Genomic DNA, 57,439 nt, shown 5'->3' with positions numbered 1-57,439 from the left:
TAAATAAATAAATAAGAAATCTAGTGAAGAAAGAAACTAGTGTAACACATCATAAATAAGTTAATTTCTTTGGTAGCATTTTCCAGAGACGTGTCAGTGGTTCTTGAAAAGCAGGAGTTTCTGTAACAGAAGAAACTGCAGTAAGTATCTGTGGCTCAGTGTCTGACAGAAAACAGTTAGCATAACTTACATCATCATGATGATTACAGCACAGGGTGAAAAGTACTTAATTTGTGAAGCACTGGCTCCAGTAGAGGTGAAAAAGCTACCAAGTCATTACTATCTATGACCGATGTGAACCATCTCACATTGAAAACGCTCTAAATTAAGTTCAAAATAAATCTCCTCACCTGGTTAAGCGAGAGTAAACCACTGACATGGACCTGGCTAGCGATGTGTGGCATGAACTTGACTTTCTATCTTTAAGTTAACTTGCCTGATGTTAACCCATGGATGTGTTAGCTGACTCCATCTTGTTATGCTAACCGTTATTACCAACGTTAGCTTAGCTCAACTTTATCCAGACTGAATCACTTCACATCGGATGTAAGATTTATACAAATAAACAAATGTTCTGTGATTGAATAAATGATAGAGTCATACCTGGACGATGGTTTCAACGAAGAGCCGAGTCTGCAGCAGCAACAGTCAATCAGAACCTAGCACCTAGAAACCTGCACATGAACGCGCCGTCGTCACGGTCGCTATGACAACGCCACTAGACTCGTTCATGTGGGCCAGGCGGGGCCAAGAAAGACACCACTGCGCAGGTGCCCGAACGAGCTCCTTTGATTGGCCAAAAGGGTTCTGTGATCTCTGAACAGTGCCATTATTTGATACGGGTGTGTGAATGTGTTTTGCACCATATTCACTGCAGCAACTGTAGCAAAAATGTGAGCGTATGAGTTTCTTAATTTGTGATTCGTAGAATAGGATTTGTGCACCTGTAAATGAAGAATTTGAGAAGGTGTAACTGCTGTGTTGTGTTTGTGGGAGAGAAAAAAATTCTACAAGTTTGCAACTCTTAAAGCATTTTTCTCTGTGACTTCAAATTTACTGATGTGTGAGCATTTTCTACAACTACAAATTCCACTGTCACAGGTGCTCAGATGTTTTGCTCCAATAATACCTCCATACTTTTCCACTGTCTGTTCTAAACAGTCGGTGTCTGGCAGCTCTTTCCTGGGAAAAATCCTCTGCTGCACAGGAAGTGATGCGATTTATGTTTCCAGTTTGTTTGGAATAAACAGAAGAAGAAGAACTGGGTAGTTAGCATGAGCAGCGATAGCCACCATGGCTGAACAGACAGAAAAGAGCGCCACCTACAGAAACTCAAACTTTGGAGAAGATTTCCAGAATTTATTTTAGGCAAACGGGTCGACTCGACAGTGTCTGTTAGTGGAGATGAGCTGCTCTTCTCTGTTGCAGCCCTCTGTCATGATTCCAGATGATAATACAGGTGTATTTTTACATAAAAATCTTGCCTAGTGCAGCTTTAAACTAGTGTATTTAAAATATGACAAGTCCTGTATAATTAACTATGAACAGACTGGAATAAACCAGTCAGGCCTAATTATCCCTTTAGTAAAATCTAGATCATGGTAAATACTTGCATCCAATCCAAAATACATTCTGGATTGGAGAGTTTTCATGTATTCGCTGGTGATCAAGGGTGGAAGTAACTAATTACATTTACTCACATTACCATAATTGAGTAGCTTTTGTGTGTACTTGTACCTTTTGGAGGATTTTTTAAAGTCAGTAACTTTACTTTTACTTAAATGAGTTTTTACTGAAGTAGTGCACTTCGCTACATTTTTAAATCCCATCCATTACAGAACAGATTTTGTATCTCCATCAGCATCAGAAACTGGACAGAAGTAAACTGACAAACTGTGGATCCACTCACAGTGAGAAGTGGAATCTGACTTCACTGTGTTTCTGCACTTTATTTTGCAATTTCCAGTTTTTCCAATTAAAAGAATCTAATTTGAACTCTGTCCTCGCTCCTTTTAGAATCACATGGAAAAGATCACAGCTAACAACGTTCTCTTTTCTAAAAAGGAACTCAGAGGACATTTTAAATCAGACACTTCTTACTTTTACTTCTATTTAAGTAAAATATCAGCAAAGTAACAGGACTTCTACTTGAGCAGGACATTCTAGTACTCTTCCCACTGTTGGTGATTTAACTGACATAATATGTTCCTCCTGTCCAGGGGGATTCAGGCGGGCCGATGGTGAACAAACAGGACTCCCTCTGGATCCAGTCTGGAGTGGTGAGTTGGGGTCGGGGTTGTGCCCGGTGTAATCGCCCAGGAGTCTACACCAGAGTGTCCCAGTATCAGTCCTGGATCAAAATCCACATCACCACCAACCAGCCGGACTTCGTCATCTTCGGCGGCTCCGGCAGCATCTCTGGAACTGCTTCTCTCTTCTCTCTGTCCATTTTGCTCCTGGTGTCCATTTCACCTGTGCTCTTCACTCTGCATGTCCTGTAAGAAAGTGGCAGGTCAGGGACGCTTTTCAGGGAATTTAAAGCTGAAGTGAATGCTAGCAGATAGCAGAGAATAAGGCAATAGTGATACCACTTTGAAATATCAGGGCTTTTTATTAGAAATTGGATGTTGGCCTGTCAGTGTCGTCCACGTCTGATATGATGCAGTTTGATTGATTACATATTGATTGTAGCAGTGTTAATTTAGTCAACGAAAATCATGACGATAAAATTTCGTTGGCGACCAATATTACCATGATGATGACAAAAATTATGAACTAAAAAAACACAATGAAAAAAAAATAACGAGACTAAAATAACGAAAAGTCCCTTTGACAAAAATGTAACAATAAGGAAATTAATAATTTGGACGAATGGACATGTTAAAATTCAAACTGTAGCTGCTTATGCTTATTCAAATCAGGCTTTTAAATGCCTCCCTTTGTTGCTTTACGCACGGTTCTGCCTTTAGCTTTTGTTTTGGAGTAACCTTGATGACCGGCTCGGTGCTGCCAAACTGGCATGGATGAGGATAGCTGGTATACTATGTGCCAACCTAACGCTGGTGACTGTTAAGGAATGAAAATAACACATGTATATGAATAGAGTTAAATAAAACGAGTAGCTTACATTTCTATGACTTTGATGTCTTCTTTATGTTAAGAACGCGCCGCTGCCGCCAGCATAGAAATTCATTTTTTATAGGCCAGTTAGTTTTTGTTATAGAGATTATTACTGATGTCTTTTCGTCTTTATATTGTACCTGCAATTATGAGAAAATCGATATTCATCCCACCCAGTTACGCGACAATGATCAGTCTGAGACTTGAGTTTACTCAACGCGTTCTGTTAAGTAAAACAATGTGAGTGAAGTAGGCCTAATTGTGTTTTACGTTCATCTCTTCTCTGAACAAAGAAAACCCACTTTTGAAACCTCTTCCACCCCAGATCCCAGTTCCGGGTCTGGAGACTAGCGACTCTAAATTATTACTGACAAAAAGTTTAAAAAAAAAAGAAAATCCCTGCCAAAATTAACACTGGATTGTAGAATTGATCAATACTACACTGGCTGTCTATGGGAAGCCCTTAACCTGAATTGATTCTAATGGGACATTTTCATCAGATTCCATTATGTTATGATTATGATTATGATTATCCTGGGTTTCAGTGCCCCATGGTCTGAAGGCTGTTTCAGAGGTTTTTCACCTTGATAAGAATAAAATTTGCATGTTGGATGTTTTTGGCCCGAAAATGGTCAAATTTAAAGACATCAATTATTAATGTGATTTATTTGCTTCAGCAGAACATGTCTAAAAGAATCAGCATATGTTATGTACAACTAATATTATGTACAACTAACTTATACACGATTATGGTTTCAATTGTCTCAAATCAATCAATAATAGATTGTTTTATATTAACACAGTACCCAGCATATACTAATGTCAATGCCCTACAGACATGTTTAACTATAAATCAGAAAAAAACAAACTAGAACTGTTATGTTAGAAGAAAATAATGCAGAAATTAAGACGTATTTTTAACCATTGTTTTGAGAACCTATAACTATAATAATAACTTGACCTCTTGTGTTTGGCCAACTGAGAGGGCTTTTCCCTTGCGTTATTATCCATCCCTTCATAAAAATTGGTTCGCTGGAGAAATTGTCTATTTGGGATATGTCGAATAACTCATAACTTCCCTTCTGTAAATAATATAATCTTTGAGCTACGATTTTCCCACAACAGCATTAAATCAATAAATCAATAAAAATTATTGTGTATTAACAATGTTTGTGGTATTTGTTTTCAATGTGATGTGTGCTATTGTTATTAGTATTATTAGGAATTTACAGAAAATTAAAGTACAATTTCCATAATATTATTTTCACAGTATGCTATATTCATAAACATTTAGACTTTAGCAAGACGCCATATAGGCTATAGGCCGAAAATATAAAAAGAAAGATCTAACCACAAAGCTCACACATATCAAACACTCACATTTTTTGCCTTTAATTTTGATATTATTATTATTATTGTTGTTGTTGCTTATATATTTTGTTTTTATTAGTTTGCCATCACTTTTATGTAGTCATATTATTTTCTGTATGTTATTTTTGTGTTCTCTATAACATTGTGAAATTTTAACATTTTTTTAGGTGGAGGCTTCAAATAAGCCCATTGGGTTTTCTGCCTCTCCCTGCATATTATTTGTTATCTTTGTCATTTGTGTATTTTTTTTTAAATTGTGCAAAATAAAACTCAACTAAACTAAAACTAAACTTTGAAAGAAAAATGTCTACTACCTTGAAAAAGTCAATTTTAACCTTAAATTGTGCATGCCATAATTGTTCCTAAACGCTCATCAAATCCTGATACTTAGCATTAAATGTTCCTGTCCATAAAGCAATCTTTATCAGGAAACAACATGCAGTGCAATACAATACAGGGTGTCTGAAAGGCTGGTCAAAACGGTATTACTGAAGTGAGACTTGAACTCACGCCTCTTAGACCACTCTGTCAGGGTGCCACATGATTCCAGACTTTTCGATTTTCAGTCCATATTTCATCTATTGTATTTTGAAACGATTTGTTGGTCCATATGCAATACCAATTTTTAGACAAATATTATGCTTTTATTTTGAAAGCAAATATGCCTATCTTCCGTTATTACCATTACTCTGGTTAACTGTGGCGGCTTGACACGTGCAGCGTATTTTATCTGAGAGCTATTAGACCACTGTCATTCAAACACTTAAGCCTCACTGTACAGCAAGCGTGAATTTAATCCAAAAGCAATTTACGTATCAAATGAACTTGCCTGCTGTCAATGTGGAGACTTGAATGACCTGTGAACTCCTGTTCCCCCTCTTAAAGTCCACAGTTATTACCATCTGTGAAGGAGTGTGTGTGCGTGTGTGTGTTTGTGTGTGTGTGCGCTGTCTGCACTGTTTCCTTGCTTTATCATGATATATTCAGCTTCATTCTGTTCTATTTTCATGTGTTTCATGTGTTTTCTATATTCTGTCCTATTCTATTTTTGCCTTTTTCTTTTCTATTCTATTCTATTCATTTCAGTTCAATCCAGCTTTCATCTGTTCCCTTCTGCTTTATTCTTTCATCCTTTTTTTGTTATATTTATCTCTAAACTTATAGGCTTTTTAACCCTACTTAAAAAGGCAGAAGCTCTCCTGCCTTTTTCTATTCTATTCTGTTCTATTCTATTCTAACCTAATTGTCTTTAAGCTCGTCTATTCTGCTTTATTCTGCTCTTCTCCCATCAACACATACAACAGGATGAATACCTCCAACAAACAGTCACAGGTTTGATTTCCTCCAGTTCCATAGACTACAGTGTCTTTATTATTATTATTGTACATTTTCAGCTGTATAGTTACAGGTTGCATATACACAAAATAATGGTTAAGCGCTCCTCAGAACCATGTGCCATTCTCACATGGGACACAACACTTATTGCTTCATATTTTACACAGCATGTGTTAAAAGAGATGGCGCTTTGCTCCCAGTGCAGCAGCGGTGTCGACCATCCTGTACACTAGGTGGCAGCAGTGAGTCTCACCGGCATCAACACAACCCAGATAAACAAGAGCATTGTGTCCTTTTCAATAATGATAATAATAATAATAATAATAATAATAATAAATAGAAAGACAATGTTTTTAATTAAACAAAAGTGGGGGGAATAATACTTTTTTTTTTTACACTACTACTTAAAGTAAAATATGAACCAAAAAAACAAAGAATCACCGCAGATTCATTAGACGACTCGACTGGATAGAAGAGAAACAATGGAGTCCTTTTCACACTGGACATTCTTAGCCCAGGTTTAGCATTCACTTTAGGCTTATTTAACCCCTTTTCACACTAAACCAATTAGGGTTAGGGTTAGGGTTAGACCATTTGTACCCACTTAGGATATGACATATGAAGAGTACCACACCTTGTCATACCCAATTGACGCCCATGAAAAGACTGAAGGTAGATGGAAAACACACCATGTATATCTTATCCAGTCAGATGATTCAGAGCAGTGGATTATTGGTCTCAATAGTCCAGGAATCAACTAGTCAACAGTTCAGTACAACCCTGTATGTGACCCTTCACTCAGCCAAAGGCAAATGTTCTCGAACTCCCTGGGCTAGGTGTTGTGTGAAAAGGGGCAAAGAGGAGTCAAGGTTTCATGCAAAGATCACATTCTCCCTTCACCTCCTCTTCCTTCTCTTGTCTCTAAACCCAGCTACTTTGGTACTTTGGTTTCACAAATAAACACAACCAGTCACATTCTGCTTTTCCTTCCTCTCTCCTCCTTTCTCCTCTCTTCCCAGCAAACATTATGCCGTTGAACAGATGTTGATATGACGGCCTGCACCAACATTGAAAACCTGTGTGAATCTAGCGCCAAAATGAAGGTTGCGACGACGTCTATAGTCGCCCATAGCGGCAGTTTTGAGAAATCAGGACTTAAATACCTTTCAGGTATCAGTTCAGTTTCAAAAACAGTTTCCAAAGCTGTTTTAATAGGATTTTTAATATGCCATAACATCATATCGTGAAAATTGATTGTTGAACTTTGAAGTTCAACGTCAAATGCTTGCTGGGTTCCTTTCCTAAGGCTCTCATCAGCACTTCCAGCATCCTTCTTTCCTGTCTAACATAACTAATACATTCTCCATCAACAACCACAGTATCAACAAAATCTGACTTGGTTTAACACACATTCAACGTTGTCCTGTCTAAACTTCTCTCTCTCCAACTTCACTTTCACATTGCCTCTGATTGATACTTTTACCCGATCTGGCCAGTGAATTCGCTCCATTTCAGATCAGCTCATTACAAAGTGGACCTCCCCTGGGTGGAAAAGTGTTTTCTGTCAACATGTTCTGTTAATGATCACGGAGAAAGAGCGCGTCTTTTTGTTACACAGTAATCTGTTTTCGGGTTCCGAGCTGGGTGAACTGAAGTGGAACTTGAAGCTGCATACAAATAAGTCTTCTTTTTCGTTTTTTTTAGTTAGTTTATGTCATGCGTCTGAACTCTTGTGGAGTTGTCAAGCAGTCGTTGCTCAAAATAGGGTTCAGGCAATTTCCCCCAACTATCTCCGATGTAGTTCAGTGGAAATATATAATGATTTCATCATCAGATGGCCATGTGGTTCCAACATTACATACAAACCAACCCAAAAAAATGCTTCCTCAGAAAACAATGCGAGTTCCATCTTCGTTTCCCTGTCTTTGTCTGCTGACTTGCCCTCCTCCTTCTCTTGCCTCGATCTCTTTCTCCTCTGACTTTCCCAGCTAACGTGTCCGCCCACATGCTGCTCTTCTTCTCTCCGTGCACGTGCACCCTGCGAGTGTGCACGTGGCTACCGGCCTGGGCTCTACGCCAGCGAGCGTTGTCTGGGTTTGATCCTTGGATACAGCTAGAGAGAGAGAGAGAGAGAGAGAAAGAAAGAGAGGGCAGGGTCACTACATCATGTTAACATTGTTCTCAAGGTGCCCGAACAAGGCGGGCCGTGAAGGCAGATTGTAAGACACTCTATAAGAATAAATCTGCCAGATAGGATGTTGCCTCCGATGTGAGATTCAGAATCACAAGCACAATCACTTTATTCACCAAGTACAATGAATGTGCAGGAATCTGCCTTGGTGGCATTGGTGCAAGAAGATATCAAGAACTCATATAGCAACAAAGTACATACTGACACACTTGGTAAAGGGACAACTGGATCTCATATTTAGGGTACAGTGCAGGACATACATTACATAGCAGACATATCACCCAGCAAATGTAGATCCAGCATTCAATCACTACTTATATTGAGGCAGCATGGTATGCAGTATGGTTGCAGCTGTAAAGGGGCATCATTAGTGTCAAGCAGTGCATTGGAGCAATTTACCAGGAGATACCAGTGGTGTGACTAAGTCAACTTTGCTCAAGTCCCAAGTCAGTCTCAAGTCTTGAGGCACAAGTCCCAAGTCTAAATGTAGATTACCAAGTCAAGTGCAAGTCAAGTCCATGTCATTAATGTCAATTCTCAAGTCTAAATGTAGAACAGCAAGTCAAGACAGAACAAATCAAGAGTCCAGTATCAATTTAATACCTTAAAGAAAATATAATATCTAGGACTTTTCAATGCAATATGTTTTTAATAGTATAGTTGGTAAGAGCATCATGAGTTTGATTTCTATAATAAGTTTCAATAAATTCAATCATTCCATACAAATTCAGTCTGCTGGAACAAATCTCATCACTTTCAATCTAAGTCATTTACACAAACACAAGATCTCAAGTGAAGACTTTAGAAACCTTTTCAAGTCATCAAAGTACAAGTCAGAGTCAAGTCCCAAGTCACCAGAACCCAAGTCAAGTCTCAAGCAATTAAAATTGTGACTTGAGTCCCCACTTCAGAGATACACTAGTAGTAGTAGTAGTAGTAGTAGTAGTAGTAGTAGTAGTAGTATACAGTTATACTGAGCAAGATGAAAAGCAAGACATAAGGTCTGGGCAGTAAGAAGCATGGAGCTGTTTCCTGAGGCTTAAGTGGCAAAGTGGACAAGAAACTTAACTGCTGTTAATGTGATAAATGTGTCACTGATCGCATCTGGAGGTGGTTTGGGTGATTGAAGCTTCTATGCATTTCGGGTACATATACATCTAGATTTGATGAGTTTTCTTCTCTGTCAGATTACAATCCGATCACGCAGGGTGCCTGTTGATGCCAGGTGCAAAAGAAACTTATGCGTAATGATCAAATCCAAGAACTCCAAGTCGATACTTGTGTCCTTGTAGAGAACGTTCTTCTCAAGTTGTCTTGGAGAGAAAGAACTTCTCAAGAACATACTATCTGTCTTATCTTGACAGTGTTCTTTTGTGTGTGTGTATTCTATCTCTGTCGTATGGTATATCTGTTTTTAATAGTGTTTTTATAAAAGCCCATCTAGGGACAAACATTGCAAATTAGCTTAGGCTATGAATGTTATGATGTGACATCAGACTATTTTCGTTTAAATGTTGTATCTATATCTATGTATCTGTCCCTATTCAAATAAACATTAAATGAAAAATGGAATTCAACTGACTGTACTACAGACTCTAGACAAAACTATAGATAATATAGATAGAGCTACCACTTTGGCACTTTTGCACTTATCACTTTTATGATTGTATTCTATCTTGTCTCTGTATTGAATGTCCTGTCTGTCTGTAACTTTGTGTTGTACTGCTGCTGTTGCCCAACCAGGTCTCTCTTGTGAATGAGACCCAGTGTCTCAATGAGATTACCTGTCTAAATAAAGGTTTAATAATAATTAAAAAAAAATAGATGGGCCAAGTCACCATTCGATGCATCCTCAGTTGGCAAGTAAACTTCTGGAGATCTTCATCCGTCCTCTGTACTTGAGATTCTTTTGTTTTGGAATTATAATTGCGCCATAGATATTAACATCAAACACCAAATGGACGCCACCAGAATGTAAAAGAGTGTACATTGATTACTATGCGTTCATGACAAGGTGTGTGTGTTGTGTTGTGTTGTGTGTTTTCTCACCCCCAGCAGGTTTCGGGGTACGTATCCCTCGCGGTCGTTAAGCCGCGCCCACCACCACTCCGTCTCGGCGTCGTCACGGCGACGCAGCACGGTGAGGGCGTCGCCCTCGCTGAAGGACAGCTCGTCGGCCTGCTGGGAGGTGTAGTCCCACAGAGCGTAGACCGAGCCTTTGTTCATCACACCCAACTTCTCCTGCACACCTGGGAGTGAGAGGGAAGGGTTTTAATATCAGTTTATCTATCAGAATCAATATAATGTTTTAGATCACTTCTTAAAACAATTTATTATAGACTTGCTTTTATGTGATATCATGTAACTTGTGTCGTGTAATTTTCATGTGATGTCATGTATTACTATTGTATTGTTTTTACCTTATATTCTTATCCCTTTTATTTTGTGGTGCCTTCTTGTTTTTGTTCATTGAAATTTATTTTGAGTTAGTTTGCTTTAATTTAAATCACTAGTACGTAAACTCTAAAAAAAAATTAAAAAATGCTACACAAATGAAGTTTATATTATTATTAGTAGTAGTACTACTAGTAGTCTAAATGATGTTTCAGAGGCTTTTCCACCCTGACAAAACTCTGGGAAACACTAAATACTTGTATTTTTTTTGGCATGAATATGATTAAATTTACAAATACTGAAAACTGGCACAAACTATCGTCTATCAGCAAGTTTAGTCCAAAAATATCAATATCAGCCTCCCAAAGCCCATACTGGTTGAACACTAGTTAAGAGGACTCATCCCTTCCCGTAGGCCTGGATTTGGATTGTGGCTGGTTTTAATTAGCTGTCTGTCTGTATCACCATCTATCCACACACCATAGAGGAACTGAGAACACTGTGTGTAGCCCTCCTCCATTTCTTCACATTTGTCTGCCGCTGTTTCGACGTCGCTAATGGTGGTGGCGAAGATGGCTGCCCCCGACTCCACCAGCATCTTACAGAGGTGGACACTGTTACATGAGGCCGCACAGTGGAGAGGAGTCCTGGACGAGAGGGACAGTAAAAGAAACAAAGATAAAGAGTAAAGAATTATTCCTCCGGTAGCTCTGGTTATTCACCATTGATAAACAGAAAGAATAGAGACTTTGCAGTTGTGTCACAAATCTCCTAGAAACCACGTCTGGCTCTGTCATAGAGGTCCAGTGGAGAATTGGCTATATGCAAATGACGACTAAATATGCAGTGGTGGAAGAAGTACTCTGATCCTTTACTTAAGTAAAAGTACCAATACAGCAATGTAAAAATACTCCATTACAAGTAAAAGTCCTGCATGAAAAATCCTACTTAAGTAAAAGTGCATAAGTATTAGCAGCAAAATGTAGTTAAAGTATGTAAGCATGTATGTATGTAAGTAGTACGCAGCATGTTACTGTTGTAGCTGCTGGAGGTGGAGCTAGTTTGAACTACTTTATATACAGTTAGCTAGTTTAGTCCAGTGATTCCCAACCTAGGGGTCGGGCCCCTCCAAAGGGTCACCAGATAAATCTGAGAGGTCGTGAGATGATTAATGGGAGAGGAAAGAAGAAAAAACAAAGTTCTGATACACAAACCTGTTTTCAGTTTTTGGACTTTTTCTCTAATCTTTGATTTTTGCTGAAATATTGGATCATTTGAACATTTATTGAAATGAAACCATGTGAGGTTTAGAGGGAAAAATCACTATTTGGTGGAGCTGTTAACAACTCATAGACATCTGAAATGTGACCCGACTACACACTGCTTTTTGTAAGACGTCAAAAGCCAAAAAGGTTGGAAACCATTGGTTTCATCTTTAACAATGTGTTGTATTTTAAAAGCTTGTTATATTATCCATTGTGTCAAATCTCCATCTGAAAAGTAGCTAAAGCTGTTAAATAAATGTAGTGGAGTAGAAAGTACAATATTTCCCTCTGAAATGTAGTGGAGTGGAAGTATAAAGTAGCATCAAGCATCAAATGGAAATACTCAAGTAAAGTACAAGTATCTCAAAATTGTACTTAAGTACAGTACTTGAGTAAATGTACTTAGTTACTTTCCACCACTGTAAATATGTAGGTCTAACAACCAGGCTAGAAAAAGAAAGATATCTGAAAAAGAGTTATAAGTGAATAGTCTGATATGTTGACACAGCAAACTGTCTTGTCTTTAGCTCTAGTCTCTACTCCAAAACAGTCTGAGTTGTAGCTGAGTCAGTTCAGTAACCTTAACAGTTTGTTTTTGGCTTTGTTAGCTAGCGCACTAGCCAGCAGGCTAATTTAGCAAAGCAATTAATCTTAATGTTAACACACAACTACTAGCCACTACTAGCTACTAGCCAAATACGTTAGCTGTTGTGTAAATCATATGTGTTAGCAAGACACTGATAGTTGAGTGGTTAGCTATCTAACAAGATGACATTAACTAAATACAAAATGTATCAATGATTAAATCAATTCCCAGTCAAACACAGCACAGGTTACTTTTGATTATGGGTCTTCACTGGCCTCATTAATTTGTAATCATTTTTTAATAATTTTTTCATTCATTTAATCATTCAGCTCTAGACCTCAAACGTTTACTTGCAGATAGATAGATAGATAGATAGATAGATAGGTTGAAGGTACTGACCATCCGTCACTGTCTGCTGCATTGACGTTCACTCCAAAGTCCAGCAGGAACTTCACAATGTGATGATGGCCGGCACAGACGGCATTATGAAGAGGTGTTATGCCTTCATCATTAGGAGTACTGGGATTTTCAACCTGAGAGGAGACGATGAGAAAAGTAGAGATAGACTCAATATGGTGATCCTATATCAAGTGGATTTTACTATTGGCGGCAACCAATAGTGAAATTATGCAGGACACGGCTCCATATTTACACCTCTTCGTTCTTGAGAAGCAATGTGATGCCCATGGTAGCCAAAGTTGCCAGGAATTTGTCTTAGTTTGGTCAAGATAAAAACATGACAAGACATTCAATGGTCAATGAACAATATAACATTAGGTAAAACACAATATATCAATGCCATCTGTATCTGTATCTTTCTAGGTGAATCTTTGAATCTTTGTATAATGCAACAGCTGATTACTATAACGAAATGTTAATGATATGTTACTCCATATACTTTTCCAATCTATTATCTGTCCATCATTTTTCAGTTTTGTGTTCCAAACTCTAAGAATTCCCATAAAACTTTGAGTATTTTGTTGCATCTTTTTGTACACGTATGACACAAAACCTACACCTGGGTGTATTTGAGAGGTTCATTCCATGGCACGCCTTATGTGCATATAGCAGTGCGTATTTGTAGATGTATAAATTAAAAAAAAGAGATGACCCAGGCAAATTAAAATCATGTTTCAAATCTTGGAAGGCCCTTAAACCTTCATCATTCATAATGTCTGATAGGGTATGAATCACTTGATTTTTCCACTGTGGGAAGTAAATTGGTTTCCCTCCAATATTCAAAAGGTTGTTCTTGTATATCAGAGTGTCAAAGTGGCAGTCGATTCCACATTTGCATAGCTTTTCCACATACTTACAAATAGAATGAGCAACAATTGGACCAAAAAGTTCATAACAGTAATGATCAGACAAGGATATTATTTGCTCCCCCACCCCATCCCCAGACTTTCTGTCATGCTGTAAAATATAGCTGTTGTTCTAATTCTAGGGAACTGTCCTCTCCAGATAAATTTGGAAACACAACCTTGTCCCTTGAAGCTTGTCCCAAAATCCAGGTGGAGGTGTTAGAGAGAGCATACTAATAAGAAAATGTACTCGTGTCAGGGTATTTATTTTCACTATTGAAATGCATGGATTGGATTATAATTCTGGATAAATATCTATTCCCAGATATCCCATCAGGGACTTCTGCGTTCCTATCCAGATCTGTCATCGCTGTATTCAGAGGTAATAATGATGATTTGGTCAAGTTTTATAACCAGATATTGAACAAACTTTCGTAAATATGTCAAGAACGGAGGCAACCATGGCGTTCTCCAAAAGCAGTCATACAAAGCTACTTTATAGTTTATAGGATTCATTGATGGCTGGTTTGCCGATGAATGGGGAAGATATTGGCCTTATAACAAAATTGAAATGGTTCAGTGTCGTCTACCACCAACGCAGTTTGTCTGATTGCATGCATATTTTAGAATTGATCAAGACTACACTGTGTACTGGAAGCACTTAAGTCCTTTTCCTAAGTTTTGATGAAAGCTTTAAGTATGTGTTTCAGAGGGTTTTCCACCCCCCAAAAAAGACAAGGGTATAAGCCTGAATTTTTTGGTATGAAAATAGTCAAATATAAAGACATTGAATATTGACGCTAAATACTGGCTATCGACAGCTACAATCCAATCCAAAAATATCAGCATCAGCCTTCAAAAACCCCAAAAAACACGTGTCAAAAGTGTCAAATGCCTGATTTCACCGCAATACTTAGGATAGTGCAATGTTTCTGCACAGCCTGAGGAGCTGGGAAGTTACTCAGGCTCTTATTGCCTCAGGGTGAGCGCTACTGTCAAACCCGGCTTGTCCTGAACTTGACGCATCTGAATGTTTTCCCTGAGGGCATCAAACAGAGAGTTAGCTTGCTATGGGAGTTCATGTGCGCCGGTTGTAGACGCTGAACGTGTAACTCTATCAAACTTCCTGTTCCCATGAGCTGCAGCATTGCTGTGCCACACGGTGATAGAGAGTGTGTGAGTATGTCCTCAATCAAGATTCTGCAAAAGCAATACCTCCTCTCCCCTGACAGTAGGGCCAAGGATCAAAAAACGATACCAGCCAGTACCATCCTGAAAGCTTCATAAAATGAAAACTCAAATTTTCTTCTAGTTTATCAGCATTTTGACTGAGGAAACTGAGACTGTGGTCTGATCCTATAAAAACCTAGGAGGCACGTATGAATGTTGCACAGGAAATAATTTACAGAGAAAAGCATCAAAAAAACATTTTAGAACCAGGATCAAATTTGTAGTATCGAAATGAAATAGTTTCCAGCAACACAGTCAGACTTGATCGACAGCCAAAACTTTGAAAAATCTATTTTTACAGAAGAGTCTCTTTCCTTCAGGATATCGTTGGAATCCCCGAGGTCAGTGAGGGAAGGAAATTATTGTTCAGGAGAATTTTAAACGGTCCAGAAATGGTTTTGAATGTCATTACGCCAACAATGTACCACAGTAATATAGTGGTTTACCTCGTATATGATTCTCTGCACCAGGTCAAACTCTCCTTCTAGTGACGCGTCCAGCAGCAGAGCTAGAGGGTTGAACTTGACTCTCAGACCGTGGCCCGTACGCTCCGACGACGGCTTCTTCAGGTTGGTTCGCTTAGCCTGGGAGCGCAGAGGGAGAGGAGCGGGAACATGATGACAACGCAGAAAAGGAAGGCCAAGTACTTTAATTAAGTGCGTTCTGCTTGAGCTAACACGTTCTAGCTTTTCCGCAAAATGTGTCGTTTGGGCCGACTTATGACTGGAGGCCTTTAGACGTATAAACCATCGGATTGTAATCGGATAGAGCAAAAATCCATAAAACACAGCTGTAAATGCACTCGAGGCGCATTGAAGATCCGATCGCCCGAACCACCTTAGCAGCACATTAGCAGCAAAAGTGTAAATGCGTCTCTAGTCCACATAAAACAACTACAGAAATGGACATAAACCTTTGCGCACAGATCCAGCCAGGAAACACGTCAAGCAGCTCGGATAGTAACATCAAAAATGGATTGTTAGAATAGAACAAGCGACAAGTGGTGTTTACCGTCACACACAGAAATCTCTGTTTCCGCAAGTGAAAGACAAATCCTGAGTTTAACGTGTATACTGGAGATGCATTTTAATTTCAGGCGTAAAAGTAATCCATAAGTACCTTCGGCTGGGCAGGTGGCATGGGGGAGGGGGGTGAAGGAGAGGGGGAGGCGTGGCCTACAGAGTTGTGGCCGGGACTAGAACCCCTCTGGTTGTTGTTATTCTGGTCCTCCGGCCTATCGGGCACGGGGGGCGGACTGGGCTGGGTCGACGGAGAGACCCTATCGGCCGTCACTGCCGTCGTGGTCGTCTCTGCGGCCGTTTCTACGGCAACAGGAGGGGACAAGCGGCGGGAGTTGGAGTTCAGGTTTTGACTTTCAGCTTCCACGGCTGTCGTGCCGGCGTGCTTGTCGCCCGGTTCTACATTCCCATTGGCTGAATGGATGTTGTCCATGTCTCCCAAAAGGCAGCCAGGCTGGTAGAAGGGGTTGCCTGGAGGAAAGAGTAAAATAGCCATTATCTAACTACATAGTCCCATTGGGAGATGCATACAGATTATATCCAATCAGAAGTCAATCAAAAATCAAGACGGATAGAGACACGCAGAATGTGTAGCATACTAATTTTCCAGGACATTTTTTTTCGTACAACATTATAAAAAGCGATAAACCCACTATGGCAATAATAGCCAAGAGGGCATTTTTCCCTGTTATTATGGAGACTTTGGGTACAGATTACATGTTGTGGACACGAATAACGTGAAGATACGTTCCTCCATTCTTCCACCATGAAAGGATTATGTGACAATAGCACAAATTAGACTGTAGAGCTACGGACCTTTCAGTTTGCAGGGAGCCCAGCTGTCCAATACCATCCAATGGGACAAAGGGAAACTCCAACAGTTGAACCCAAAAGTACCCAAAACATACTCAAATTTACTGTTTTGAAAAGGACATACTGTATTCTGTAAATACGTAGTGCCAAACTGGGAAAAAAGCGTTCACGTCAACCTCCTAGTGGTAATTACAAGTAGGATATTTGGGAGTTTTTTGTAAACACAAGCAGTAAACATAGCAGGGAATCCACCAGTGTCAGCAGTCCAAGGTATAAAAATCTGAATTATCAGTTATACTCACACTAATACAATTAAAGGTACTTACGAACAGAGAGCAATATCGGCTGCAATGGTAAGTTCATAAATACAAATGATTCTGAATATGAGTTTTCCAGTGAATTAAACCCATGAATGCTTTCAAGCTGAAGCAACAAAATCCTGCTTTCACTTCTTCCGACATGACTCGAACGCAGCAGAAGACCGGCAGACAGCAGAGTAAACAAAGAAGTGTGTGAGCGACGCTAAAAAGAATCGAATGGACTATTAAAAGTGAAACGCTATGATAATTGTTCAATCACAGCTATTTAAAGACATGTACAACTGCAGTCTGAGTGTTGTTGTGTTGAAAGGGAGTGTTTTATTTGCTTTTTGGGTTTGACTGTTTGAGCTGCGGTTGGCCTCTTTGGTTTGATTTGGATGGCAGCGCTCCCTGCAAACTGAGAGGTATGTAGTAATTGACAAAATTTGGATCAGTATCGATTGGAATGATGGCAGAAACTATGAAAAAAAGGCCCAGGTTGAAAATAACCGGATTATCCTTTAAGGTTAGGGTTTGGTTATGGTTAAATAAGAAAAACGTCCCAGTGCCTTACCTGTCCCTCCTTCCATGCCACCAGCCAGTGTGTTGAACCTGCAGACCACAACAGAAATCAATCAACTTTACTGTGGCAACAACCTTGATTCATAAAAAAACGGTGTGATTTTTGTAAAACACGCACAGACCTCTGGTACAGTAGTTTCTGGATGTTTGGCCCCTGGGGGCCCTCAGGCTCAGTGATAGAGCTGCGTTTCTTCAGGGGTCGCGGGGCATTGCTGAGGCGTCGACGGAGCACCTCCAGGTCGGCATCACTCTGGTAACGTAGCGGGGAGTGGGCTTTGGAGGGGAGAGGTTGGAAATCACAATATCTTAAAAGGGTCTACGTGGAATTTCTGGTCCAATGCTGACCTCTATCGTTCAGTGATGTCATTACAACAACAAATCAAGGCTTGGCCCCTCCTCTGCCCTCCTCACATGCCGCGATTATATACACGCCGAATTTACCAGAACACCATACCGGTTAGTAATAAAGTCTTAAGTTATATTTTCTGATGTATATTTTTTGGCAATAAGCAAGGCAGAAACAAATTGCCAGAGTTCTGAATGGAACTTGGCCTGATTTTCTCTCTAAAAGCTGCACAGAGGCATTAGCCGTAACAAAGGCTAGCGCTGAACACGATAACAAAATAATGAATTAGAAACTGTGTAGGAGATTTTTCTAGCAAGGTTAGTTAACATATTCAGTAATAGCGTAACTGTTATTTACAAGCCACTTATTGTTGCTAGTGGTTCGCTAGAAGGCTAACTAGTCAAGATAGCTGCACAGCTCGTGGAGGACTGTGAGTGTGAGCCAAGTCTTTTGGGTTTTATTGGTTGCCAGATATCACTCAAACTAGGCTAGGCAGCATCATTAAGTTGCTAAGCACCTTCACCCGATGTACAACAACATGGCGAACAGAAATATTGTTGCCCATCATTTGGACCAAGCAGCGGATGCAGCTGTAAGCGAACTTGACCTGGTTTTGAAAGCCGAGCAGATGGCCTATGTTACTTTTTAAAATTATTTTTTACATGTGGTAAAGTACCATTTCAAGTTCTGCTCACACAGTCTATATAAACTACTACAAATACGGTAACACTTTACAATAAGGGTCACTAAGTTAAGGGTTAGTTAATGCTTAATACGGGTTAGTTAATGCTTAATAAGCATAAACTAACCCTTAATTAACAGTTAACTAATGTGTAATTTACTAGTGGTGTTCATGTTAACTAAGGTATTAATTTATACATTATTTAATGTTTATAAAGATGACTATTAAATAATGTATAAATTAATACCTTAGTTAACATGAACACCATTAGTAAATGATTACCAGACACATTAGTTAACTGTTAATTAAGGGTTACTTAATGCTTATTAAGCATTAACTAACCCTTAACTTAGTGCTTAGTGACCCTTATTGTATAGTGTTACCACAAACACAATCAGCTGTAACATTCGCTTCTGTTCACATTGTCTCTCTCTTGACAGTGACAAATGAGAAAGCTCCGACCACAACAACATCCGCCTCCTCAATAGTGATGCTATCGCTGTAGGCAACATCAAAGGAAGCCAAAGAGTTAAAGAGTTTTCTTAGGACCAGGCAGCCAGCGTCTACCATCAGACACAATACACAGATTCATGAGTCTGATCTATCCTCTGGTACCTACCAACTGGGGTGAGCTTGGTGGGACTGAGGGGGCGAGGGATATTGTCCACACTGGGGGGAGGGAGGAGTTGCCCCTCTCCGCTTTCTCCTCCTCTTCCTCCTCCAACCATTTCTTTATCCACAACATCCTCTCCTCCTCCTCCTCTTCCTCCTCCTCCTCCTCCTCCTCCCCCCTGGAGGAAAGGTACAGGGGATGGAGAGGTGGAGGAGGTGGGGAGGATGGGTTTACCATAGACTTGGGAGAGACAGGGGTTGGGGAAAGGGAGGGATAGAGACAATTTTTTCACTTGTGGTAATATTAACAATAAACCTACAGTATTCTTAACCTAAATGTAGCATCTTTTATGGTGTAACCTATGCTTCACGTATTCATGAAGGCGTGGAGCCATTGAAACGCAACAGGTTCCAAACAATATCGTTTTTTGAAGGCCAATAATGATACTAATATTTTTTATAGAATTTGCCAATAGCTGACATTTTGTGCTCTCAGCACTTTTAAATTTTACCATTTTCACGCAAAGAAAAAATCCTAAAATTACACATATTCAGTGTTTCCCCAGAATTGTATTCTTGTCATGTTGGAAAAGCTTTTGAAAAATTACCTAAACAAATATTGAAATAAATAATGTTTTTAATTATGTTTTTTTTATATTTTACGACGACGATGTATGTTTTAACTTGATTCTTAAACTACTTGGTAAACTCTGGTTTAAAAAAGTGCTATACAAATGAAGTTTATTCTTTACTGCTTACTATTACTGCTTAATTACCTGCTTTGACAGTAGTCCTATTGCTGAGGGATCCATAGTTTTTGGATTGGGGATGATGGAGGTACATGCTGTAGATGGAGCTGCTGTTCATGGTGGCGGGGCCCTTCCTGGGGGACTGGGGCCTGGAGGGATGGTCCGGGACGTAGGGACGAACGGCCACCGCTGGGGGGGGATCCGGTCGGTCCGTCTGGGGCAGAGGAGACAGCTCGGTCGTGCCGGTAGACCCTGAGAGCGGAGAGACGGGAAAAGAGACAATAAAGAGTTAATCTCCAAAACGGCGTACCTGTATCTCCATGTTCACATTCAATATCCTTACAAAAACAGCAAAAAAAAAAAACAGAGGACGTACTTTGGTTAGGAGTCGGGGGGACGGAGATGCGTTGCTGTATTTGTTGCGAAGACGATGACGATGATGAAGAGGATGAGGTGGCATTGGCAGCGCCGGATCGGGGCCAGCCCAGTGTACCAGGGGCAGAGCGGGGCAGGGAGCTGGTAGCACAGTGATGCCCCGCCGCCTGGTGGGCGGCACTGGGGTAGGTACCATAACCACTGGGATGCTAAAGAGAGAGAGACATAGATAAAGAGAAAGAGAGAGAGAGACAGAGAGTTATAATCTGAGGATGAATGGTGAATTTGTAAATCGGAAGTATGAATGAATATCCTTATTTTTGCATGAAATCCTGTATGACTAATTTGGGGGGATTTTGCTGTTTTTTCTTGAGTTGGAAGCTTACAAAATCTTTTACTACATTGGTTCTCAGAGTGGGGTCCAAGTACACCGAGGGGTCCAGTTCAATTTCACTATAATGTAATTCACATTATCCCAATCAAAGAATGTATAAGAATGACTATTCTAATTATAGCTTTCACTCACCACTATTACAAACTTAACCCTAACCCTAACCCTAAATTCCAAAAAGGTTTCTGGAGATAGGAGGGTATTAGTCTAATATGTGTAATGGTCAATACCTGTTCTGGACTGGTGGTCCTCCACTCCGACATACTCTTACTGATGGTCGGCCATGACGCTTCATTAGCTAAACATAGGGAGAGAGAGTAAGAGGCGATAGATTCAGGTTCAATGATCAATAGAGGGACAAAGGTTATGAGGTTAGAGAAGGAAAGCCAAAAAGAGAAAAAAGAGAAGGAGAAATGACAACCAAGTAGCATGCATTTTAGAGTAGGTGAAAGGTGAGAGTATCGGAAGTATTTTGGCCGTTCATTTGTAGTGTACAGATTTCAAATTAACTGACTAGAATATATGAGTCAAGACAAATGGCAAAATACCTGCATTTACATTTTGAACTTTAAGAAGACAAAACAGTCAAAGGTACAAGGCTGTGTACATAACATGGAGTACAAGTTCCTTTAAAGTCACAATGAAACCGCATTTTGAGAGCATCTTGCTTCCTTGATGTGATGTATTTCCTGTTGAAACAGGATGTTGGAGTGGGGAGGGATCATTCAAAAGTGTAAACCAATGGGATATCAGGAAGGCAGTTTGATTTGTTCGGATGGGCAGAGGGGCGGGATTGTTCAAAGATCTGTGATGGTTTTATTTGTTGGAGTTTTTATGTATGCCTCTTGGTACACGATGATGACACCACTAAAGATTTTCTATTTTCCAGGAGGCAAAAGTATTGAGATTTTGATATAAAAATACAATAGCCTTCTTGATACCCTCCTGCAACTATCACTAATAGGTTTCAGCGTTGGGTGGTTGGTTAACATAGAAAAGAAAAAACTCTTGGGCTTTACTCTTGAACCACAGTACCACTGTCTCCACAGAGATGGTGTTACATCACCAATTGGCCCCGTTCAATGCAATCCCAATGTCACAGTATCGGTCAGTCATTAAGTCCTGATCCACTGTAGCCTATTAACTAGTGACAATCCTGGAGGCCAGTGGCTCAGCAACAAATAGTGTTATACAGTTTCACAGTTGTTTAACAACCACATACTAACATAATTCAATACGGACGGAAGACAACAGAAAATAGCCTTATCACCTGCAGCTGGAGATACATATTAGTTTCAATAACATGCCATTATTAGCCATAGTAGAGTAATGGGTTTTGAAGGCTGATACTGATATTTTTGGATTTAAGCTGCCAACAGCCAATATTTTGTGCTGATATTCAATATCTTTACATAATAATTTTCATGCTCAAAAAATCCAACAAAAACCAAGGATTCAGCGTTTTGCCCAGAATTTCATTCTTGTCAGTATGAAAAAGCCTCTGAAACGGCATTTAGACCATCATGGGACACTAAAACTCCATTGAAAGCCACACTAATGCAGTTCTTTTAGGTGGGTTAGCAGCTCCTTAAGGCAGGGTGAGGCGGGATTCATTGCAGTTTTACAAACAGATATATCAGTCTAACCCTAAACCATAGTACCACCAAAAGAACCTTGGTAACTTGTGCCTAGCGAAGACAGATAGTGGACTAAAATTCAGTGTCCAGTGTCAAGGTATCACTTTAAAGGCTGTTACTTAATCACTTGGCCCAGCTCTTGGCACCATCACCATGTCACAGTTCTGGCACCATAACGGACTAATACTGATTAACTACTGAACACACCACCAGGGAGGCCGGTGGCCTATTAGAAAGTGAGGCTACAGTCAGTCAGGCAGCCTGTTAACCGCTGCTGTGACCTGCTGACCTCAGGAACTAAACAGTCACAACAGGAAATAAACAGTCAGCTCTGTGCTAAGTGGAAACTTGGCTCTCCGCCTGAGACCTGAGAATAGAAGCAGTCAGTCAGTGTTGTGGTTAATAAGCGACTGAGGGCTGCTTACAGCACTAGCATCACCACAGTTACTAAGTCCTGTTACAGAAGACTTTTAAAGGGGAGGTTCAGGATTTGTATTCATCAGTACTCAAGCCTCCTCTTTGAGTTCAACTGATATGGGTTTTTGAAGGCCGATACCGATGCTTTTGGATTGAAGCTGCCAATAGTGAGTATTCAATATCTAGGAATTTGACCATGTGCATTCCAGCAATTACAAACAGTCATTGATTCCCCCAGAATGTTGGCAGGGTGGAAGAGCCTCTGAAGCAGCATTTAAAGGTCCCATACACTTTCCAGTGTTTTATTTTATGTCTTGAGGTCCATTAAATTCTGTTTGTGTGGTGTCATGTACCGAAAACACTCTCAATCCATTTTTACACGTTCATTTTCCAGAATCTCTCTGAGCCTTACCAAGAACAGGCTGTTTCTGTTTCTGTTTCTGTGTCTTTAAGGCTCATTAATATTAACGACCCCTCTGTTGTGATTGGCTAACCGTTTCAAGAGTGAAACGTGAGACACCGCAGCCCGGCAGCTACAGGTAGGGAAATCCTGTTTTACACCATATGGGACCTTTAAACCATGAGACACTAAAACTCCCCATTGAAACTAATCATAATAATAGGAAGAAAAATATCAATAAATCATATTCACTATACTTGTGTGGGATCTGACCAAAATGTCTCATTAGAATCAATTCAGGGCTTCCCATAGACAACTAGTGTAGTTGTAATTGTAATTCTACAATAAATACAGTATGTAATCAAACAAACTGCATCATATCCATCATATCAGACGTGGACCACACTGACTGGACCAGATCTGATTTTTAATAAAATCAGTATCAGCAGACCCATATATCAGTCTAACCCTTCTCTTAAAAAGGAGTATCAGGAGTTTTGAAGGCTTTCTTATTGATCATTAACCAAGCCCCCTCTAGGGACATTCAAAAAGAGAGCTTTTGTTTCTGAGAAATTGGCTCCTGCATCCTGTTACCATTTGCTAGCAAATGCTAGTCCAAGTCAGGGGAATATGAGACCATTTCTCTCACACTCAACTTTAAAAATAAAAATAAAATAAAATCTTCACTACTATACTAAAGCTTATGGAAGTAAATCATGGTTTGTAAATGGTTTGTGTGTGAAAATAATTGTATTTCCTGTTGAATTTTATTTCCATGTACAGACTAGTGAGGATATACTAGTATTCATATATAGAATTATATTACAGTGGTAAATTTTGCTGGAGAGCCTTAATCATCTCTCTGTATTGAACAACAGTAACAATGGCTGATATGACGTCAATCACACACACACACACACACACACACACACACAGTTACCTGACTTCAGACTTCCTCTCATTCAGAAGTCTTTGTGCCTGCCCTGTAGACTATTTGTAGATATGATTTGGAACAATGTATTTTCCGCATTACATAAATGGGGACAATGAATAGAGCTGTGGCATTTGCTCTGGCATTCAAGAAAACAATAGAACATTAAGAGTCCTGGTTCAAGACTCCACTGATACCCAGTAGTTAAATAATCAAAGATCAAATGTGTAGAAATATACTACTATTTCTACAGTGGGTTATGTTCACAAGGGTGATGCTAGTTATATGAATGGAGGGTGAAGCTCAGATGCTAAGCCAGTATGATTATTAGCTGGATTTACTAATGTTCATAATCTAATGAATGTTAGGTCTATGGAATATTGTACTGTTGCAGGGATTCTTAGGGTGCGATCACGCCTACAGTCTGTTTTCTTTGGTCTGAACCATAGTGGAAAAGTTGACTTTGTTGCATTTTCCTATTTGGTTCCTTCAGGTTCACAATTACAAACAAACCAGGGCTTGTAAACAAAAGTCACATGACTCACAGGTAGCTTGTTTAGTTTGGTCACCTGAGAGATCACCACCAGAGATTTTGGTGGTGGTTTTGGTCCAGTTATTTAGCTCAGCATGATGGACTTGTCTGCTGTCTTTGCCATAATTTACTGGTGTTCATACCAGGTAAGAACACATGAAGAAATAGCTGAATGTGAGCATCATCTGCCCAAACAAACCAAAGGAGTAAACACTCCAGTTTGAATACATGTGTGAACGTGCCCTTAAACTGTTTCAGTTCAGAACCCAAACTGTAGAAAATGTAGTCTCTCACCTTGGAATCCAGGCTCATTACAACAAACTAGTACCATAAACAGGCCTGCTGCAGCTTATTTAAAGAATCAGGTCCTGGTAATCTATCATGGAACTAGTAGTGAGGGAGTTTTTCTAGCAGCTCCTAGGGACTCACTGTTGTTACTGTTGCCCCACTGGGGGGACTGAGGCCCCTCCCCCTTCTCAGTGGGCTCCGCTAGGATGATGTCTAAATCTGACACTTTCCATTGGCTGGGAGGCTTCCTGACCCCACTCCCGTCCTCCTCTGCATGGCCACACCCACAAACAACAGTAACAGCCACGGAAACAACAATACAATGTCAACACGACATCAACAATAACATCATCAATAACGACGTCACCAACACAAATCATAACAACAGCAACAACAATCACAACAACAACCACAACATCAACAACAACAATCACAACAGCAACAATATCAACATAAACATGAACAAAAGCAACAACGCAACAACCACAGCGTCGACATGCAAAACATCAACAACAACAACACAAATGACAGCGAGATAAAATTGACAACAAAAACCACAACAACAACAACAACAGATAAGGGGAGGAGAAGAAGAGGAGGAAACAGACAGGAAAAGGAAATGGAAGGACAGACAGTTAGGAAATGTAAATGTTGGACAGTGCAGCTAGAAGTATTGAAGCAAAAGAAAACAGAATGATAAAAACTCTTGAATGCAGTTGTAAAATCTCAATTTCTCTGAAACAAACAAAATAAATAAAGCCATGGGTTGACATCATTTCACTTGTTTCAGTGGATATTTGTGCAACTCCCAGTGCCAATAAGCAAGTGGGAACTATGCTTCAAGATTTTGATCATGTTTCAAGGAAATTCTTGACGAATGTTAAAATGATCTCGCCCCATTTTTTTTTACAGTATGTAAAAGCTAGTGATGGGTCCTTCGCAATCTTTTGAAAGTACATCAAGTCAAACAAAGAATTGAGCTTTTACTACTGAATGTGAAGAATTGTTTTATGACAAACAGAACAGTTAGCCTTGGTCTGATGAGCTTGTCCAAAGCCCTAATAAAAAGTTGATGTTAAAGGAATAGTTCACCCAAAAATGAAAATTCTGTCATCATCTACTCACCCTCATGCCAGTTGAACCCTAAAGAACAGGTCCCCATTGACTTCAGTTGTTTTGGAGAAGGCTGCTACCAAGTTGTGCTGGCAGCCTCCCTGTGTGTTATATGGACTAACAAATTTCACCTGTGATTCATTTGGCATGAGGGTGAGTAGATGATGACAGAATTTTCATTTTTGGTTGAAATATTCCTTTAAGCAACCTAATGAGGCACTCTCACTGCTACATTTTTGCAAAGATAGCTCAGTAGCAATTGTCAAAGGTATTTTCTTTTTATTTTTTTTTTACATGAAAGTGACCAATCAAAAGACAAGTTTTCATTCAATGGAGACCTTTTGGAAAAACTGAAATTCTGCTGAACAAAGCGCCATTTGGGAGCTGAGGCTTTAAACCGAACGGAGCCAAAACATCTGGCTCTCCTCAAAAAAAGAGTGGAAAATCTCATCGCTATCAAGAGCAAAAAAATGACACGCCTTCAAAATCTCGAAACAATAAACAATAAACCCTATCTCAATGCGCAATAAAGTCACACGCTAATCTCATCGTTAATTCCACTGTATCCCCTGTCTTCTTACCAACCTGAGAGGGAGCGGACGTGGCTGAGGGGGGCGGGTTTGGGCGGCGGGTCGGGCGGCAGGGGGTACCCCGCCTCCTGCCTCCCCCCTGCTGGGACCTGGATGTAGGGGCAGACAGCCGCCACGCGCCCCGAAACGCCACCGCCGCCGCCGCCGCCGCCACCGCCACCGCCACCGGGGTGATGGGAGGTCTGGGGGGAGGGCGGGCCTCCTCCGTTCATACGACTCAACTAGAGCGGCGCGAACGGAGAGAGAGAGAGAGAGAGAGAGAGAGAGAGAGAGAGACAGAAAGAGCACATTTTAAGCAAACTTGCAAATTAGGTGCATTATCATCCGCTGGGCTGAAGTGAATTTCCTGGGAAAGTGATTGGAAGTGTCTTGAAATGCCAGAAAGTACAGGCCAGAAAAGGAGTTTGAAAGCCAGGGAATCTCAGCATCTGGCCACGTAATCGCTGAGTCATCAGTATTGACTGTGTGTGTGTGTGTGTGTGTGGATACCTCTGCTCTCTTCTTGTGCAGCCGCTCTCTCAGGTCTCCGATGCGTTTGTCCATCACCGTCACCTGGGTGTTCCTCTTGTTCAGCAGCTCCTTGTTCTGGGCCAGCTTGCTGCTCTGCTCCAGGTTGTGACGGTTACGAGCCTGGGGACCAGAGACAGAGCGTGAGGAGAGACGGAAGGGGACGGAGGGAGAGAGAGAGAGAGAGAGAGAGCAGGAGGGAGAGAGGGAGAGCGATGAAGGGACAAAGTAAGTCTGAAATCTTTGTTCTGGGTGAGTTTGCTCCAAGAAACAGGAAAAGAAGCGTGGGAGGAGAGTGTGCGGTCTGTTTTTGTTGCTGCTTATCAATATTCTAATTCAAAACTGCAAATTGAAAAAATTCCCATAAAGTAGCTTTGCCCCGCTTGATTTCTACATAAAACAACAGCCTGAAGGTTGTATTTACGACCTCTGAAGTCCGAGGAGCACCTGAAGGCAGCATATTCCCCGGTGTGTATCTAACTCTTTACCTGCAGCTCCTGGTACAGTTTCCTCAGTTCCACAGCTGCAGGGCCAGAAAGGGGCGATCCCTCCTGGCCAGCGGGCGCACCCTGGGACCCGGTGGGTGCTCCCTGGGACCTGGCGGGTGCTCCCTGCTGCGCCGCTGCAGGCTGCAGTTGAAGGCGTCCTCTCCTCAGATCCTCCAACTGCTGGGTCAACTGGTAAAAAACACAGCAAAAAGAAAAAAAACATGCTTTGCTTGAAATGCATTTAGAAGTGAAACAGACTCCTTACATTAGTACAGCCTCCTTCCCTTTTTTGTCATTTGGTCACACAACATCTAAGTAGAGTTTTGGTGACATTCAAGGTTATTATCGTTAACGAAAACTAACGAAATAACTAAAACTGGGTGTGAAAAAACATTTTCGTTAACTGAAATAAAAAATAAAAAGGAGGCTTTACAAAAAAAACGATAACTAACTGAAACTGTATTGTGTGTTTACAAAACTAACTAAAATAAACTAAAATTATAGAGAAAATGTCTTTAGTTTTCGTCTTTGTCAATTTATTTCATACATAAGCCTAGTATTTTGGGTGGATATGAAATCTATCTTCCAATTTTTTTTACCTTTTTGAATCTCGCCCCTGACAAATACCCCATATTACAAAAAAAGACTAAAACTAACACTGAAACTAATAAAAACTAAAACTAAGCATTTTCAAAAAATAAAAACTAAACTAAACTAGCAAACCCGCTTTAAAAATGAATTCAAACTAAACTGAAATTGAAAACAAAAAGTCAGAACGAAATAAAAATAAAAACTAATGAAAAATGCAAAACTATAATAACCTTGGTGAGATTGCATTAATTTGCAGGATTGACAGAATGCGGGAAATGCAATTAACAGATTTGTTGACAAAATCCTGTTAGTGGACTGTGAATTTCAGCAGTCAGGACCTGCTTTGGCACTTTTAAAATCATAGCAGACATTACAAATTAAAGTAGTTTCAGTGTCATTTGTAAACATTGTTATTATACTCAAGCAACAAAAACAAAAAAGGGGCGGAGTGGCGAGAAAGAACTTCTGATGTGATTTTTTTTAAACATGGCTTCCAGGTAGATTTCTGCCGATTTGTGCTTGATCTTTACTCTCCATTATAAAACCTATACAAGTACAAATCTGGACTCACTTTAGGCTATAAGGTATGGTGAATGCCCACACCTTCATATACCCAACTGATGCCCACACCCTCCATGTTACCTGGTCCACTCTGATCACCGCAGACTGCAGCTCTGCCTGCTTCTCCTGAAACAGACTGCTCACATGGTTTATCTCTGCAGCTAGAGAGAGAGAGAGAGAACAGTCGCCCATTAGTCATCATCACAATTACACACAGTATATATCTCTGCTGTGTGCTCAGGCTTACAGAGGTTTCCGTTGATCAGTTTGCTGTAGTCAACTTGTCCTCTCATGGCTCGGATCTTCTTCAGCTTGGCTTCCTGACTCTCCACTCGCTCCTTCAGCCGCTGCAGCTTCTCAGCTTCAGACTGAACGGAACAGAAGAGTGAGGGAGAAGAAAGACACAAGCTGCATTTCCACCCGAAAGTCACGTTTTTGGTGAACTTTTGAAATAACAATACGATAAAATGAGAATTAAGTCTTTCTCCCTAAGCTGGGTTGAAGCAAATTAACAGGCGGCCTCATATTTTCAGGATCACTTTGCCATACCCAACTGATGTCCATTCATAGTCTGGACACTGGAGGCATGAACGCATCACTTCACCACTGATTCCAAAGAGACAGCTATGAAGATAATCATTTGCTGCCCTTTAATGATAGGAAAACATTAACGAATCATGTTTATCCCTGAATGGCCCTCTGTCTGTTGATTAACGAATAGATAGATAGTACTATCTATCTAGATGTTTTACAGACTGCCACACACTTTGGTTAGATTTGCGGTTTCATATAAAACCGTAACAACTCAAATAACCCTTGTTGAAATATCAGAGGAAAGGTTCTGAAAAAGTTATTTTTATACTGCTGATGTGTAACATTTCATTCATTCTTAAATGGTTCTTTTAAGGTCCAATGTCGAACCATTAGACCATACTGTGTTAGGGCTTTCAGGTGACGTAACACTCCCTCTGGCGGCCATGTTGGAGGTCCTCAGCTCTTCAACAACAGTGCCAGAGACAGCTGGGTACACTTCTAAACTTACGACTTGGTAGGGCTGGGCGATATGGTTGAAATCAATATCATGATAATCATAAGGATTTTTTGACTGTGCTCACTTTGATTTAGCTACAGAGCATTGATATGACTGTAAGTGTTCCGCCTGAGGATGAGTGTGTGGACAAACTGTTTCCAAAGGTTATCAATGAATTCAATATCAAATATATTCATTAACAGGCATATAAAGTATAATATTGTTGCTGAATGATAGGCTACAGACAAAACTGAAATACTGATACTGATAAAACTGAATAGGTAACTTGGGTTTGAGCTCTATATGCACATCCGAGATCATGAGAATAAGGATGCGAATGAACGTGCACACACACAATGTCCGCTTTTACCAAGATGAAAATCTGGCAACCCTAGTTAGTAGTGACTTGTAATTGACATTAACATTAGTTGCTTTGCTAAATAGCCTGCTGGCTAGTTAGCTAACTAACAGTTTGTTCAGGTTAACTGAGCTGACTCTTCTCAAGCTACAACTCTTCATGTTTTGGAGTAGAGACGAGAGCTGAAGACAAGACAGTTTACTGTGTCACAGTAGCCTACATTTGGAAACAAATCTTCAATCAAATAAAAACTCTTACTTACTAATAAATGTACACCCACACTGCAATCTTATTCAGGTGTCTCTCTTTTTCTAGCCTGGTTGTTATATATTTAGCCATTATTTGCACACAGCCAATTCTCCAACGGACCTCCATGATGGGGCCAACTGTGGTTGCTAGGAGATTTCTGACAAACCTACAAAGCTTCTATGGTTCTTTCTGCTATGGCTCAAGCTTAGAAGCTGGTACTGTGTAGAACCCTTTTTGTAAAGAGTGTAAATATATAGAAACCTACCTGTGTCTGTCCCTGGTTAGATCTGCCTCCCTGCTGAAGATACCTCAGTCTCTGCTCCTATAGGAAAAGAAAGGAGAGGATACAACTTCAGGTGTCATTGTGGAACTCAGACTAAACACGCTTACACACACACACACACACACACACACACACACACACCACTGGCTTCTAAACAATTTGCATAGCTGCATATTCTCAATTTTGGAACTGTAATACATTACTAGAGATATTGATGAGTATGTACTATGTGAGTATGCATTTTCAATCAAAATAAATTAGCATCTCAATATGGTTTGAATGCATTAACTATGTATTATTGGTTCGTTTTCATTGTTTTGATCAACAGCCCTACCAATGAAGTTACTGAATTGAACTGAGAGAGAGGGAGAGAGAGAGAGAGAGAGAGAGAGAGAGAGAGAGAGAGAGAGAGGAAAACAGGGCCTGCCATGTGATGCTGACTGAGGCAGTTTACACCTCTCTCGCTGTCTATATTGTGCTGGCACGTACTACAGCTGACCTGTCACGCACACACACACACACACACACACACACACACACACACACACACACACGCACACACACACACAGAGGAAGACGGAAATGGAATGTTGGCAAGAAGCAGCCCATCATTCACTAGACAGACAGACAGACACACACACATACACACTAATAAGGCACATTACATAATACTAGCTTGTTTTATTGCATGGTAGAGTAATAGAAAAGACAGGAAGTCCTCAGTCCATGTTGAGCGGATGGAAACTGTCCCTATGTGCCTTAAGGAGCTGCTAGCCCACCCTGTCTTTCCTGGAATACACACTTCTGCCTCAACTTCCCAGCAGCTGCGGCACACAGATGACCTCATTTCCTGTCGACTTGAAAGGTCACTTCCTGTTGCGTGAATGGGGACGGCATGGGGCGACCGCCGTCTCCCTCTTTCTCACACACACACACACACTGTCATCACACACACATAAAGCGGAGGTGATCGGTGGACGCAGATGTGAAGTCTGCTGTGATATCTTGACAGTGCTTAACCCCCCCTGACCTGGATCACATGTCCTGTTTCCATGGTACCGAGACCTACAAGCCACGATCCCATAACTCACACACACACACACACACACATTCCCCAGAAGCCTTACACCGTAGCTCCAAGGGGCCCTTTAACCGAATTATTCCGACAGACTCATATAGATAACCTTACGCTAACTGACAGGCAATCCATCCAACAGCTGTGTGTGTGTATGGATGTGTGTGTGTGTGTGTGTGTGAGTGTGTACGCGTGTGTGTGCGCACAAATTACCTTGGCGACCAACATCTGTTGCTGAGCCTCTATTTGTTGCTGTTGTCTTGTGGCCATTTCCTGGAGCTCAGAGAGGGTCAGCTCCACACGGGGAACCTACACACACACACACACACACACACACACACACACATTGAGAATTATTCAGAGGAGCCTTGTGTATATTAACCATCTATATATCCATTGCCTCAAATCATGTTACCTTTACAAGTACCTTTAAAACACTGATATACAGTATAATTACTCATGTAGATGCGTTTTCATATTATCCGATATATTCATATTATCGCAATATGGCCTCCTGTAATTTTCAAATTTCAGGAGGCGCAATATTTGTTAAAAGGTGAAATGTGTGTCAAAATACCATTTTAAATGAAATATTGTGGTGCTGCAGAGATGTCCTGGCCTACACATCATATTCTACAGACTTAAGAAAACATCTTTGTTTGGTACAGATCCCCGCAAAAAATCACACCATAATCATTTTAATACGTTAAAAATGATCATTCCCTCTAATCATATAATCATATCGCAATTGCAATATCAGTCAAAATAATCACAATTAGACATTTTTTCTAAATCGTTCAGCCCTAGTGCACGCACACATACACACACACACACACACACACACACACACACACACACACACACACACACACATACATACATACACACAGTCACTTTCATCCCTTTCATCAAACAAACACAACAGGCTTTGAAGATGAAAGAGACAGAAATAAACACTACTATCTACTTTGACAATGCAGAGGAACCTCTCAACTAAAACAAATAGTTTCAGTAAGCAAAAAATGGTTTTAAACATAAAGTTCAACATACCATTTTACTGTTGGATTTAAGTTATTCCATGTTTTTAAAGCACTTTGAGTTGCATCATGGTCTGAAATTGTATTTGACTCGACTTGACTCGACTCGACTAGACTAGACTAGACTACACTTGACTTGACTTGACTTGACTTGACTTGACTTGACTTGACTTGACTTGACTAGAATAGACTAGACTAGACTAGACTAGACTAGACTAGACTACACTTGACTTGACTTGACTTGACTAGACTAGACTAGACTAGACTACACTTGATTTGACTTGACTTGACTTGACTTGACTAGACTAGACTAGACTAGACTACACTAGGCTAGACTAGACTAGACTAGACTTGACTTGACTTGACTGGTCCTGACTTGACTTGGCTGGCCTTGACTTGACTTGGCTGGCCTTGACTTGACTAGACTAGACTAGACTGGTCCTGACTTGACTTGGCTGGCCTTGACTAGACTAGACTAGACTAGACTGGTCCTGACTTGACTTGGCTGGCCTTGACTAGACTAGACTAGAGTAGACTTGACTTGTCTTGCCTGGTCTGGCCTTAACTGGTCTTGACTGGACTTGACTTGCCTTGACTGGTCTTAACTTGATTTAACTTGACTTGACTTAACCTGACTTGACTTCAATGGTCTTATCTTAACTAGACCTCCGCGCTCAGTTCTCATTGTCTATTGCTGGTCTCTGTTTGGATTGAATTTGTCGAACCAGCTCACACTACAGGAGGATATCAATATTTGTCCAGATTCGAGTGGTAAAAAAATCAAACATGTTTGAAATAATATTGATGGTCCCGACTGAATCAAGAGGCAAGAGATAAAGTCCTGAACCATCAGACACTACCAGGTGATCTGTACGACAGGCCAAAGCTAACACCAACTCACTCCAATCGTGAAAATCAGTGGTGATGCTGGAATCACGCTAAAAATCATGTAGTGTGCCCCCCCCCTGCCTGTCATATTGGGTGTTTTGAAGGTCTTATTCTGGTTCACTGAGAAATTACCTCACATTTTAGGTCACAGCGCAGCTTCAATGTGCTAAAGACTTATTAGGCTAGCAGCTGGTGGCCTTGGCAAAGTGACAGAATTATAGTATTGGCTTAGATAAACAGCCAGGATCCTATCAGCACTGTGACAATGACATAACCATCACCTGAAAAAAAGACAAACACACAGCGCATGTTTCCCACATTCCACTGGCGGAAATGTGTTTTATCAAACCAAGCCGCATGCCAGTACACTGTGTTATGTGGCTGTGTTTGGAGATGTTCTTCAGGACAAACATTTCTATGAATGTTTGTGTGTGTGTGGTGGCATGTGTGTGCGTGTGTGTGTGTGTGTGTGTGTGCGTGCGTGTGAGGAAATGCCTTTAGCGGTCTACAGCGGAAGGTTTCAGTCCAGCCACATCCTGCTATTGTGTATGTTCACTCACACACACACACACACACACACACACACACACACACAGACACACACACACACACACACACACACACACGTACTCACACGGTGCAGGGTCTTTCATAATAATTTCCAGGATACAGTGAAGGCAGGGAAGGAAAAAGGGAAATAAGTGACTCTCTTCTGTGTCCATAGTCAATAAGCCAGCCTTGAAATAAAAATTCATTAGCTGACATTTTAAAGATCCAATCTGAATTTATTTGATCGTCTAAATATTGGGTGTTTTCACATCTTGCAGATGGGAAATAAATTGTCCTCACTTTCTTAACCCATCATAACATAATCACAACACTGTAAAATGTAGATATGATTTACCACAATGCAGCTCTCCACTATATCAAATTAAGAAATGCCTGGGCAGAATAGAATAGAATACTTATTACAGAAATACAGTACTGTGCAAAAGTCTTAGGCACCCTAGATTTTTTATATACATTTCTTAGAAGTCTTCAATGGTTATTTGTTTTCTGCATTAGAGTGTCAGTAGACTGCTGTTTATTGTAAATTTTTGATATTCAGAAACTTTTCATTTCATTAGTTTTGAAAGCATCTTCGCTTTATGGATTTCTTTGACATATGCCTAAGACTTTTGCACAGTACTGTATGTCTAAAATGAATTGCCTTTTAGAGCAGACAGCAAGAAATTGTTAAATGCATGACAAACATGTGTGAATGACTCAGTATGATGTAAAACATATATAGCATATATAGCTTATTGCATAATATATTCATTCACAACATACCAGGCCTACTTAAACAGTTTTAGCCAGGGACCCAAGCTGAGTAAAACATAGTTTCTCACACTGGGATTATAACGTACTAGTACTCTGCTAATCTGGAAATCCACCAGAAACCAAGCCTGCAATCCACTTTGGGTCTCCATCCAGAGTTTAAAAAACCTGGGAAACCAGTAGTTTGCCCCATTATTTTAATTGACGCTAATTTATGACTGTCACCTAGTGAAAAATGATCTGCCATTTTATGAGTCATTATGAGACTGATGATTATGGATGTTATACATACATCACAGGGGAGTCATGCAAAGATGCTGTGAGGATGCAGTTTTTTCTCACACTGTTGAAGCTATTGTAGCATTCTCTTGCTTTACTCTCAGGTGTTACTATTTTATTACTATGTTATGTTTTGCCAATATCTTATTGTATTTTAATCTCACCATGCCAAGGTTAGTGGTTTGCTTCCCACCCATACTGAAAAAGTATCCTGTAATTTGTTTGTTTTAGATAAAAGCATCCATCAATTGCCACGTTATCTTAGGTCTTAGATAGCCTACAGCAAATGGATTATTAGACTACCATTGGTTTAACAGTAATAGTGATTATTTGATCATCTTAATAAATTTGGATGTTTCCATAAATCATCATAACACAAAAACAGTCCTGTATTACTTCACTATCTGCAACCATTGCCGACATAAACAAACCTTTCACAGCCTCAACATCCACATAAAAAGTTATGTTTAGCTGTCACATACTGCCAGTCCAAACAATTAAAAATATCAACAAAGCCAGTAGCATGGAGACAGTGGTTCAACAAGAGAACACCACACTGCAATTACAGACTGGGGCTTGAAGTTCTACCCCTGTATTACAGCAGGAACTTAACATTGGCTCAACATTTGGGTGATGGTGTTTCATTTGTTTGTATGACTTAAAACCCTAGCTGCTGCCATTTTGCCCAAGCTGGAGATGTGAGGAGATAAAAGCATGAATGACTTTCTCCAGATTACTAAATGAGGTCAAATAACACTGTTTCTGGTTAATTTTCATTTTGCAAACAAAATTGGGACATCTGGTACTTTATATCACTGAGCCATCTCTTGGGAGTGGCTTAGCCATTCAAAATCACTGGGTTTCTGTGTGCCAGTGGAAAGAACAATTGACTTTACGGATGATATGGCCAAGTGGGAGCATGCAAATGAAAAACAGAATGGGGCCTAAAATGTAGCCTTGAGGAACTCCAGAGCTAATGTGTTTTGAAGAAAGAGGAGGAGTGTCCTACAGCGATAGAGGAAATCCTATATGAGCGGTATGAGCTGAACCAATTAAGTGCTGTTTCCACAGAATTTGAATGGACAGAACAGTCCCTCCCATTCAAATCAACGGTCCTGGGTGGTCATTTTTATGTGTACCGTTCCAATGTAAAACCTCCTTGGTACCGTTGGCCTAGCTTCCATATAAACCGGCTTACGGCAAGTCGCAGCAAGGACCAAGCAGTGGAAACGTTCGGTAGTCTTGTAACATTACAACCCACTCACGCTGTGTGGCAGCCGGTGTTACACCATTCCATTGTCACCATAGAAACTAACCATAGACGCTATTTTTTGGTGTACTAGCCAAAACACTGTAGAAAACAGTGGAAAGGCTGTTCTATCCATTCAAATTCTGTGGCTGTTTCCTTCACACCAACCTGGGATTTGAGGGGGTTCAATTAAAATTGCATGGTCTACCGTGTCAAAGGCTGCACTAAGATCTAAAAGGATTAAAATCAAACTTTCCCCCAAATCTGCTAGCTAAAAGAATTAGTTACTTCAAAGAGGGCGCTCTTTGAAGTACTGTGTAAACTCTGTGAAAGTCTGACTAGGGTTCAGGGGTAAGGGTTCGAACAACAGCTTGGACTTTGTTTAAGATGCGGTTTCTGCTAGAGATGAGAGAGGAATGGGTTCAAAATAGTTGAAAACAAGTCGGATGGAGGGATCTTAAGCTTTACGTGTGCAACCAACCTCATGTGCTCACTTTAATTATGAAAAAAATTAAAGCCATTAGCCACTAAATGACATAGGGAATGGAAGCCCTAGCCAATTCAATTTTAGTAGCATGCTATCTGTAGAGATAAATGATACCGATATGCAACATTATTACCTGCAGGCTGCCTCTTAGGATTCTCAAGAGCTTGTGCTTTAATTAGGACCAATTTATTCATCCCATTCCGTATATTTTATGGTTGTGGTCATTTCATAGCTTACACTCATTTCATTGTAAATTACACCATGGCCTGGGGGAATACTCAGTTCCCATTGGCTGGAAGGTGTCCATTAATTTCGTTAAACATTCAGTACAACCAGTCATCTCTAATGTGCTTAGCAAGATCTGAGCGTCCCATCGTCACCTTACTCTCACATAAATATATATATTTTTGGTTAATATTTTAAAATGGCTGGTCTCACATCATACCTTATATCAGCTATAGCTGCTGGAGTCACTGTGACGCACTAGCTTAAAAAAAAAAGATGGGATATTTGTGACTGCAGTGTATAGCATTTTAGCTGGAGGTGGGTCCAAGTCATTCTGTCCCTGCTTTGGTTGATATACAGAGGTGGCTGTTTCATCATAATGTTGCTTTTCCTGCATGCTACCAAATGTTATTTCACACAATATGATGCATTGGATCTATTGGATTTCACAGCAGCTGACACTGTAATTGCCTGTACACTGCAGACTACTCTATGATTATGATATGATGCAGCTGTGCTACGGTATTATTACCTACAGAATTACCAGCAGATCCAACGTAATGCAGACTATATCATGCTTTAGACTATGACATTATGCAGATTACACTGGTTTTCCACTCTGTGCTGCCACATGTCATTAGCTGCCTGCTGACCCGTGGGATTCTGCAGACCTTCACTTTGATTTGCAATACAAACAATCTACAGATACACACTGGTCTTCTACTAATGCACAGTCCAGTACCATCACCTGGAAGCAGACCATGTGAAAACCTTGTAACTAGTGATGTAGTGGTAAATAAATAGGTGGATAAACTCTGGGTAGTGATCATCATGAGGCACGGTCAATGTACTGTAAACCAACTGTTTTGTTGTTTTTTTCCTCAAGGATCCTATCCTCATATAACTTATATCTAGGAATGGGACAATATAAGAAATACAATATATCCCAATACAACAATGTGACAAAAAAAGAAAAAGTTAACTGTCATATTAGTTGCTGTTTACATTCCAGCAAGCCAATGCCATTGCAAGAATGGTTTGTGGCTCAGTAAAAATACATAATTCTGCACAGTCATACTTTGTTGTCATTGAACTTCTATTTATTATATTGTATTGTGGTTGTATTGAATCGTGACGTGAAACAAGCATATCAGCGTTTGATACTACTTATTATGACATAATTTACATAATAAATATTTATGAGGTGGGCGTACCCTCCACTGCATCCCGGCTCCTAGCTCCAATCTTTGGGGTATTTTCATGTTTTAACACCAACTGAAGGATTGTCCGCTTCTCTTAGAGGCTGAGAAAAAATCCTATGACCCCCCCCCCCCCGGAGCTTTATCCAAACCCCATTTTATAACCAGCCTCAAAAATGCCTGCTCATCAACCTAAAAAGTTGACATTTTTTTTCACTTGACAACGGCAACATGCAATTTGATAGGTCATGCTGTCTATCTGACGGACCACACCGGCTCATCGCTGTGGCGTCTCTGCACCGCTCTTCCCAGAGATCACCTGTCAATCAAACGGTGTGACATCTTGCTCCCTTGGATTTTCTGTGGATGAAGTTTCAGCAGGTAGCGCTCTTTTTCTTTATCTGTTTCTAATGACAACACGCATTCTACAGTTCCTGAAAAGTTGTCATTTTTCTATTTTGAGATACGAGTTTTTTTTTTTTTTTTTGCCCGACACTTAACAACGGTGACGTGTGTTCTATAGGCGCATTATCTGGCAGTCCCCCCCCCATTGACATTAACATGCGGGCCTGCCCCCACTGAGCCGTATTTACCTGCAGGCTGTCCCATGTGATCCTGCAGGAGCGGACTTTAATTTTGCTGCATTGTCCTTCAACAGTAAATTCCTGCACCAGATCCACCTCATTCCACTCCATCCTCGCAGGCTTTTTCAGGGGGGGGGGCGACAGCAAAAAGACGTTTCTGATGCTGGACGGAACCAAAAAAAAATCAGCTAGAAAAACAACAAAGCCAGAAGAGAGAGAGAGAGAGAGAGAGAGAGAAAAGAGGGGGGGAAAAACGAGAGCGATCCTTATCCCAACTTTCCCTCTCGTTCGCCCCGCCGATCTGCCGTGATTTACGGCGCTCTCGCTCTCTCTCTCTCTCTCTCTCCGTCTCTCTCTCTCTCTCGCGCTCATTCAGCCCACACTCCCTCCCCCTCTTTATCTCGCCCGTGCAAACTCTCTCTCTCTCTCTCTCTCTCCTCCGTTGGGGTGTTCTCATATCGCGTGTGAACAGAGTGTAAAAGCCGGTAAGGTGACACCGCATTCACTTACTGCAAATACACAAAGCCATCGACAAATAAAGCTATACTAATACATATCTTTCTTTCTATATGTCATCCCTCTTTCTTTCTATACCTCCATTTCTCTACATATTCTTCTATGCCTCCTTCTATCGCTCTTGCTCTCTAGACATTCCTCTGTCCATATACCTCCATCCCCATCCCTCTCTTTCTTTACCTTCATCCATCTCTTTCTATACCTCATCCCTCTATCCCGCTCAATTTCTATACCCCTATCCCTCTTTCTTTCTACACCTCCTCCATCCCTCTCTTTATGTACCTCCTTCATCCCTCTCTACCTGTACCTCATCCATCTCTCTTTCTATACCTCCATCCCTCTCTCTTTCTATACCTCATCCCTCTATCCCGCTCTCTTTCTATACCCCTATCCCTCTTTTTTTCTATACCTCCTTCATCCCTCTTTCTATACCTCCACCCCTCTCTTTCTATACCTCCTTCATCCCTCTCTACCTATGCCTCATCCATCTCTCTTTCTATACCTCCATCCCTCTCTCTTTCTATACCTCATCCTTCTATTTCTCTCTCTTTCTACACCCCTATCCCTCTTTCTATACCTCAATCCCGCTCTTTCTATACCTCCATCCCTCTTTATACCTCCATCCCTCTCTCTTTCTATACCTCGTCCCTCTACCTCTCTCTTTCTATACCCCTATCCCTCTTTCTTTCTACACCTCCTTCATCCCTCTCTTTCTATACCTCGATCCCTCTCTTTCTACACCTCCTTCATCCCTCTCTACCTATACCTCGTCCATCTCTTTCTATACCTCCATCACTCTCTTTCCATACCTCATCCATCCCTCTTTTTATACCTCTATCCCTCTTTATACCTCTATCCCTCTCTTTCTATACCTCTATCCCTCTCTTTCTATACCTCCTTCATCCCTCTCTACCTATACCTCATCCATCTTTCTGTACCTCCATCCCTCTCTTTCTATATCTCCCTCAGCCCTCTCTACCTTCACCTCACCCCTCTCTCTATACCTCCTTCATCCCTCTCTTTCTATACAACCCTCCCTGGATCCCTCTCTCTCTCTCTCTATAACTCCATCCCTTTATCCCTCTCTCCTTCTATACTTCCCTCCATCCCTCTCACTCTATCCTTCCATCCCTCTCTCTCTATACCTCCTTCATTCCTCTCTTTCTGTACATCATCCCTCTCTGTTTCTACAACTCCATCCCTCTATCCCTCTTTCTTAAACTGATTTTTTTGCTGCAGCAGCATCCCCCTTTCTCTCTCTCTCTCTCTCTCTCTGTCTCTCTCTCTCTCTACCCCCCCTCTCAGCAGGGAAATCACTGCACCACAGCATGATGAGGTAGTAGCTGTTCTCAATCAACCTCTCTCTCTCTCTCTCTCCCCCCTCCCTCTCTCTGTCTCTCTCCAGATGTGTGTTATGAGGAAGATGATGAGGATGATGATGTTGGTGGATTAACGGCCATTGCCGCGTGTGTGCCGATCTCGTGGCACAAATTCCCGCCGGCCACGTCCAGCACACACACACACACACACACACACACACACACGCACACACACACCACAGTAACAGCTGACTCCTGCTGCGTCATATTTTCCTCTCTCACTCTCTGCAATACACACACCCAAACACAACGTTTCGCTGTGGGTGTCTCGCTCCCTCTATCACACACACACACACACACACACACACACACAGTAACATGTGACTCTACTGCTCTACTGTGTGATACAGATACACATCTGTCTCACGCAGAAACACACACACACACACACACACACACACACAGCCAGTAATGACAGCAGACAGAAATTCCTGCCACTGCTGCTGTTCTGAAAGCAAGCATCAGTGGTATGACCCATGCTGTGTGTGTGTGTGCGTGTGTGTGTGTGTTTGTTTGTTTTTTTTGACATCGTTCTACCTAATTAATATTTAACTTTTTCCGACATTTCAAAATTAGCTTACAATTCCCGTGTCACAGTTGGTTGGAAACGTAATGTTTTAATTCAATAATCTTTGGCTCAAAATCTGGAAATATAGACCATAATTCACTGCTGCATGACTTCTGATTGGTGGAGCTGACTGCAGACTGGTGTCACATGACTTCTGATTGGTGGAGCTGACTGCAGACTGGTGTCACATGACTTCTGATTGGTGGAGCTGACTGCAGACTGGTGTCACATGACTTCTGATTGGTGGAGCTGACTACAGACTGGTGTCACATGACTTCTGATTGGTGGAGCTGACTACAGACTGGTGTCACATGACTTCTGATTGGTGGAGCTGACTACAGACTGGTGTCACATGACTTCTGATTGGTGGAGCTGACTATAGACTGGTGTTACATTATTTCTGATCGGTGGACCTGACTGCAGGCTCTTCATTCTCATATCCAACATGTCATCAATATGGCATGAGCAGGCCATGGTATGTGGAAAATTGACTTCAGGCGGCATGATAGGAATGAACAACAGTGGCTGCATCTGTTTCTTCTGTATGTCAGAGGGACTGATGCCATCCATTCAGCATGAGAGCTAACAAGTAGAAAAAGTTTCACTGCAGAGGTCTAACAGAGTTAACTCTTGGCCTGATCTCACAGTGATATGTGGGACATTAGACTAAAAGCAGTGCAGCCTGGTTTCAGAAGCCATGTGGAAACATTTGAGTGAGAAAACTTGTTACAGATGAGGATATATATTACATATCAGAAAGGTCAGAGCTATAGCTGGGAACCATTGAACAGTACCAATTCTGATAACTCAAATCCAATACCTGTTTTAGAGTAATACTTTTTTTATACCTCTAGTCGTTGAATGGAAGCATATTTCACCAATTACTAGTTGTTGTTTCATTACTGTAAATGAAACTAGAGTTTGTTATTGCTGACATTATTCGTCACTAATGAAACTGCTCATAGATTTTTGAATGTGGTGAATACATTTTCATATGCATCTTATGAGCACAAAAACAAAAAAATAGCACATTGAGCTTTACCAATCCGACAAAGATTTTCTCCTTCCATCAAGTAAACAAGCAAGTAATTTTTTTTTTTTTTTATAAAATAGTGTAATGCTTTTAATATGAAATGACGCTGCTTGGGATGCAAGACCAATTGCAGAGAAAATGTATTTCAAACCTACTCTACATACCACTAAGTATCACTTTATGAATCAAAATTTGTTGAAATAGAATTTTAATTCGATCCATTTAAAATGTAAATGATAGTGGCATGTATTTGTTAATGGACAGGACAAGCTTCTCATGTTGCTGTTGCTACTTAAGTTTCACATATGTTGTGATCATACCATAATCTGAACCACATGGAGATATTTGACCTTTCTATGTGTGAGTATTACATTTCCCAACAGTGTATATGTCCTTTGGGTTATGCACACACACAGATACATACACACACACACACACACACACACACATAGTTCTGATAATAGGTCCCTCCAGTAATGAAAGCCATCCCCTCCCATCTGCTGCGCCCCTCCAGTCAAAATATTCCTCCTAATCTACAATAACAGCCTTGTGACATTCCTGCAGCCTCCGGGTGGCCGCAGAGGAAAACTCTATTATCAGAACCGCTTCAATGACCAACATTCATACAGCGGGGGGGGGGGGGGGGGGGGTCTGGTGGTCAGAGAGAGCGTCCTGTAACTGAGAAGTCACAGCTTTGAACCCCCCCCCCCCAACTGCAAGTGTGTTCATAAACAGTTGTGTGTCTTGACAAAGTGTAAATGAGCAAGGCATACTTGACGACCGGTTGGATTTAGGGAACACACACTTTTGACGACCGGTTGAATTTAGGGAACACACACTTTTTACGACCGGTTGGATTTAGGGAACACACACTTGATGACCAGTTGGATTTAGGGAACACACACTTGATGACCGGTTGGATTTAGGGAACACACACTTTTGACAACCAGTTGGATTTAGGGAACACACACTTTTGACAACCAGTTGGATTTAGGGAACACACACTTTTGACGACCAGTTGGATTTAGGGAACACACTTGATGACCAGTTGGATTTAGGGAACACACTTGATGACCAGTTGGATTTAGGGAACACACACTTTTGACAACCAGTTGGATTTAGGGAACACACACTTGAAGACCAGTTGGATTTAGGGAACACACTTGATGACCAGTTGGATTTAGGGAACACACACTTTTGACAACCAGTTGGATTTAGGGAACACACACTTTTGACAACCAGTTGGATTTAGGGAACACACACTTGAAGACCGGTTGGATTTTGGGAACAGACATGCCACGCAACCCCCAAAAAAATCACCAAAACACAATAATGGTGATGTGCCAAGTGGATCAGAAGGCAAGAGATTAAAGTCCTGAACCCTCACAAACTACAAGATCTGTATAACCGACACAAAACTAGCACTGACAATCAGTCATGATGCCAAATTGTGGCTAGAGAATCAGGCTGAAAGTCATGTAGTGTGTCTGTAGAAGTTAAAGGCCCCATGATACGGCATCATTACTTCCTTGATTTGATATATTCCCTGTTGAAACAGGATATCGGTGCAGGACATAATGCAGCGAGGGCTCATTCAAAAGTGTACACCAATGGAATCATCAGTCAGGAAGAGAAAGATATCATTGAATTCTTAGTTCTTATTGAGTAGCCTAACCTTCATCAGGGAATTACCAGAGTGACTGAGGTCTGCCGACGTCCCTGAACCCGGACTATCATGTTACCTCATGAAGCGTTTCTAGTGACGAGACACACAGCGGATATATTCATCTTAATCTACACCAACACAACCCCTGACATGGATGGATTGCCAAGACCGCACACACACACACACACACACACACATACACCTGACATCTCAATATATCCCATAGCAGTGCTCCCACACACAGCTGGATGGAGTAGAGTTACACACAGTTGGATCAACAGACTGTGAAATGTGTATGTGTGTGTGTGTGTGTGTGTGTGTTAACCCAGAACAAAGTGTGTGATATAGTCCAAGCGGTCAGGCCGAGGTTAGGGCGAGGTTTATAGGAGGCGGGCCTGTGGAGGGGAAGGAGGGAATGCTGGGAAAGGACTGGGGGGACTGGGAGGGGTGCATTGTTACTTTTCCCAGTAACAAGTACCAAATTACAATTTCATTTTCAGCAGTAATAGTACAGTCACGTTAGTTATCTTCCTCAATAAATATCAGGTTGAAGTTGAATAATCCGAAAACCCAACCATCCACTGATTCGTTTTCCTCATAATTAGTAGCGGTCCTCTCAAATTAAAGCTATCTTAGATGAGAAATGGTAGAGAAGTTGACTTTCTTTGGGTGGAGGTATCATGATTTTAGTAAAAGTATGACAAGAATATTGGTTTTGTTTCCTGATCATTCCCAGGCGGAGTTGATTTATCCTGATTTTTTTTTTGAAGGGAAGACTGGAGCAATTGCCAAATTTTGGGATTGTAACAGAAAAGTAATAAGTCCAGAACTGACTACTTATTAATGATTTATGTTGGAAATGTCAAAAGGACACAGGTACATTTTTCCATATGATTTGGGAGTGTTCTTTGGTTTATACATTTTGGTGTAAGATTCTGGGAACCTTGGAGAAATGGGATCAACATTGCCTCCACATCCACGATGTTGTCTTTTAGGGGACAGGGCAGTCATACCAAACGTTACCAATAATGAGTTCAATGATGATTGGTAATATTACAGCAGCCAGGATGATATTGCGCAATTGGATATGTTCGAGATCCCCTGATATGAAGGAGTGGATGGATGCAATGATTGAAATAGCAGCATATGAGAATATGTTAGGTAGGGTCAATGGAAATGGAAAAATTAAAGGAGACCTGGGAGCATTTTTGGCATCATGTAGAACTGCAAGTTAACCCTCATCCTACAGACTGGGGTACCCACAGACCCCAGAGCTATACTTTTTGTCATATCTCACAGGTGCTTTATTCTATCATTCCGATTTTTCATGACTTTGTCAATCAATTTGTTCCTAATGACTTCATACCATTGTTTTCTGTTTCTGATTTGATTAGTGCTTTTTAAAAAATACCAATGTATCGGGGTCCTGGGGGACCCCGGCCAAAAGCACCCAATTCCACCTATGCAGTTTTAATAGATGGAACTATTTATTGAGTTCATGTTTGCCATGGGTGCTAATTTAAAGTATCACACACTATGGGGGGGGGCACTCTGTCAGTCATTTTGAAGGAGACAGACACAGATGCAGCAGACACAGATTTGGGGCTCAAAGCGAATGGGCACTGCACTAGTAACTAATAATGTTTAGAGAAGAAATAAGTTGCTATGATGGTTGTTTCTTACAGTAGTTTATTCTTGGGGTCCCCAGGGACCCCAGCAGGTAGTCCTTGTATGTTAAATATGTTGGTAGGATGAGGGTTAATAGTAATCTCATATTCACATTGAAGCCTAAGTATTTCTGAGGGACTGTTTGGATTCGGGGTGGGTAACACGGTCTATGACAGTGGTTCTCAACGTGGGGTCTGGGGACCACCAGGGGTTCTCGAGGGGGTTCCAGGGGGTCTCCAGCAAATTGATGAATTGTTAAACTTCACCATTATTTCATTTACAAGAAGTGAACACAAGTAGAGAATGTAGAAAAATGACTGTTCTGATCATAGTTTCTCTGTTATCTCTCTACCTACAATACAGATAGTCTTGGAATTCTGGATAAAATCTAACAATACAAATATTCTCAGATTTGGGTCTGAGAGACAAAATCTCATCAAATGGGGGTCCTTGGTTCTAATGTGGACTAAATTAGGGGTCCTTGATATGAAAAATGTTGAGAATCACTGGTCTATGATACACAGACAGAAACATCATACATTTGGCATGGATGGAAATGTGACAATATGGGGATGCAGGGCCTCTGCTCAGCAGGAGCAATAGATAGAATGGTTTGGCTTTTGCATGAACATAAAGTTCACATTTATTTAGAATCATTATTATTATTTATTCATCTATTTTTGTTTGTTTTTATAGTGCTATGACTGTCCTAACAATAACAATAGCTTGTACAACTGCAACGTACCGTGTAATACTGTAATATTGAATACTGTATACAATATTAACAACTACAGACACACACAACTCCATAAAGCCAGTACTGTCTGCTGCTCCTCAGTTTACATTCTGTGAAACAACAGCCGGTGTGTGTGTGTGTTTGTGTGTGTGTGTGTGTGTGTGTGTGTGTGTATGTGTGTGTGTGTGTGTCTGAGCTATTGGATATGATTATATAGAGCCAAGAGTCACACCCTGACACAAAGTCATACATCCACATCCTGACGTAAGGCTGACACACACACACACACACACACACACACACACACACACACACAGACAAAACAACACTGACCAACCCAAACACACATGGCCAAAAGAAACCACACCTTGCCTTGCACATAGCTTCCACACTGACCCAAACACACACCATGCTCTGATCCTGTGACACACTCACACACATACACACACACACACACACACACACACACACACACACACACAGTGAGAAACACATGGGCAACATTCCCACCCTGACACAAAGACAAACTGCTTGACGAGCAGCAACAGTCAGCCAATGTGCATGTGTGTGTGTGTGTGTGTGTGTGTGTGTGTGTGTGTGTGTGGGTGGGTGTGTGTGTGTATGTGTATGTGGTGTGTGGGTGTGTGCATTTGGATCATGAACACAAGTGAGAGGACGGCCTCTTCCTGAATCATCAGAGAACAAGAAAATCAAACACACACACACACACACACACACGCACCACAAACACACACACACACACACACATATTTGCACAAACCTTCTTAAAAATAGTTCTGCCTCGTCGTCTGTTGCTCTGGTTGTGAGCAGTCAGTCGATGTGGTAGTATGACACACACACACACACACACACACACACACACACACACACACACACACACACATGAATACACATTAGTTCCTATGTCCAATTTTTCAATCATTCCACTATGGATGATGAGTTGCTGTGAGCCAATTGAGGTATAAAAGTGGAAAGTATACACACACACACACACACACACACACACACATTGAAAAAGGAAAAAAGAAACACACTTCCAGAACTCACCCTCTTGCTCCGGTCTTGCCCTGAACTCTTTGTTTTTTGGTTTTTTTTGCTTTTTTGCTTTAAACCAACAGAAACGGAGGGAAAAACAACGACGGGCAAAAAGAGAAAGACTTGTAGACGAGTGCAATGGAGGGAGTGAGGTGAGAGGGAGAGGAGGGTGAGGAGGAGGAAGAGGAGGAGGAGGAAGAAGAAGAGGAGGAGGAGGAGGAGGAGCTGTTTGGCTAGCTAACAATCCTCTTAGCCTGGTTATGTCATGGGACCGAGCTAATCCTACCTTCACTGACTGACCGACACACACACACACACACACACACACACACACACACTTTGGGTGACTGGCCGACCGGCTGACTAACCAGCAGACTGACCGACACACACACACACACACACACACACACACACACAAATAGACACACCGGGTGACAGGCTAACCGAGGCCTAACCAACAGGACAAAGCTAGCATCTATCTCACGGTTAAACACAACAGCTAGCAAAGTCCAAAATAGCTATTAGTGATTAAAATAATAGCCTGCTAGCATGAGGTCAGCTACTCTTTTCTCTTTATGACTCATTATTGTTTTTTACAACCGACGATAACAGGATGAATCAAGCTAGCAAAAATAAAAACGGTTAGAAAAAACAAAACAGTTAGCTTGATAATTAGCTCGAGACAGACAGGCTACTACTCTGTTTACGTCTTTTATCTCTGTCTGTGTATATGTGTTTATATATTCGTGTGTGTGTGTGTGTGTGTGTGTGTGTGTTCACATGGTTCTTGCTGGTAGAGAGCTATAATCATCACTGTCACTAATCCCCCGGACTAATCCGCTAGACTACACACACACACACACACACACAGACACAGACACATTCATATACACAAACACACATGTACGTGCACACACACACGTACACAGACACATTTTAAATGCTTTGTTTGCATCCACTAAATGATGTGATATTAAATATATTAAATCATTTAAGGACATTTAAGGATATTTAAGGCTATAAACAGCATCGTCTGACTGATTGAATTGCTAATTTGTAAACTTCTGATCTGCGAACATGTTAAAGTATGCCAAATATTACAACCCATCAGCTTACAAATATACAACCAAACACCTCTTGTATACGCCGCTTTAAGGGCTGATACTGGGTCAGTTTGTCTGAGGCTCGGTAAAGGTCAGGGCTGAACCAATACGGCTTTTGAAGGCCGATACCGATGCCCATAGCTGATATTTCCTTCCAATTTTCCATGTGTTTACAGTTTTTTTCGATCACTATCATGAATTGAAGTGAACTGAAGTCACATGGTCAAAACTCTTCACACAGTCAGTGAAACAGAAGTCTAATCATTTTTCATTACTTTCACACAAAATGCATTCAATGACCACATTTTCCAAAAACCATGAACTCTTTTCTCATTCATATTCCACCAGCTGCTAAACACTATATATCTGCAGCACATTTTTCAAAAGCTAACACACTGTTTTCAAAACTGTTCAAAACACATTCAAAACAGAATGATGGCAAATTTTGTGCATTTCTGCAGTAACCATATTTCAATATGGTATATATATAGAGATATATATATATACAGTACTGTGCAAAAGTCTTAGGCATATGTCAAAGATATACATAAAGTGAAGATGCTTTCAAAGCTAATGAAATGAAAAGTTTCTGAATATCAAAAAGTTGCAATAAACAGCAGTCTACTGACACTCTAATGCAGAAAACAAATAAACATCTAAGACTTCTAAGAAATGTATATAAAAAATCTAGGGTGCCTAAGACTTTTGCACAGTACTGTATATAGAAATATCTTAGCATATATAGAAAATCTTAGCAGAATATTTACAATAAAATGAAATAATTATCATTCCAAACACAGCTGAAAGCTTTTAGTCTCATTACTAAACAGATAAAACTATACATGTTGTTGATGTTTTTTGTTTTTTTGTTTTTTTGTTTTGTAATTGTGATTCATTCTTGTTACATGTACTTTAGTCCAGTCAATAAAGTGAAAAGGTGTTATTCTTATTCTATCATGAAATACTGATTTATGTGAAAAATCATTCAAACTTGAAAGATAAAAGTTCATCATTTATGTAATGCTCCCTGTTGCTAGTGTTTTTGAGGACCATTTAGACCATACAGTACTGATCAATTCTCGCATAAACATGTAATCAATCAAAATGCATCATATTCATCATATTTAGAAGTGGACAAAACTGACTAGACCAGATCTGAATTTTAATAAAAGACCAACATCTGCCCGATATATTGATCTAACCTTAATAAACACTGCTGCTCATTGACAAAAACCAGTACCAGAGGTGTTGGGAGTATTGGGAAAATTAAAAAAAAAAGGTCACTCATATGCAGTAGATCTTGGATATTAATCTGAATCAGGATGCAGAACACGCTCTGTCCTGCAGCCTCAGTCCAGCCCAGCCCATTGTGTGTGTGTGTGTGTGTGTGTGTGTGTGTGTGTGTGTGCATTCCCACCTTGTCATTAGCTAGTTCCGTTCCTTCAGTGGCTCGGCTCTGCTCCAAAGGCTGCTGACCGCCTGCATATCAATGCACAATGACAAAATATGAATAGAAATGTTGAAATAAAATATGGAAAATGGACCAGAGTCAGTCAGGCCCCTGTGGCCTGGCAGACGGCTGAACATGTGACTGACACACACACACACACACACAGTTGAATGGTTAATTAAGGGCAAGGCTGCAGCTGTGTGTGTGTGTGTGTGTGTGTGTGTGTGTGTGTGTGTGTGTGTGTGTGTGTGTGTGGCTTATCACCAAACTAAATGGACAGGTGACATCTGCCTTAGTGTGTGAACGGATTCTCTCTCCTTTCTGTTGCACATGCTGCAAATTCATGCTTTTCTTCATATTCTCATATTGTAGTTTTTCCATTTACTTCCATAGAGCATATTTTCCTATTTTTCATATCCATCCTTTTGCCTCAGCAGGTTCTACTGCTGTCATTCCACTTCCATCACTGTAATTCCTATAATCATATTTTCATTCTTTTCATTCGTAGTTCTACTTCATACGTTCGACAAATTTTTACTTACGGGTGTGAATGAAATGTGGATTATTCATATAGTGTCCCTCTCTCTCTATCTATATTTCTATCTAACTTTATCTCTCTCTCTCTCTCTCTCTATCTCTCTCTCTCTCTCTCTGTGTGTGTCGTCTATAAATAGCATTGCAGTTTTACAGTAATGCTGCTAAGGCCAGACTGGTTCAGTCTGGTCTAATCCCAGACGACTACAAGTTCCGCCTCCAGTCAATGGAGCCCTTAAAATAGTGCCTTATTTCAATAGGACAGTTAAAATAACACCTTCTATTCAGTGAGTGAGTAAAACAGTACTTGCATTCAATAGAGCAGTTAAAATAGTACCTTACATTCAAATGTATTTAAAATGTATAAAATAGTCCCTGTATTTTATATTCAACCCAATTGCTTGTCTTATGGTTTTTCCTCAAATTATACTGTTAATACTCGCCTTACTAGCTTCAAACACTTTTAAAAAACATTTTTTTAGGGTGCGATCACACCTACAGTTTGTTTTCCTTGATCTGAACCATAGTGGAAAAGTTGACTTTGTTACAGTTTTTGGATTTGGTTCCTTTAGGATCACACTGACCAATTACAAAGCAAACCGGGGCTTGTAAAAAAAAAAAAAGGTATATGGACTCATAAGTAGCTTGTGTATTGGACAGCTATGGAAAAGAAATTGTATTTGAATCACTTAAAAGTTGAAGTTCTCATGCTCATATTGAACAGTTCCGTTCAAAAAAATGAACTTTTTGAATGAGTGAATTTAGAAATGTAATTTGTGTCAGACACTCTGAGTCAGTAGACTAGCTCTTGAACCTATTTCACCCTGTCAGCAGTTATAACCCATAACTTATAACTTATATCTAACTGTGCAATACCAATTTTTTTGTGCAATAATTCAACTGCAATAATTCAACTGTGCAATACTTATTACTTATTAATTATTTAATTATTTACACTGGTGTATGTATATATTGGGAGTATGATGCATATTGTACAGAATTCTTATTTCTCTTATTTCTATATTATTATTATTATTATTTTTATTCTCATTGTTATATATTGTAGTATAATGCACATATTTTACATATTTCTTACTCTTGTATTTCTATTTTTCTTATAATTTCTTATAATTTCTCTACGCTTGTATATATTCACTTCTACAATGTGAGCAGCTGCAATGTAACCCAATTTCCCCTCGGGGATCAATAAAGTATTTCTGATTCTGATTCTGATTCTGAAATTGTATCGATTTACAGTTTTTTCTCAGTCGCTTCGGTATACCTCTCGAATCATCCTTAACATCTGCAAAACAGTAAGTGCATTTCTCGAAACAATTCGTACAAACAGCACCACACAATGGGTTTCTCACTCATCACTGTCTCTTACATGAAAAAAGTGGGTTGGCCCTCCCTTACCGTTCCAAGAGAGCAACATTGTCTTTTGTTTGTTTACAAGGCTTTGTCTGGCAAGCTTCCACTGTATTTGTCCTCGCTCTTGAGTTTCAGTGCTACAGGGTCATCATACTCGCTCGCAGACACACATTAGATTAGACACACCACAGTATGAACAGTGAGGCAGGAAAGACCGCTTTCAGTTTTTACGCTCCTGATAGATGGAATAGGCTGCAGGACTCTCTTAAACTGGACCGATTTGTTTCCATGGAAAATTTCAGGGCGCTTTTAGAGGATGCATTATGTGGGGATGGCACGTGCTTCTCATAGTCTTGTTGTTATTTGAACCTGTGAATTTCATGTGATTTTATATTGTTTTATATGTTTTTTGTTTTTTTTGTTTTTTGTACTGTAATGTTTGTAATGTGTTTTTTTTTTTATATCTTGTGCTGTAATCAGGTTGTCCTTGAAAAAGAGAGCTTGCTCTCAATGGCCCTCCCTGTATAAATAAAGGTTTACATACATACATACAATGGATTACCTGCAAAAGCCTGTAACTTGCTCAAAATCCTTAGTTTATCTCTCAAAAGTAAATATTTATGTCAATAAACATGTCAGTGCCATCAGAATGACATGTCCTTGTGTCGTTGTTTACAAACAAGATAGTCAAAATGCTTAGTCATGTTGTCAATATAATAGTGTACTCTGTAAGTATTTTCTGATGTAAACTATGGCTAAGGTTTTGAATGATTGAAAATGCTCAAGGCTGCACTTTTTATGTATGGCATATATCAATTTCAACAGTACAAATTTACACATTACTGTATGTGGGAGATTGATTGCAAGAGATTGGACAGGATTCACATGCTTTTACTGTTTGTACTGTAATTTGTTGACAGACCATGTCATTGCAATACAGAAAAGAAAAAGACAAGACTGTTTTACAGCACTGCATAGCACAAAGGAAAAAAATACAAAAGTAGAAATGTAAACATAGGAAACACCCTTAGGCAGAACTGTACATGCATGCTTACCAATTGAAGGTTCATGAGATGCACCTCTGAGCTATTTTAGAGAACTGGTTGATCATTGGTTGATCTAACACTTCACACATTCCCCTTCATTAGTGAAAGGCAAGATGCACCTGAGAGCAATTCACCAATTCAGGACACATTTACAAAAAAAAAGTCTAATAGAAATGTATAGAAAATATTCTTGACAGCTTATGACAACTGGTTCAACCATTTTGCATGTAATGACTTATGCAATGAACTAATGCCTAGATGTTTTGTGGGGTAAGACTATTCAACAGAGAACCAGTATAATACATTTTGATCAACATGACATAAGCAATTGATAATGTAGGAAACAGCAGACAATTGAACATAATCATTTGCATGAATGTGCCAAAGCATTTGCAATTTGTTCAAAAGAATGAGAAATTGCTTTTATGATGATGTGGAGGTTGAACAAGTAGTTTTGAGAAATTTCAATTCTGATCTGAGAAATGTACCAAAGCGACTGAGAAAAACTGTAAGTAACTTTTTTGGCGGGATATTATCTTGCATTGCAGATCTCTCTCTCTCTCTCTCTCTCTCTCTCTCTCTCTCCCCCCCTCCCTTCGTCCCTCTCAGCGTTGTCCTGTCCTTGTTACATAACTCTAATCATCTTATCTGGCTAATTACTGACCTAGCCACTGACCGTAGCTCACCCCCTCAGCTTCCTACACACCACTGGCTCTGTGTGTTTATGTGTCTCTGTGTTTTTTGCGTATATACCTTGATTCCCATCCCTGAGGAAAAAGCCATTGTGTGTGTGTGTGTGTGTGTGTGTGTGTATACGGCATCAATTTGGTATGTCAAGGTGTGGCACTCACCATTATAGTTCAAGTGAGTCCAAACTTGATTTTATAGTTTTTATCATTGTAATGGAGAGTATAGATCAAGCAAAAATCACCAGAATTTTATTTGGAAGCCAAATATCGAGAGAAAAGAGAGAGAGAAAATCACATCAGGGAGCATTCAGGACCAATGTTCCCTCTAAGCTGATATAGTTTTGTAATAATTTATCACATTGACAAAATAATAATATCAAGTCATTAGTCATTGCTCCACTTCGTCCCTATCAATTTAGTCTATTTATATAAGCGGGTTTGTAAGTTTTGGTGGCAAATGATATCAGGATTTAGGGACTTTACCCTGTACAGTATGCGTATATGTTAGTGTGTCAGTGTGTTTGTTTTGCTGTACCTTGTGCCCGGGAGGGGTGGTGTCTGAGGTAGAAGCTGACCTCCGGCCTCCTGGCTCCCCACTGCTGGAGGAGATCCAGCAGCAACAGCTCCTGAGGCAGAACGCGCTCTGACAGGAGAGGGAGGGACAGACAGTGAGCCAATGGGAGCCAGTGGTGTTAAACGACAGAAAAGTACTACACAGTTAGTTCATCTAGACCAGTGGTGAACAGACCAACCAAAGAATGATTTCCCCTTTTTCAGCTTGTTCAATTTGATTATCAGAGGAGTACAATGGGCTGAAAACTATTTAGTATTTTACATGAAGAAAAAGCAAAAATTTGAGAAAAATAGACACAAACTTGTATAGTAGAAATATGTTTTTTTTCCTATCCCATAAAGCAGTGATTCTGAACCTTTTTCACATCAAGAACCCCTAGTTTAGTCCACATTAGAACCACAGACCCCCATTTGATGAGATTTTGTAGATAGTTTTATTGTTAGATATGATTTTGTCCAGAATTCCATGACTATCTGTATTATAGGTAGAGAGATAACAGAGAAACTATGATCAAAACAGTCTTTCTTCAACATTCTCTAATTGTGTTCACTTCTTGTAATTTGCTGGGGACCCCCTGGAACCCCCTCAAGGACCCCTGGTGGTCCCTAGACCCCACGTTGAGAACCACTGCCATAAAGCATGGAGAGACCATTAGTTACTTATTGATATACAAATATGTGTAAATTTCGACATTTACCACAACAAATTCACTGCTTATCTAAAATAACCAGATAGTTGCATGTCATCTTCTCTCTCATCATCTTATGCTGGCTGAACCTGCACCATCTTTTAAATTAAACTTTTTATAGACTTGCAAAATAGAATTAACACAGAAATACAATTTGCAACATAGAATATAAACATTCTATAGACTCCTTACTATGATTTCATTGCTTTTCTGCTTTTTTTTTTTTTTTTAAATCCAAATCATATTGGATTTATTTTCAGTGCTGGTGTGTTTTTTCCTTACACTCTCCTGTAGACTAAGTTGGTGGAACGCCACTGGAGAAAATTGAATGTTTTGGAATGTTTAAAGCCATTTTTCTCACTTTTTACTATTAGACACATAACAGATAAACAAACACAAAATCAACATATCACAAATTTTCCCCATGTGAAGGGCTTTTGCAGGCCACCACGCTTAGTATATCACTACAATACAGGGCAGTACAGCACACGTATGGTTTCTTATTCTTATTCTTATCTGTCCTGTTTCAGAAATGCCACAGAATATCTTTATAAAGAAAAGTCAAAGAATACTATACCCAATAACAATATTCTCACAACAAAACAAAGCCATAAAACTCATTGATCCAAGGTAGATAACACACAGATAAAGAATATGGCCTAGTCGGTCTGTTACTCACACACACTCACACTCACACACTCACACACACACACACACACAAACACACGCGAGTCATGAGTTGCAGCCTTGAGGCATGGCCTCTCTTCACAGAGCAACACTTTGACACAATACCGTCCATAACACCACATTTAAAGTGCTGCCTTCCAGCGTGAACCACTAAGACTCTCCAGTATTAAACCCATTTATAGCCCATATAGCCTGACCCCTCACACCACAATACGACCCATACACAGTGTATTGTTATGTGGATCACTGCTGTAACAACTGTACATAAAAGAATCTAGGCCACAATCTGATGGGCACGGTAGCTTTGAGGGTGTGCATGTGATGGACTGGTCTATTTAATCCAATGTGGACTACAGGCAGTTTGGCCCGCTCTATTGATTTCTCAAGCTGCAGACATGATATAGCTCCATCTTCCTTTATAATTAGCTTTAAAGCAGATAATAGATAGATGATAGATAGATAGATAGATAGATAGATAGACTCACCATGCCCACTCCATACTTCAGCTAGATGACACTCCCCCTCGCCCGCCTCCTTACAGTACTCCACCACGTCAGTCACTCTGGTTGCCGGGGTAACCGGGACCTCGGTGAGCATCTGCTGGCTGTCATTGAGGTAAACCGTCAGGATCACCTGCAGCCGTGGGAACAAAAGGGTTAAATACTCTACAATGACCAGCAACTAGTACACCCAGATTCAGATGGATCAGCTTTAAAAGACATAAATATTATGAGAGGAGGTGGTCTGCAGCAATACACTGAAAGCCAATTTCAGTGTGTATACAGAGATGGAGTTTCATGTCAGGTGTAAATGTAATCCAGCGAGTTCTAGACACAATCAAGATACATAAACATTAACATTAACAAGACATTGATGTTAATGTCAGGTGCAAAGGAGGCCAATGAGAACTCTGGGAGGGCGACAGAAGCACGCCTTAATCAACAGCTACTGATAATAGCACTTTAAAAGAGGGATCTGACTAAACAATGCATGGCCTGATTACAGCTTTAATTAGTCATCAATTGCTGGTCGTCTACACACTCTCTCTCTCACACACACACACACACACACACACACACAAGGCTCTAGTCACAGCACAGAGTAACCTACTTATAACAAACCTAGAAAGAAAAATTGAGACTGATAGAGATCTGATTTGAAAAACTTCACATCTACTCTATTAAAAGTCATTTTCAAAACACTTGTGTGTCTAATTTGGGTCCACACACATGTTGCATTCCAATACAAAATGGTGTTACTGTACGTTAACAGCATAATGTATAGTATAGTATAGTATAGTATAGTATAGTATAGTATAGTTTAGTATAGTATAGTATAGTATAGTATAGTATAGTTTAGTATAGTATAGTATAGTATAGTATAGTATAGTATAGTATAGTTTAGTATAGTATAGTATAGTATAGTATAGTATAGTTTAGTATAGTATAGTTTAGTATAGTATAGTTTAGTATAGTATAGTATAGTATAGTATAGTACAGTACAGTACAGTACAGTACAGTACAGTACAGTACAGTTTAGTATAGTATAGTATAGTTTAGTATAGTATAGTATAGTACAGTAAAGTATAGTATGGTATAGTAAAGTATAGTATAGTATAGAGTAGTATAGTATAGTATAGTATAGTATAGTATAGTATAGTATAGTATAGTATAGTATAGTATAGTAAAGTATA

General features: G+C 40.3%; 1 protein-coding gene across 1 annotated transcript; it reads right to left on the bottom strand.

Annotated features, from left to right (window-relative positions):
- Nucleotides 1-5,839: 5,839 nt before the first annotated feature.
- On the bottom strand, nt 5,840-56,379 carry LOC139660789 (apoptosis-stimulating of p53 protein 1-like; the record flags this gene model as incomplete). The annotated part of the gene is made up of 23 exons (XM_071539018.1): nt 5,840-7,939; nt 10,067-10,266; nt 10,892-11,058; nt 12,662-12,795; nt 15,243-15,380; nt 15,916-16,286; nt 17,502-17,539; nt 17,632-17,782; nt 19,157-19,390; nt 19,926-20,150; nt 20,275-20,482; nt 20,895-20,962; nt 25,011-25,139; nt 26,568-26,793; nt 27,062-27,202; nt 27,568-27,756; nt 28,801-28,880; nt 28,967-29,087; nt 30,622-30,678; nt 31,928-32,023; nt 50,125-50,186; nt 54,333-54,440; nt 56,232-56,379. Coding segments are annotated over 23 exons (3,333 nt in total), but the record flags the coding sequence as incomplete, so codon positions are not given.
- Between the last annotated feature and the right edge of the window lie 1,060 nt (nt 56,380-57,439).

The sequence above is a fragment of the Centroberyx affinis genome, unplaced genomic scaffold (genome assembly GCF_046629955.1).
Source record: "Centroberyx affinis isolate AG114_WGS23_722 - 3 ecotype Tasmania unplaced genomic scaffold, CSIRO-AGI_Caff_v1 ptg003385l_1, whole genome shotgun sequence".
Lineage (NCBI taxonomy): Eukaryota > Metazoa > Chordata > Actinopteri > Beryciformes > Berycidae > Centroberyx > Centroberyx affinis.
Note: the sequence above shows the minus strand (reverse complement) of the source record. Positions and strands in the feature narration are given on the sequence as shown.